This window comes from Schistocerca gregaria, chromosome 5, assembly GCF_023897955.1.
Source record: "Schistocerca gregaria isolate iqSchGreg1 chromosome 5, iqSchGreg1.2, whole genome shotgun sequence".
NCBI classification, from domain to species: Eukaryota; Metazoa; Arthropoda; class Insecta; order Orthoptera; family Acrididae; genus Schistocerca; species Schistocerca gregaria.
The window spans coordinates 187,754,789-187,826,877 of record NC_064924.1 but is presented as its reverse complement, the minus strand read 5'-3'; positions in this window follow the sequence as shown (position 1 = coordinate 187,826,877).

Genomic DNA, 72,089 nt, shown 5'->3' with positions numbered 1-72,089 from the left:
TTGACAAACCAGTTGCAGCCCACAACATCCTCTGCGCATTAAAGGTGTAGCTGTCAACGCCAAATGTAGATGTTGGCGTGCGGTGGAGGAATGTAGGACGTGGATGAAAACTATCAGGATGCGCCGTATTAAAACTCAGCCACGATCTTCAAGTGTTTTATTATTCCCAGCTACAGTGCCGGTCGGAGTGGCCGAGCGGTTCTAGGCGCTACAGTCTGGAACCGCGCGTCCGCTACGGTCGCAGGTTCGAATCCTGCCTCGGGCATGGATGTGTGTGATGTCCTTAGATTAGTTAGGTTTAAGTAGTTCTAAGTTCTAGGGGACTGGTGACCTTAGAAGTTAAGTCCCATTGTGCTCAGAATCCATTTGAACCCAGCTACAGTGCCATGTTCCTCTCTGTATACGTCACAGGGTCCCACGACGTCGAATACGCCACTTCCCTGTGTGGAAAACAACCTGGCATGGAACAGCCAACTCAGTGGCCCATGCACCATACCGTGGCGTGCCGGCCATATACAGCCGCGGAGTTTATACGGCGTCAGGATGCACTGGCAGCCGACTAAACGACCTTCGTCCCCGTTGCCTCAGCGCCGCTCGCTGGGAGGCACAGGGCAGCCTGTTGCTTGCTTCTTCGCCATCATGGTTAGATCGCGGGAAACACAAGCGCCTGTCATCCAACAGCCAAATCTGTGTGGCGCTAGCCTCAGGATGTCTCTGGCTTTCGTTTAGAGCCAACCAGACTGCCCACGGTAGCAAGTTGTCGAGTGGCCCGCCGCTGGCTGGCTACAGACAGTGCGTTGGCCTCAGAGGGTCGAACCAGCGACCTGCTGTGGAATGGAATGCTGGCGCCCCTCGACAGAAAACCGGCACCTATTTATATGCAGCTGTGCACCTCTGTTTCGCTAATGCGCTGCTCCGAGTGACGTACTCAAAACACCTACGTTGGGCCATGGGGCCCTTTCTGCCTGCAACTTGCGCCATGTAAACTGCAGCAGTTCGATGGCCTCCATTCTACTTCGCAACCGCTGGTCAGCGTAATTTACTGTCAACAGGGCAGCGCCTGGCTGTAACTTGTGCACTCAGAAATACTGCACCGAATCTAACTTTCCCATCTTAAACGATGGTGCCGCTACACTATTCCCCTCGTCCCGAAAGACCCGGTCCCCAGATTAACCTCTAACTACTCTTAAACTTGTTTTGATTGGCACGTACTTACGACTTGTTTACTACTACTACTAGAAAACTTAGATGTGGTCTGGCCGGCCGAAGTGGCCGTGCGGTTCTAGGCGCTACGGTCGCAGGTTCGAATCCTGCCTCGGGCATGGATGTGTTTGATGTCTTTAGGTTAGTTAGGTTTAATTAGTTCTAAGTTCTAGGTGACTGATGACCTCAGAAGTTAAGTCGCATAGTGCTCAGAGCCATTTGAACAATTTTTTCAGATGTGGTCTAGTCTTCTTAAACACAAGGCATGAGACAAAAAATAAAAATTCCTTACTGGATGAAAACTCCACTTACGGCTCGATCAACCTCTTACCTACCCATCCATCTTACTCCCTCAGCATCCAATGCACTAGGGCTTGGACTACCGTCGGTTCCCTCTTGGAATAGGCTCTCTGCCTGATCAGAATGAAAACAACAGACAACCAAATTAAAGCTGAGATGGCACTGGGCACAGACATGCTCAAACCGATCGTTACTTGTCGTTGACTCTCCCTATATTGAGCGACATGCTGCACAAGCTGTTCTGTTAATATGCGCCCCTCTTCCTCTGAAATGAACTCGTTTACGGATCTCAACAGGCCTTACTCCAGAGTTGCTTCTCTCTCTCTCTCTCTCTCTCTCTCTCTCTCTCTCTCTCTCTCTCCCTCTCTCCCTCTCTCTCTCTCTCACACACACACACACACACAGAGAGAGAGAGAGAGAGAGAGAGAGAGAGAGAGAGAGAATTTGCGATATCGGCATACTGACTGCAAATCGTAGTAATGAGGAACACGCATATGCTACGTTATCATCTCAGAAATTTTGAAATTTTGTCCTTCACGTTATTGTCTTCACAATTTAATCAGCATGTGTAAAATGTTGATATACAGGAAGTCATTTAACTCCTTCATGATTGTCAACTTGTTCACTCTTTTTATGGAGTCCACATCAATCGTCCAATTAACAGGTGACACTGGAGGACTAACGGAAATTTTCCTACGTAATTCACATCACAAGAAGTTAGTAAAATTTTTATGTATGTGTCAGAGTGAATAAAAAAGGAGAATGTGTTCTTCAATTTTAAATTCGGTTGCCATTTTTGAATATTTTAATACATTATTTAATCTGGAATGTGCTAGTGACTTGAGCACGAAATGTTCGAAATACGTTAACATATTGCAGACGCTAATCTCCAGGGAAGAGGAAAATAAATAAAGAAAAACTGAGAAATAAAAAATAGACAAGCACTCGTTAAACCGCCTGTGATTCAATATGCAAAATTTACTTTCTAACTAGGTTCCTCTACCGACGTAATTACATTCTACGTCGAATTTTACAGGAAAACCTGCGCCAGCCAGAATTCACTTGACTTGGTCTAAAATGTATTTCGTGAGCAGAGGTTATGTTCTACGCATCGCAATACTAACCGTACAGATGTTTATAAAGAATGAACTGCTTCGTTGTCGGGCATGCCACCTAAATCGTTAATAAACAGATACCTCCGTTTTTTTCCTACAGGGTTACGTGAAGCTTTTGGTGTAGAAAATTCCCGTAGAAACTGTAGAACAACTGGCTGAAACAGTGCTAACTGCCTGTCACATTACACTACAGAAAACTGTAGTGTCTTGAACAGGGCAAAGTTTATGCGCCTTTGTAAAGCATGAATTGAGATTGGTTCACGTCACTTTGTCCTTTTGATATGGAAGAAATTTGCTGCAACCAGTTGAAACTCGTATAGCTAAAGAAATTGTTGGGGAGGGAAATCGAATTTGGAGGACAGGTGGTGTTGTAGTCCTCAGTCCTTTGACTTGTTTGATGCAGCTCTCCACGCTGCTGTATCCTATGTGAGCCTAGCATCTCAGAATAACTACTGCAACCTACATTCTTCTCAATCTGCTTGCTGTATTCATCTCCCCCCCCCCCCCCTCTACGAATTTACCTCCCAGACTTCCCTCCAATACTAACTTGATGATCCGCTGACGTCTCAGATGTGTCCTACCAACCGATCCCTTCTTCTAGTCAAGTTGTGCCACAAATTTCTATTCTGCTCTATTCTATTCAGTACCTCCTCATTACTAAAGTGATCTACCCATTTAGCCTTCAGCATTCCTCTGTAGCGCCATATTTCAAAATCTTCAATTCTCTTCATGTTTAAACGGCTTACCTTCGTGTTTCACTTACATACACGGCTACACTCCATACAAATACTTCTAGGATCAACTTCCTGACACATCTGTACACGATGTTAACAAATGTATCTTCTTAGTAACGCTTTTATTGCCACTGACAGTTTACATTTTATATCCTCTCTACTTCGGCCATCATCAGTTAATTTTCCTCCCAAATAGCGAAACTCATTTACAACTTTATGTGTCTTGTTTTCTAATCTAACTCCCGTAGTATTACCTTATTTATTTCGACTATATACCATTATAATTGTTTTGTTTTTGTTGATGTCTCTCTTATTTCCTCATTTCAAGACAATGGCCATCCCGTTCAACTGTGCTTCCAAATCCTTTGCTGTTTCTGACAGAATTCCAACGTCATCGGCAAACGTCAAGATTTTTATTTCTTTCCCCTGAACTTAAATTTCTATTATGAATCCTTCTTCGGTTTCCTTAACTGCTTGTTCAATGTACACATTGAATAACATCGGCGGTAGGCTAAACCCATGTCTTATTCCCTCCTCAACAATTGCTGCTCTTTCATGCCCATCGACTCTTGTACCTATCGTCTGGTTTCAGTACAAGCTGTAAATAGCCTTTCGCCCCCTGTATTTTACCCCTTCTACTTTCCAAATTTCAAGGAGAGTATTCTAATCAAAACCGTCGAAAGCTTGCTCTAAGTCTACGAATGATATAAAGGTAAGTTTGCCTTTCCTTAACCTATGTTCTACGAGAAGTCGTAGTGTCAGTATTGCCTCGCGTATTCCTACACTTCTCCGAAATCCAAACTGATCTTCTCCAAGATCGGCTTCTACTAGTTTTTCTGTTCTTCTGTAAAGAATTACTATTACTAATTTGCTACCATTACTTATTAAACTGATAGTTCGGTAACTTTCACATTTGTCAGCATCTGCTTTCTTTGAAATTGTTATTATTACATGCTTCTTAAAGTCCCAGGGTAATTCGCTGCCTCATATATCTTGCACACCAGATAGCAAAGTTTTGTCGTGGCTGCCTCTCCCAAGGCTATAAATATTTCTGACGGACTATGTAGTCCAGTAGGGTTAAACCTAAAAATTAGACAAATCGCAAATAATTGCTACAAAAGCTTTTATTCTTTTAATGGCTTCATTTGTGGGCCAATATGACTATCCTAGGTTTTCCCACTCGGCGGAGTTATGGAAAAGTGGTAAGGCCAAAAATGTACCCGAAAAGGCGTATTTTTTCGGTTTCGTGATTATATCTCGTAAGTGCCTCACAATATCGAAAACATAGTAGAATTCAAAATTGTAGGGCATGAAATTCTGCATTGAATGAGACCATCCGCATATTTTTTGGACCATCCGTTTCCATACTACTGCTCTTCAAATATGGGCCAATTTTACATGTTCATAAAAAAATTTCGTTTTAAGCTCTGTTTTTTGTTAATATCGTTGAAACTAACCCACCTATCAATAATGTCGTTTATGAAAAAGATATGGAAAGATAATGCTAATTTTACTGGAGTAATAGCGACTCCCGGGGCCTTGTTTCAATTTAGATACTTCCGAGCTCTGTAAAATTCTTGTCGCAGTAGGAAATCTACCATATCCTCTTCATCTATTATCACGTCCCTTTCTAAAATGTTGCCTTCTACTTTGTATTCCTTGTATAGACCCACAATGTACTCCTTCCACCTTCCATCTTCTCTTTTACTGTTCGTACTGGTTTCCCATTTGAGCTCTTGATATTCATACTGCAGCTTCCGTTTCCTCCAAGGCCTCTTTGGTTTTCCTGTAGACAGTATTTACCTTTCTCCTAGTGAAATATCGTTTAAATCCTTGTGTTTGTGATCTAGCAATTCCTGCTTAGGCATTTTGAACTTCCTGTCAATCTCATTCGAAGACAGGACGCATTTCAAGTCGATGTAGATTGTGGTACTTTTGTAGGGATGAAGAGGCTTGCAAGGAAAGTTTGGAGATACGTATCATAACAGTCTGTGGAACGAAGACCACAAAAACAAACAGTTCCGTATCCCACAACAGTGGTTAGTATATCCTACAATCGGTACAATTTTCACAATGAAAGTTATGACAAACTGAAGAATCTCAACCCACAGGACAAAGGTTGCTCCGGAACGGTCTTCGAACTATGATGTATTGTGTTCGGTAGCTACGCCTTATGATGGATGTCACCTCTCTCTTATGCGACATTAAGAATTCTGTCGAAATAGGTAAGGAATACGCGAAAGTGGCGCAGTTGCGTTGTATAAAAAAGTTATATTAGTGTAGAAAACTGTTGAAATTTAATACACGTCATAAATGCCCACCTACCATTACACTTCCATGCGACACACAATTTTCGTTGTTCATTTAATGCTATATATGTTTCACCGAGTATTTTTAATTACTTTCGAAGTTGGTGTTAAATCATGTTATCGTGTTTTACCGCACTCATTACGAAATTAACAATGCGACACTAAAAGGCATAGCACTGCCGTACGTGGTCGAGTTGACTTAATAACATTAGCACAGGTAAAACATTGAGAGAGCCCTTACACACTACTTGATATGGCATGACGGACGAGTGGTCAAATGATAAAATCAGTCGCTGTTCTGGGAAAATGGAAGAGGATTATATTGAGTCCTGCAGCAGCAATTCATTTTCGTGGGGGAAAATGCAGCTTTATGCTAATGAACCTGACTTATGTAGACGGAGTGTCCTAGGAGAAACGATCAGTACTCAGGTGTACGACAGGAACGGTCATTTATAGCAAAAAACTTCATACGAACGTATGCCGTACTCCGTATAGTCACCGAGATAGAGCACATTTATTGTACATTTGTCTTTGGGCTTGTACGGAAGACGCCTATACATTACCGAGCCTATCTCTTGGACGTTATATTCTAGCCCACCCTACCTCGTTGCTTTTAGCCTCTTTGAGCGGGATGTCATTCTGCCGTTAAATTAGTCTGCTGAACGCACTGTTCTCCACGGTGTGTTGTGAATGAAGCAGTGTGAGGGATTGAGAGTGTTTCAGAGAGAAGCATCGGTTTACTTTGTACACGCGCTGGCTAAAATGCCACATTCACGTACACTAATGAAGAATACGTGTATTTACGGCTTCTGAGATGGTGGAGCTCATGCTGCAGTCGACGAATACCGTCAGCGCTTTCTGACTCGTTAGGTTCCTAATCGTAAAGTGGGTACCAGAGTTTTCAGCAGGTATTCTTCAAGGTTCCCATTTCTCTTCTGAACGTGTAGTTCAACAACCTGTGCAGGAACTGGAACACTGGTGAAATGTTGCAGCATAGTCCTGCTACCAGCACGAGGCTACTTTCTGTAAGTATCGATGTCTCACGTGCATGGTAAAAATTACATGTTCAAACTTGTACCTATTTCACATACAACATGTCCAGTCTTCATATTGTCTACAATAAGATACGACTTGAATTTTTCTGTGGTGACATGACAAACTTCATTCGCATTCCATTTATAATATTCACTGGTGAAGCCATATTTACATGGAATGGAATCAACAACACACGAAGTAATCACTGGTGGTCGACAGAAAATCCGAACGCCACGTTGGAAACCGGTTTCCAAGTTCTGTTTTCGATCGATCTTTGGACTAGCATGATCGGTAACATTTTGACATGAACTGTCGTTTTAGACGAGCGAAAGACAAGGACATAACTACTTTTCACCTTGAAGACGTTCATTCTGGTCAAGGGGTCTGCGATGTACTTCCAGCGTTTCGGTGCCTCTTCACATTTTACCAGACCTTTGAGAGAACTTCACAACTGCACTTACCATAATCTCTGGTAGTGGCAGTACAATTAACTATTCACAGAGACCACTAGACGCCCCGCCTTAAGATCAGTATTTATGGCTGAACAGTACAAGTGAACGGGAAACCAGCGAGATGTGCTACTTGGTAGCATCATGGACGCTGCTGTCCGCATTGGGAAACGTACAGAGGCACTCAGACTAACAATACAAGAAGTCCTGCCGAGACTGCACAAATGCATTGTAGTTGGCGGTGGGATATTCAGACATTTATTATGAACAATATGACAGCTGTAATGTGACGTGTATGATAACGCTGAGAACTGAAGGTTTTAAAAGTGCGTCCTGTTCAAATGCTACTTTGTAAAAGCATGTTATAATGCTTACTAGCTGTTACACATGTATAAATCTGACAATATATCCAATAATACGGAAATAAGTAACAATATATGTTAAATGTGTTCTATATAGGATACCTTTCGGAAGAGTGCATACGTCCATATGGAGTTTCTCCATTCATTGATCGTTGCTGTCACATGCCTGAATACTGACCACTCCTCCTGGCACACTCCGAATTCGTAGGAAGCCGAACAGCGTCGTTTGAAAATGAAAATACGACAACCATTTTCCGATAGAGAGGAACAGATTTTCCTTTCCCATAATAATTTACGGTAACTGCAGCGTTTTTATGTATCCCAGTCTCTACAACGGTCCCTAGCTATCGGTTTGTTGCGAATGATAAGTGTGCTTTCTAGCTTATTTCACTGTTAATATTGGGGTAAAATAAAGTTCATCAAATTACTTAAAAATGGTTCAAATGGCTCTAAGGACTATGGAACTGAACATCTTATGTCATCAGTCCCCTAGACTTAGATCTACTTAAACCTAACTAACCTAAGGACAACACACACATCCGTGCCCAAAGCAGGATTCGAACCTGCGACCGTAGTAGCAGCGCGGTTCCGGACTGAAGCCCCTAGAACCGCTCGGCCACAGCGACCAGTTAAATTACTTAAAATAGTATCTTAAAATAGTGCGAAGATATTTAGGAAACAATTTCGTGGCGCCCCGTCTCCGAAATTCTTAACACGCATTTGTTCGAAATTGGAATCCTGTGGGAGCAAGACGTAGCCATCACCAGTACACGATCCGCGGCCTGTTGAAGTTTAGTAAGCAAACAAGGTGATGTACACACATTAACAGCAGAATAACCCCTTTGATTAACCTAAAAAGGCAAATTCGTTGATATCGAATAGAACCTAACCAATCGTTATGACAATTTTTTCTATTTCTGATTTGAAAATTTCATTTATATCTTAACATCATGAGAATACGAATAAAAGTGTTGTAAATATTTTGTAGGTTTAATCGTATGGGGATTTTTAAACTCGGGAATCACAAAGTTTTCAACTATGTTCACAGTAGTAGTACAAAAAATGTGTTTTACATATAGGATTGACATATGTTTACCATTCACGTGTCAAAGCAATGTACCTTCAAAACATTCAGTGGATGACGATCAGTCGTTTGAAATAAGTGTTTTACGTTTCTGGAATTTTATCAGGTTTAATTATCGCTACAGGATACCTTCTTCCACCTTCTTAATAAGTTACATTGAAACCTTCAGTTTCAGAATCTGCCTCCTCTAGCAAAAAACTTTTGCAGAAGCTAAGGCGTTCTACCGACTTACGTGTCTCACATCGATAAGGGAATATCGATACGTTCATTACATTGCAGAGATTCGGCATAGTCTCAGTCCAATGAATGTTTAATTCCCCTTGTTTGTGCTATGTGTATAATGAGATTCTCAGAGCTTTCTTCATTGAATATTTGACTGACGTCACATTCTAGGAAATTATGATCATTTGTTGATCTCTTGTATTGACTGCCTGTTAATAATCACTTTATACCTCATATCCAATTACATAATTGTGATTTATTCTACAGCGTGTCGCGAAGTTTCATAGTTCGGGCTGCCACCGTAGTCCCATTCCACAGTCCTAAACATTGGACATCCTCTTTCTGGACTTCCTCTTTGTCTGTAACACATACGACGATTAGTGAGTTAATTAAAGGCCAGACAATTCTGAAAGGATAGACTAGAATGGAGATTCATCGACGATATAAAGTTCTAGCGTATTAATCTGCGTGCTCACAGAAAATAGGGCACATTTAAATTATGTACGTGTGACTCGCTGAGAGTAATCTTGTGAATCATTCTTTTGGGGAACTTAATTCACAGATAGATGCATTTCAGAGTAATTAAAGTGGCATTAATAAAACTTAATCCGAATAAAGAAGTTCTTATTCTAACGTGGGGTAGCTTTGCGGATTCTAGATCTGAAATTATAATGTGGGTTTAGAAGTGAGTTTTCAGATTGTAAGCAAGAAATTCAATTACACACAGTTTCAGCATTAACAAAAGACTGACAGCTTTCACCATGCCCAGACACAATTAACACTATTAATTTGGGAAGTGCAATGAACAACTCTTAGTATTTTTATGTGCCGTATTTTAAATCTTAATTCATTCTAAATAAGTATTCCGAAAATTCTTGAATAACTAAAAATCACACCGAACTTTGTTGGTTTTACAGGCTGACTTTGCCAACTTTTTTGTAAATGAGTTCCAAGTTTAATGCCAATATTTTCACCAGGATATTTCTTTATCCTATACATTTCTGCGTTTATTACACTCTTCCTGGAGTTACCCCATATCATCATGGGCTCATTACGTTAATTTGTATGTGGCAGTGTTAGCCAAGAGCAGCTGGATATGCCTTCCCCCTCTCGTATCCCCCCCCCCCCCCCCCCCAACCTCCCACCACCACCATACGGCAGAGTTTTGTACGTACCCCACGTGGCTGCGTTTTGTATTATAGCACGTGAAGGTGAGAGAACTTCTTCGAAATGTTTGCGAATCATGTTTCCTAGGTGGGACGTAATCACCTGCCCGGTTTTCATCTCGTCGAGTTTAGGAAACTAATCAAAAGTCATACGCAATTCACCTTTCACTGTTAGTCCATAGTTCACTGGACTGTAGCGCATCCCCGAGTCCTGGAAACTGCCTTGTTTACGATTATATGTCATGCGATTTCAAAGAATACTACACAGAGACAAATTTAATTACTGGTATGACTAACTGGGTTGGAAAAGGTGTCGTTAGGTGTTATATCCTCTCCTTAGGCACGTTGGCTGACAAATGGTGTTAAGTGGTCCTTTATACCTGGTATACTAGCACTAGAACGAGACAGACGTTACAGCTTGTCCCATACGTTCTCAATCGAAGGCCAATCCAGGGAAATAGCCGGTGACAGGCGTACCATCAACATGCAGGCGGTTCTCGGAGACGCATACAATCAGTGAATAAGTACTGTCCTGTTGGAAAATGACACCACGATTCAGTACCAAGAGAAGTAACATATGAGAATGAAGACTTCGGCTGCGTGCCAGTGTGGCGTCAGAATTCTCTCAGTTATTATCAGCCGTGACCTAAAATTTATGGGTTCCTACTCTACGATTGGCAGGAGCAACACCACTGGGTCTGCCTAAAACATTGGAAGAACAATACCTCTCACCAGACTGCCGCCATACTCACGGACAGTGGTCATATGGGGTTGCGCACAACAGAGATTTATCGCGGAATACAATGCGACGCCATTCGTGATACGTCTACGCTTCCCAGTCAAGACACATCTACAAACATATCCATTTGTGTTGTGATGCTAACGCCATTCCACGCCCTAGTCTAGCAACTGCTAGTCTCAGACCAATGGCATGTAATGAAACAAAATGTAGCTGACAGTCTACGCATTATACAGGCATAATGCTCGTGGTACATAATACAGCGATCCTCTCTTGTGGTGATCTGACGTGATCAAGCGAAACTATCACGATGTGTACATTTGCACTCAGATTCCCATGCCATCCTACGTCTTGCCACTGTTACACTCGAATGTCTTACAAATGGATATTGCTATATTAGATCAGCAGGACATGTGGAGACCCGCAATGAGGTCCCTTTCACACATGACATGTGTTGATAACGCTGTCTCCGACGCGCCGTGCCCTCCATAGTAATTTTTACCAGAAGCAGTTCACACCCTCCATACATGGTATTACAAAAAGGTACGGCCAAACTTTCAGGAAACATTCCTCACACACAAATAAAGAAAATATGTTATGTGGACATGTGTCCGGAAACGCTTAATCTCCATGTTAGAGCTCATTTTAGTTTGTTCTTCCACCTACGCTACATGGAGCACGTTATCATGATTTCATACGGGATACTCTACCTGTGCTGCTGGAACATGTGTCTTTACAAGTACGACACAACATGTGGTTCATGCACGATGGAGCTCCTGCACATTTCAGTGGAAGTGTTCGTACGCTTCTCAACAACAGATTCGGTTGCCGGTGGATTGGTAGAGGCGGACCAATTCCATGGCCTCCACGCTCTCCTGACCTCAACCCTCTTGACTTTCATTTATGGGGGCATTTGAAAGCTCTTGTCTACGCAACCCCGGTACCAAATGTAGAGACTTTTCGTGCTCGTATTGTGGACGGCTGTGATACAATACGCCATTCTCCAGTGCTGCATCAGCGCATCAGGGATTCCATACGACGGAGGGTGGAGGCATGTATCCTCGCTAACGGAGGGCATTGTGAACATTTCCTGGAACAAAGTGAAGTCACGCTGGTACGTTCTGTTGCTGTGTGTTTCCATTCCATGATTAATGTGATTTGAAGAGAAGTAATAAAATGAGCTCTAACACGGAAAGTAAGCGTTTCCGGACCCATGTCCACATAACATATTTTCTTTCTTTGTGTGTGAGGAAAGTTTCCTGAAACTTTGGCCGTACCTTTTTGTAACACCATGTATACTAAGGCCTATGCACTACGGTGGCGTTCTATCTGTCGCAGAAAATAAAAACGCTAAGTATCTATGTACCTACCAGTGCTCAGTACATGTATAAAGCTACATGTTTTTATGAGATTCACTTTCTTATCAGGTCATCTAATTTTCCTATGAAATTTCTGTTGTTCCTAAAACATTATTAAAAAACAATGGATCCAGTGCGTATCTTTTGTGTATATGGAACAACTAACGAAACGTAATATGTTATAAAATTGAAATTAAAACAAAATAAACGTGTTACAGAATACATTTAAATACATTTCAGTTCAGTGAGCTGAAACTTGTGGTTAGTTATAAATTATGCTTGTTCTTTGTCAGATCTGGACGATGGAGAGAGTGAATAAGAGTCCCTAACCGTTCTTCGGTGGAAGCTGCTATGCCGTCATCTGGAACCTGCGATTGTGCTTTTTATGGGATGCCACTTGCCCTGGTTAGTCTCCGTATCTACAGAGGGCAAGATCTGTAGTACTGACAATGGTGGTAGGCAACACTTCTTATTACTGTTTACTGTTTCAATGTAACTTAAATATTCATACATTTTACACTGTCTTTTACAACACTCGACTTAGGTTTCTTAATTTTGCGGTAACTTTTCTATCCACTTTCTATATAGCGTACGACATATCCGTCCCGAAACAGAGATACAGTCTTACACGTCCGGTCCTCCGAAAGACCGAAACTGAGTTGCGTGACCGGATTTCAGAACGCCCGAAACAGTCTGACTAGTGCAGCCGAAGTACGTCACTTCCCAGGCGCTCCAAAGCGAGGAAGGTGTCCGAAGCACCTCGGTTGCAATATCGCTACTCTCATATTTCTAAAAACTAGTGACATTTAATAAACAGAAGCGGCAGAACCGAAGGGAAACCATGAGAGAATATCATACTGAAAACATGGCTAAATACAATGAAAAGCACAAAAATAATTAATAATAGAAGTTAGACTTTTTGGCACCTAACGGCCGAATGTGCCGACTAATCAGAAGAAAGTTCAGTACAATTGGCGGACTCTCTCACGCGACTCGTACAAATGGTTCAAATGCCTCTGAGCACTATTGGACTTAACATCTTAGGTCATCAGTCCCCTAGAACTTAGAACTACTTAAACCTAACTAACCTAAGGTCATCACACACATCCATGCCAGAGGCATGGCAGTCACACGGTTCCGCACTGCAGCGCCTAGAACCGCACGGCCACCGCGGCCGGCGGACTCGTACATACTGTACCATCTGTTGCTTGTACCTCACCCCAGTTTTGTACCATATCCTACTTCACGTGAATCAAGTTGCATCAAGGAGAGGTTCTAGCAAGATAAAATACTGGCGGCCTCAGCCAGGAATATCTCATAGTGAAATAATGTAAGCGCAAAGAAATACACACTGCATCGGGTTGTTTACCAGTCCGGACCAAAGTATTCGTTTACAATCCCGTACTGGCAGTTGTAGCAAAAAGTGTATTAGACCCGGTTTCCTTGTTGTCGTTCGGAACAGTATATCGGTGGTAACCCAATACCTACATTCATATCAGTTGCTTAACGTTTTCCCCAGTTTCCATTATACCTAATAAAATCGAGATAATGAATCATTTTAATTCGAGTACGATAGTTTCCCCCAGTTAGCGCACGGGTAATTATCGAGGGAATGGGGCAAGTAGTAGCACGAAGCAGAAGTGCTAGCAAATGGCTAAACAATAATTAACTGCGCTCTTGTGCCCTGAGGGTCTCCAGGCGCCGCCTCGCTGAAAGTGCGCCGCAAAATGCTGCTCTCCTCTCCCTCCTGCCTTCCACTCCGCTCCACTCGGCGGCGTCTACGGCTGCCTTGAGACCGCTGGAGCGGTCGAGAGCAGCCAGAAGTCTGCTGCTCTGCTAGGAGTCTGCAGCTCTTAGAGGACGCACCTCCCGCCGGGCCGTGCATCAAGACATTAAGCAGGCCTTAACGACGCCAACGGCACTGCCGCGACAGGGATTTTCGCTGCACGCAGTGTGGGGAGGGAGGGCTCTGCGCGTTACTGTGCACCTCTGGAAGAAAGTTTGTACGTTCGCTTATGTGGGTCCCTTCTGAACAGTTATAATTAAAATGACTTCTTATATATCTCCAGGTGGTCGCTATATGACTGGTTACCTTAGCTTATGAAGAAACATTTAAATAAATAGTATTCTGAAAGGGTTCCGCTGTACACTAACTGTTCATAACCAACTAGACAACATTTCGAAACAGAGTGATCAGCTGCATCATTGACACTCTATCTTGTAAGTACCGCATTTAGATCACTCATTTGGCACTGCTCTAGCAACACTTATAAAATGATAACTTCAGCAACAAATTTGTCGAAGACTACAGTTACTAAAATGTAGACTTTCACGGCTGAAAATATCATGTCCATTATAATTATCCGGGCTGTTATGCCGTGGTCGGTTGATGAATTCTGTGTCGAATCCCAACGTTTCGTCTCCGACTGCGGGAGACATCTTCAAGGGGGTCCGTAGCTCGATGGAAGGTCCAACACACCCACTGGCTCGCTACTGACTGACAGCCCGGATAATTATAATGGGCGTGAAAACTACAGTACACTTCTTCAAAATAAAATGTATTTAGTTCTGCACAGAGCGTCAATTGTGCAAAATACTGGGTGTTTCAAAATTAATATAGGGGTATAAGGCGTTGTATCATTTATTAATATCCACTTGCAGTTATAAATAATAAATCAAATGAAAGAACAACTCAAACAGATTTTCTTACAGCTGTTCAATGTGTCGATCAGTAGGTTCTTTCCAGAGCTTGATCAGTGCATCTGGAGTAAGTGTCGCAACAATCTGTTCAATCTTGTTTCTAGAACAGGAAGATCAGCTGGCAGTGGAGGCACACACACATGATCCTTGACGAACGTGCAGGGGCAAAACTCGCATGGCCTCAGATTGGGTAAACATGGAATACATGTGAGACAATCTCTGTTTGTGGTATCGTGTATCAATACCTCCATATGGACGTCAAAGTTGGCAACGAAATTATAAGTTTCCGTGAGACCTCGGTAGTGGTTGTCTAAACATTCATGGTTGTGTCTGTTTGTTCTATATCGTGTCTCCCTACCACTTTCGCGCAACGACGCTCTGAGCGTGTTTTTTAGGGAATTGACTAGTTTGAACCTGGAACTGTTGCTGGTAAGGAGACGCCAGACCACACATGACATGTAGAATTCAGAAGAGTTCAGTGAGGCTAGCGATGATATAATCAAATACTTAATGATCTCAGTGTCAGCTCCACTGCACTCCCTGTAAAAGAATCTTAATACTAACTAAATTTAGTGAAAGGGGTTCAAGGCTTTCCTATTTTTAGTTAGCTGGTAAAATAACGTCGAAAAATCAGTTAAGTTTACCATTGGAAATTTTATTCTGCTCACAAAACATTGTTTATAAATTGCACTATTGATAAAAGGAGATGTTTTAATACAGGATGGTAAACACCAACTGCGTTCAACAAAAATGTGAACGAATATTCCCTGAATGGGTTTCCAAATTCTACAATGGATCGAAGGATGACCTATGCCATATCACATCTGTAATATAGGTTTCAATTTGGTTTCACAAAAGAGAAAACTATCAAAATAGTCTACAGTGACCCTCAATTATCTTTAATTACTAACTTCTTCTTACTACAATTTACCGAAGGTGGTTTTAAAAAAAACTATCTGACTGTGTTTTCATCTGACCAATCAGGGTCTCATTGTTACCCTTAAGCTCCGCCTATAAAATTCTGTCTATCCAATGAGAAACGTTATACTTTTCGTGGTGGGGCAATGTTTTTAAAGTTTGCAACGTAACAGAGACGCGAAAAAGTCTCACGCTAAAACCTGCAGCTGGTGTGGTCCTTTTAGCATTATCGTAAGATCTATACTGTTCTTCTGGAGAGCTCTATCTTTTAACAGGGACTGCAGGGTGGTCCTAATGTAACAGAGACGCGAAAAAGTCTCACGCTAAAATGTGCGGGTGGTAGTGGCCCTTTTTGTGTTATCATAAGATCTTTACTGTTTTTCTGGAAGGCTCTGGCTTTTAACATGGGCTGGCGGGTGGTCCTTGACGTAACAAAGACGCGAAAAAGTCTCACGCTAAAACTTGCGGTTGGTGTCGTCCTAATGGTTAGCTGGCGACGTGGGTGTCCAGTCCATCCCTTATGGTAGGGCCTTCTAGCTTAACACGGTTCTGCTCTCGGCTTCTGTTCTCGTTTCTCCTCTAGGAACTGCGTCGGTCTCACGGTGGGAAGGTACGACATGCATTTAGGCATTCTTGTGTTAGTCTGTGGTATTCCATTTGCTCACTCGTTACTCGTATAACTTTGGTTGATTTAATGTCACGATTTATTCGAAGCTATGTGACATACTACTGGAATTGCGTATAATGTCAGGTTTTCATGGAAGGTGTTGGATTTGCCTGAACCTTACAGTTGTATGGGATCCGGCGGACACAATGATGCACGCCCGCTGAGCTATGCCTGCAGCGACTGTGTCCCACAAGCGCGCTCTGCTTGTGCGGTGATGAAGGTCGGCTACAGCTAGAAAGACCACTCGCACTTGGAGCTATTTTGCTACGTCACGCTGCACAGACGCCACCCACACACAGTTCTGACATAATCCTTTTTGGCTTAGTTCAGAGAGCTTTGTCAGAATGCTATCTAATCTCTCAGCTCCTCCTTGGTGCCAAAATTACAAATAAAGTTTCAGCTTTATTCGGATGATTCACCGAAGATTCTGACAATACGCAAAATGTTAACCACATTTTTTGGGCTGTGACAGCAGATATCAAGAAACCTCAATACTATTTCGGCGTGCCACGTCCTCTGGGAGCATGTTACAATAGGACATTCATTCTCCTTTAGCGACAGAAAACATATTTCTTCATACAATAACACTCAGTTTTGTAGCAAAAGGGCATTAATACTATAGGAGAAGCATTTTTCTACGTTTTGTTACAGTAAATGAATAAATATGTCTTGTGTTGTTGAACCACCTCTTATATTAACGAATTTCTAGTAAAATTCTTATATCATGTACTTAACTTCAGGCAAAGTTAAATTAATTGTTAACTGTGGTTATAGCGGCACATGTGTGAAATCTTACATATCAACGATTTCACATTGTTTCACATCTAATGTCAAAAATCAGTCTAAGGCCGGCTGTACGGGTGATGCTCCAAAACCAGTAAAAAGAAATCTAGAGAAATATGTACTCACCTATGTAAGTCGCCACCAACTGTAGGATTTCATGCGTGAAAGACTCTCAAATATTACGTGTCTGCCCGTCATTCCATTGTTCTACGATGGTGTAGGCAAGGGATACTACAGCCCGCTATGTGGCCCCGTCACCGGAGCACTGCTGAAACATTCATACCACGCAGGCAAACAAGTGATCTGCAGTGCCAACTTCAGCTCCCAAGTGACGTAGAAGCGTGTTCCTGTTAGCTCAAACAATAACCAAGCCCGATATTGTTATATTCAGAATTTCCGATAGTAGTGCATATCTTTCACGTTTTTTCATAATTTTTATTCATTTTAATTTTTTTCCCAACAATGAATGTTTATGGAGAAGTGTTTATGGTGCAGCAGGAGGAACAAATTCAAATTTAGACGATAGTATAAAATATACCAACAGAAGAATCACAACATGTAAATACGTGCTTGACAAGATAACAATAAAACAAGACATAAATTATCTGTTACAATTTATGCACAAGGAAATTATGGTGAAGTGGTGGAAGGAAATACTCAGTGTAAACAGACACCAAAAACTGATATTAATAATATCTATGAACGAAGAAAGGAACAGAATGTAGTTTCCTTGCATTGCGAAGTTGATATTCAGATTTGAAAAAAAAATACAAATTTGCACTAATATAGAAGCCAATCATACAAGAATTTTACTATTAATTCACATCTACATCTACATGGATACTTTAAAAATCACATTTAAGTTCCTGGCAGGGGGTTCATCGAACCACCTTCACAAGTCTCAATTATTCCAATATTGTACAGCGCGCGGAAAGAAAGAACACCTATATGTTTCAGTACGATCTCTGCTTTCCCTTATTTTATCGTTTCTCGCTATGTAGGTCCAGGTCAAAAAAATATTTTCGCATTCGAAGGAGAAAGTTGGTGATTGGAATTTTATGAGAAGATTCCGTCGCCATGAAAAACACCTTTCTTTTAATAATGTCCACCCCAAACAGGTATCATTTCTATGACACACTCTCCCATATTTCGAGATAATACAAATGTGGTGCCATTCTTTGAACTTTTTCGATATATTCCGTCAGTCCTATCTGGTAAGAATACCACACCACGCAGCAGGATTCTAAAAGAGGAGGGACAATTTCCATTTACACGCAGCCTGACTTCTTATTGGTGTTGCAGGGATACATAACATACATACACACGACTACGTTAAAAATGAAATGGAGCAAGTCCCACTTTTAATTTAAAGAGCATCTGAACGTTTGAAATCGAAACTTCAGGCATGATATATGCCATTCTAGCTTTTTTGGGGGGTGAGAGTTGGTCATCAGTCCAATGACTAGTTTGGTTCGTTTTGGTGTATCACCTAACTTAGACCTTGACATTTTTGAGTTCCTGACTAATTCTTTCAGACGTATTAGACGTGAAAATGACTTTGTCATATTTGGGAAGCATCATATGATTTAAAGAACTGTGTATTTGTGGAAATATTCAGTCTGAAAATATGGGTCTGAGGTGGAAGTAGAAACATTCACATGTGCTATCATCTGTTGCTAACGAAAGGCATCAGGAGCTTGAAGCCGTAGTTGGTTTTATTTCGCATTTTGAAGTTGTGCAAAATAGTAGCTTAAATGAAATTAATCTTTGATAGCAGTGAGTATATAATTCATTAATTACGTTGCACAAGCGAATGCCGTTTTCAACTGTTCATGATGGTTCAAATGGCTCTGAGCACTATGGGACTTAACATCTATGGTCATCATTCCCCTAGAACTTAGAACTACTTAAACCTAACTAACCTAAGGACATCACACAACAACCAGTCATCACGAGGCAGAGAAAATCCCTGACCCCGCCGGGAATCGAACCCGGGAACCCGGGTTTTATGATGAGTATTTCTTATACTAATTTTCACATTCTGTAGTGAATGCTACATAATTTCCATTAAAACTCACAGATGTGAGACTAAATTTACTGATATGACATTGCAATATTTTGCAAAAAAATATTTTTAGTGGAGCATGAAGACCGGTAGAGACGAATTAAGTTTTTTAAGTTTTTGGCATGGTAATTCTGTAACGTACGCCGTAATTTCCCACATCACGACGTTTTTCGACAGGTGTAAAAATTCACATGGTTTGAGTACTCGTGAACGTTATACAAATTTAGGTGCAAATGATATATTTTCATAAATAACATATGTTTCTTGGAGACTTCGGAAACGGCGCAAAACTCAGGAGCTTGTGTGCGTCTGTATGTATGTGTGTGTGTGTGTGTGTGTGCATGTATTGCTCATGTTGGAGCTTAGATAAAAAAAAAAAGAAACAGTTCCTTTCGATACTGTTGTCAAGTAAAAACTGCGTACAGAGTTGTGAGAAAAACGAGATCTTTCGCCAAGGGACATTGTTTGAGAAAGTCTTTTCTGGTCTTATCTGATGTATCCGTCCCCGAGATATTTTTTTTATGTAGTTCTATCTCGAGAAGTGCAGTCACTCTCCATTTAACAATAATTTTACAAACAGGCAGCTTGTGTTGTCGTCACAAGACGCGCAACAAAATATCTCACGATGATATCCGAGCATATTTATTTTTCTTATCTGCCAAACCAAGGATCTATATCCAAGCGTTATACGGCGAGGGAAGCAAAATTTCTGAGATGCCTTTAAGGAATGCTCCCGGGTAGGTGGTCTGATGTGCGTATTTCACATTGCAGTCTCGTCTCGGTAATAGCCGCATTTATGAATATTAAGTGAGATTCTGAATAGGAAGTAAGAAACTTTTTTTCCCTTCTCTTCCAGCGGAACTTTATTGTACCATTGAGTATATTTAGAGTTTCGTTTTACTTCTTTGCACGATTCTTTCCTTGCGGAGCTCCATTCTCTTTATTCCCCAAGTTCTTGTAAGAGTGAGTGGGAGGGGTGGTACCTAAGGAGTTGAGTTACTGCTCTGTGGAGTCGTGTGGTGGGATGAGAAGCTTGCAATTTTACCCCATACACATGTCGTACGTGTCCTTCACAGATCGTACATATGCTGGAAAAGTAGCACAAAGAAAATTTCGTTGTAATTTTTTTCTCTGAAAATTCTCACAGATTAGGTATGAAGATGATTTATGAGGCTCACACAGAATTTTGTAAAGATCTGAATCTTACAATGTAGAATGATTTTGATTTAAAGATGAGGACTAAGTGAGCTTTAACCAGCTCATAAACCGCTACAGCTCCTCTTATTTCTTTGTTGGTTAACTTAGTTTAAACATTTTTGTACGAACTCTAAATATTTGTCACGTTTCGGTGCCTGTTCCACTTTAATGTAATGTATATTCGTTACAGTCAACAGCAGAAATCTGACTTCCACTGTTTGACATAGACCTCCTCTTCACTTTTCCAAGCAGTACTACCTTACGTGCTATAAAGCCATAGTGCTCCTGCGTTTATTACCTTTTCATGTCCAATGCATCCTTGCCCTAAGCTGCTCCTGGACATATTACTGCCTTATGCTCTATGTACCCATACTGTTCTTACACATATTACTATGTTCTGCTCTTTGCATCCATAATTTTCCTATAGATATTATTGTCAGATGTATCCATACTGCTCCTGCATGTTTGCTCTCACTGGGTCGTTATCTTAGCAATTTTATTTTTATTTATTACTTTAATTACCGGAATCCAGCAATGAAGTTCTTTGGTCCATCTATTCACATGGGTACATGTAAAATTCACCTAGTCCGTTTGTCTTTTGCGTCTTTTCTTGTACCTCTTATTGAGTGTCGACACGTGTTTCTCCACTAGTCGCAGAATGATACCCAGTAATCGAATTAAAAGACAAATATCACAGTCATTACTCAAATAAGATCTGTTGCTGTCTCTATCTTGAAAACTGTATTTAGTTTCCCAAGAGTTCCACAAGCCGTTTTTAATAACCTGTTTTCCTCTTTGACTGTCTGTGAGGCCGTTACAAAATGGTTCAACTGGTTCTATGGGATTTAATATCTGAGGTCATCAGTCCCCTAGAACTTATAACTACTTAAACCTAACTAACCTAAGGACATCACACACATCCATGCTCGAGGCAGAATTCTAACCTGCGACCATAGCGGTCGCGCGTTCCAGACTGAAGCGCTTAGAACCGCTCTTCCACAGCGGCCGGCGAGGCCGTTACACTTACCAACCGTAAATACCTGGTTTTATGACTTAATTCATACTGCTTTCTTATCGATGTGTTGATTAGAGGTTGTTATTTGTAACTGATATTCATGCATACATTTACACTTTACTAATATACTGTGTTCTGCCTTCGCTGCAGAAATTTATTTTCGATACAACTGACCAGTAGAACGACATCAGCAAGATATATGTGATATATGTACATCCATTCACCATTTTCCGTGGGAAGGACCTGAAACCTCTCTGTGTGACTTCGAGGAATTTCGTGGTAAGGAGTCTTCTTGCCTGATACATCTTTCAGTTCTGATATTTTCATCATATTCTTAAAGTCTAGTGGAATCTGTATCATTCAAGTAGAAATATAACTGGAGTTTCGTAATTTCCCATACAGTATTAGACTGAAGCGATTTTTTCTATTTGCGCTGGTAAAGAAGCCTGAGAAGTATTTTAATACGTTAGCCTTATCGGATATTCCTCTGTTTTAGATGTCAAAATGGTTAAATGTATTTTGGTAGATCCTTACGAAATAATGTATACTGCTACAATCACAGCTACAAATATTTTATTAGCTGACGCGTTTCGGCAGTATGCAGCCATCACCAACAGCATTTAAAGTTACTTTTACATAGTAATTAATATGAAGTGAGCTTAGTTTCCCTTTCTGTGTGCCAGTGACTTTAAGTGTCTAAAAAGATGCCTGTTGAGATATACAAATTTATTATACTGTTCACATTATATGGTAAGCATTATTAATCAGTTTGTTAGAGCTTTTACTAAAATTTTTGTTGGTAATTTCATTGTCTTTCACAGAGCACACCAACAAGTACATGACAGCTTAACAGTTTTACAATCTTTTACTTACATTGGTCCAAAGAGGTTTAAAACCTAAGATAAACTAGTTTCTATTTCTGAAACAGAAATATACCGTTAAGATGAAACATTTATGTCTTGGGGTATTACCTCCAAAGAGATTTTACACCTAAGATAAATTAGTTTCTATTACTAAAACAGAAGTATGCAGTGAAGATGGAATATCTATGTCTTGATGTGTTTACATCATGGCAAATATTACTTGAGTAGTTGGTGTAAAGACCATTCTTTTCAATGAAGTGGAATTCAACAATGGAGACGTTGTTAAAAAAATCATTTTATTTCTTTCAAGTTTCTGTTTATTATGTGTTGTGAAGGCAATGGTAATGCTGTGTGATCTGAACATGTTTGCTATTTCGTAGGAAAGTTTGCCTCTGAAAGGAATGCAAGCAGTGAGTTTCTTTTTCATCTTCTGTGTGGTAGTTTAATACCGCTTTTTCTTTTTTTGTGTGAGTCTATCAGTTAGTGGATCTTTGTAGTCATTTACTGTAGCTGTTTGATTGTGCTGAGTTATTCAAGCTGTACATATATGTCCATCAGTGAACTGCTGGCTATGTTAACTAATGATCTGCATCCAACATTCTTGTGTGTTGTAGGGTGCTATGACGAGCTGAGCTGTGTATGGTGGTATCTGTTGCTCTTGTCTTTCTACAAACCTTGAAGGTGTGTGAACTGTTGTAAACAAATAATTGTGAATGTGTCAAGTTGTTATGTACTTGTTTGTGCTTTAGGTGACAGACAACGAAATTACCAACAAAAATATAAATAAATGACCGATCATTCATATCACTTAATGTCCACAATATAACATTTATCTTCCGGGACAGGCGTAGTTTTCGACACATGAAATCGTTGGCACACAGAGCAAAGGAAACTAACCTAATTTCATATTAATTACAATGTAAAAGTAAAGGAGTATGCACTTGATGATGGCAGACTGCTGCCAAAACGTGTCATGCCAGTAGGATGATACTAACAAGTGACTGTTGCAGTATATATTATCTCTTAAAATCTTAAAAGACAGTCGCAGCCCTCAAATAACATCAATACACCATAAAATTTGCTATGAGATCCAAATGAAGTCCATCAAAGTTTTAAAAATGTTAGATATGGATTTCGATGAATCAGGTATAAACAAAATAAGGGCTTAACCGTAGCGAAACAGACCATGAAAACGTTGACGAGCTCCTGGACACCATAGCACACCAGAAAAGTCACTGATTGTGTTGATATATCAATTGGCTAATGTCAAGATATTTTTTAGATTTTATTTTGTTTTTGTTTGGATTATGAAATGTGAGAGAAAAAATTTTATTAGTTTTGATGAAATGCAGCAACGAATGTAAGTTGCTCAGGTGTCACTACATGAAGTCATAACTATGCAGGACTAATGAAACGTGCGGTAAAAGATGATGAGAGGTTTACTAATAAACCGTAGAAAGTAAGACACCAACTTCCCAAGGGGAACCATTCTTGGTCGCCAAGACCAAAAAAAAAATCAACAGGTGCAGTGAAAGGAGAAGGTTATACTCACTGGTATCTCTGATTTTAACGCTGTAGTTCATTCTTGCCACAAGAACGAACGATGAATAAGGAATACTGCTTACAAGTTAACGACGTTCGCGTGAAGCGATGGAAAAACATTGAGTTGCAAATGTGTTTTAGAGACCGGGAAAAGCGCTAGCCTAAGTATATAACATCTGAGGGGGAATATTTTAAAGTGAATGCGTTCATGTATTTTATCCTACAAAAAAGTCTATTATTTTTGTGCACATGTCATATATTCGACTGTGTACTAATACAGCACATGGCGTCAATGGAGAAGCCAAACTTGTAGGTAGATATGCTTCATATTTTGTGTATAGGAACAATAGACGTTGTTAGGGGGACGGCAAGGAGAACAAGAAAGGTATTTTGCGCAGCCTCACTGACTGACAATAAGCCTGATAATAAGATACTGAGCCAAATTTTAAGATGCCAAAAGTACTTTGGGTATCAGCGAAATGGACGCAGAAATAGTTAGCACATCTCTTCAGATCTGCCAACAGCCAGTGGGTCTGATCCATAAGAAGATTAATTATATGTGTGTCGTTTTAAACGTTCTTCACACTGTAAGATGGAAGTGAATAAAGTAATTTATTTTACAAAAATCCTTTACTGCCCTTCAGTTTAATCTCCATTTTGGCTTGTGACAGCTTCCCAACGTTTTGGTACCTTCTGTATTCCCGATCGGGTACATTCTTGTTGAGCTCTCTGATTGCTCGGTTCAGCTCGCTGCAAGCGTCATCAGTCGTATACAAATATTTTATACGGAGTCTCCCTTCAATTTGGAAACTGATCAAGGTATTTTGGACTCATATCAGGGCTGTATTGTGAAATCATTTTTGGTGGTACCGTTTGTGGAACGTTTCTCTCACTGGTATGGCACAGTGAGGACACCAGCTACAAGCATGTCAGCACTTTTTTGACGAATTTTCGGGCGGAAACGAGTCACATACGTCCCCTGGGGTACTGAATAGGTAGCTGTGACTCCACTCACGTCACACACATAGACCATCATCACTTTTACCTTTGATTGTTGGTGGCGGAATATTTTGGGGCGCGGAGAATCGGAATTTTTCCATTGTGACAACTGAGACTTCAGTTCAGGCTGAAAATCTCATATCCAGGCTTCATCAGGTGCAACAGTTCTTTTCAAAAACTATTCTGAAGCAATTCTACGATTATCTTGGTACCTGCTTTCCGCTTTCCACTCAGATCATGCGTAACTCGTCCGGAAGCAACTTTACTGATCTCTATTTCTTCAGTTATGTTTCTGTAAACTGAAGTACCAGCCATTACGGTCTTAAAGGCAGTTCCTTCACATGATTTTCGACATCCTCTTTCAAAATATGACTTGAAATAAGCTAAGTGGTATAGCCTGTTGCAATTGATGGCATTTCACTTCTTGGGTTGTCATCGGTGCTTTCCCGATCTATTCGGAAACGGAGGATCACTGCGCTGCAATGTACAACACTATTCTCACACTCCTCTCTCAAAGGCTTGTAAATTTCCTTTCGATTATTTCCAGGTAGCGATTCGATTTTGATGTAGGAAAGCTGGTCGCTACATTAATCTAACCTGACCAGATTCAGTTTCCATTTTAAAACTTAATTGCTTACGAAATAGCAACCACCCAGCAAACACATATACACACCTATGCACATTTGAAGTCGGCAATCTTTTCCCTCTGTGTTAACAGAGATTGATGTGTTTCGCTTCGACCCTTCAAGAAAAGAAAAAAAACTAATATATGCAGCAAGAGGGGAAATGGACACCTCAACAAAGATATCGAAGGATTCATACCGCAGTTGGATACCTGTGTTCCGGTTTTCGGAATGATCGATTAAAGTAGGAAGTTTTTCTTTCTTTTGGTCTTCAGAAACAAGAGGCACTTACACATTTTTCGTAGGCCGGAACATTCTATGGGTCTGTAACTGACGCTTCAGAGACGTCTACAGTCGCCGTGTTCAAAAGCCTCTTGAAGGTGACAAGCGATTTTTGGTCACTCAGATATCAGATAATGTAGCAGTAACTTAAGGCAGCAGTATTATTATTATCAAAGGCAAACTAGGATTTAGGAAGTTAGCACTAGGAGAGTTTTTCGCCTTTTGACAGCTGATCGAAAATTGTACCGGTTGAAGGTACGTGACAGCCTCTCGTCCAAAATTCAACAGCAGAGAGTCTCGTTCCAGACACACATTTCCGGCTCCGATGAAACGGTGGTGCGTCATTTACAAATCTTAATCTATCAGGTAGTGGGTAAATAAGGAGGAGCCCTGGAAGGTGAAAGTCGGCTGCCAAGTGACAAAATCATCTAATCGTCTTGAGCCGTGGCAGGGTTGCTGGCGTCGCCTTTCAAATCCTTGCTCCACTAGCTTGATCTGTCGTGCGATGTGTTTGACGTCACTGAGATCTTGTTCGAGATTTTGTATGGAGGACGGGCCGTGTAGTGACGTGGAGAGTTGACAAGTGGTAACGGAGCAAGGAGGACGGTTGGAGCGGTCCGACCTGCGAGTTGGGTGAACGCTTGCGCGAGTGTCTTGGGCAGGGAGTCCGGCGAGTGGTTGCTGGGCATTTTTGTCTGGTGTACCATTCCCGGCACCACAGTCACACGAGGGAGTCGGTCTTCTGCTGAAACGGCAAAGATATGCCGGATACGGGCCATGCCCCATAAGGAAGTGCAGCAGTCCCTTACTAGGCTGGAAATGCTTCATTCTTAATCGTTCCTGGATGTTTGGTAATTATTGGTTTGTTCTTCTCCCTGTCTCATCCCCATCCCAGATCTCTTGCGATAGTTCCATTCCCCTTCTTTTGATTGATAGTTTATCTCCCACTCGAACCCCCATAACGTCCCCAGCCTTTTTCAATCTGCCCAGTTTTTACCCAGTACCATGCAGCCTGCTCCATGATTTTTACATCTAGGGGGCACAACTCCATGAGAATCAACAATGCTCCCCCAGGGTATGTACGCTAGGCCCCGAGTGAGCGCTGTAGCATGCTCCGCTGTACTCTCCTCATGGCCATAGCAAGAGAAACGCTCGTGACCCTATGAGCCCACACTTTGGACCCGTATCTCACAATGGAGGCGAGGATTGACATACCTGCTTATTTAATGGAGACCGTTCATTTATATTGAGATGATTTGTTTGGTGTCGCACCACATGTCTGGTATTAAGTACTTACGTGCAGTGTTGTCGCCGTACTTCGTGGTAGTTTTCTGTATACAAGCTCTGGTCGGCGAAATTATAAGGGGCGTGCTGTCTGCATTTTGTTGCATCATTGCTGTTAATGCAAGTTCGTTGGAATTGCTGTTTTGGAAGGAGTTCACTGCTGGTTGGAGAAATTGTCTTATAGTGCAAAGAGATTCTGTTGCATTTTCTGCGATCAAGACGAGTTTTGTGGGAACACCTGGGCAGAAATCACTATAATTTAACTACGGACATTGTGTGATGGGTCTTGTGCGCCACCACTTTCCACAAGGTCAGTGTTGTCTGTGTCTGACGCCACGTCATAATACGGAATACAGCCCACGTCAGTTGTTCCAGCGTTGGCACATGGTATAGCTATTATTGTGTCTGACCTGAGATGAATAGCAAGCAATGTGTCGTTCATTCTCTCTCTGTGTGTTCATTGCTGTCCCCCACATTGACGTTTTACACTACTATGGTGGAACGAGATTTAAGATTTCACGCAAGTTTGCTGGTCCTGGGAGACTGTATTTGATATGAAACTTCCTGACAGATTAAAACTGTGTGCCGGATCGAGACTCGAAGTAGGAACCTTTATCTTTCGCGGGAAAGTGCTCTACCAACTAAGCTACCCAAGCACGACTCAATCCCCGTCCTCACAGCTTTACTTCTGCCAGTACCTCGTCTCCTACATTCCAAACTTTACAGAAGCTCTCCTGCTTCATATCAGCGCACACTCCGCTGCAGAGTGAAAATCTCATTCTGTATTTGATATCCTTGTTCAGATTTGTTTTCTTGACATCCCAGTGATAATAGCAGAGGGTTGCATCATTAGCAGCAGTGCCTGTTAAAGAATTACACGCCGTATGTATTCTAGTGAAATATACCAGGAAGCTTAGCAAAGAATTGATGATTTGTAATTTGACAAAACGCTATTTGCGTGAGATTTTGATACTGTTTGCCAGTATTGTGTTTAATTAGATTAAAAGTACGAGTGTAAGAAATTTACAGCCGCCCAATAGGGCTGCCCCCTAATTCTAAGTTGACGTCAGAGCACCACGCTCCCATAGGATAGTGTACTGATTAATCGTCTAGCATAAGTGGTGTCTGTGCAGATTAAGCGCTGTTAAGCAGGCTAACTTTCGAATGTATCAATAGTACGTCTACATCTACATTTATAGTATGCAAGCCACCCAACGGTGTGTGGCGGAGGGCACTTTACGTGTCGCTGTCATTACCTCCCTTTCCTGTTCCAGTCGCGTATGGTTTGCGGGAAGAACGACTGTCTGAAAGCCTCTGTGAGCGCTCTAATCTCTCTAATTTTACATTCGTGATCTCTTCGGGTGGTATAAGTAGGGGGAAGCCATATATTCGATAACTCATCCAGAAACGCACCCTCTCGAAACCTGGCGAGCAAGCTACACCGCGATGTAGAGCGCCTCTCTTGCAGAGTCTGCCACTTCAGTTTGTTAAACATCCCCGTAACACTATCACGCTTACCAAATATCCCTGTGACGAAACGCGCCGCTCTTCTTTGGATCTTCTCTATCTCCTCTGTCAACCCGACCGGGTACGGATCCCACACTGATGAGCAATACTCAAGTATAGGTCGAAAGAGTGTTTTGTAAGCCACCTCCTTTGTTGATGGAATACATTTTCTAAGGACTCTCCCAATGAATCTCAACCTGGTACCCACCTTCCCAACAATTAATTTTATATGATCATTCCACTTCAAATCGTTCCGCACGCATTCTCCCAGATATTTTACAGAAGTAACTGCTACCAGTGTTTGTTCCGCTATCATATAATCATACAATAAAGGATCCTTCTTTCTATGTATTCACAGTACACTACATTTGTCTATGTTAAGGGTCAGTTGCCACTGCCTGCACCAAGTGCCTATCCGCTGCAGATCTTCCTGCATTTCGCTACAATTTTCTAATGCTGCAACTTCTCTGTATACTACAGCATCTCTGCGAAACCCTGCATGGAACTTCCGACACTATCTACTAGGTCATTTATATATACACTCCTGGAAATTGAAATAAGAACACCGTGAATTCATTGTCCCAGGAAGGGGAAACCTTATTGACACATTCCTGGGGTCAGATACATCACATGATCACACTGACAGAACCACAGGCACATACACACAGGCAACAGAGCATGCACAATGTCGGCACTAGTACAGTGTATATCCACCTTTCGCAGCAATGCAGTCTGCTATTCTCCCATGGAGACGATCGTAGAGATGCTGGATGTAGTCCTGTGGAACGGCTTGCCATGCCATTTCCACCTGGCGCCTCAGTTGGACCAGCGTTCGTGCTGGACGACGCTTCATCCAGTCCCAAACATGCTCAATGGGGGACAGATCCGGAGATCTTGCTGGCCAGGGTAGTTGACTTACATCTTCTAGAGCACGTTGGGTGGCACGGGATACATGCGGACGTGCATTGTCCTGTTGGAACAGCAAGTTCCCTTGCCAGTCTAGGAATGGTAGAACTATGGGTTCGATGACGGTTTGGATGTACCGTGCACTATTCAGTGTCCCCTCGACGATCACCAGAGGTGTACGGACAGTGTAGGAGATCGCTCCCCACACCATGATGCCGGGTGTTGGCCCTGTGTGCCTCGGTCGTATGCAGTCCTGATTGTGGCGCTCACCTGCACGGCGCCAAACACGCATACGACCATCATTGGCACCAAGGCAGAAGCGACTCTCATCGCTGAAGACGACACATCTCCATTCTTCCCTCCATTCACGCCTGTCGCGACACCACTAGAGGCGGGCTGCACGATGTTGGAGCGTGAGCGGAAGACGGCCTAACGGTATGCGGGACCGTAGCCCAGCTTCATGGAGACTGTCGCGAATGGTCCTCGCCGATACCCCAGGAGCAACAGTGTCCCTAATTTTCTGGGAAGTGGCGGTGCGGTCCCCTACGGCACTGCGTAGGATCCTACGGTCTTGGCGTGCATCCATGCGTCGCTGCGGTCCGGTCCCAGGTCGACGAGCACGTGCACCTTGCGCCGACCACTGGCGACAACATTGATGTACTATGGAGACCTCACGCCCCACGTGTTGAGCAATTCGGCGGTACGTCCACCCGGCCTCCCGCATGCCCACTATACGCCCTCGCTCAAAGTCCGTCAACTGCACATACGGTTCACGTCCACGCTGTCGCGGCGTGCTACCAGTGTTAAAGACTGCGATGGAGCTCCGTATGCCACGGCAAACTTGCTGACACTGACGGCGGCGGTGCACAAATGCTGCGCAGCTAGTGCCATTCGACGGCCAACACCGCGGTTCCTGGTGTGTCCGCTGTGTCGTGCGTGTGATCATTGCTTGTACAGCCCTCTCGCAGTGTCCGGAGCAAGTATGGTGGGTCTGACACACCGGTATCAATGTGTTCTTTTTTCCATTTCCAGGAGTGTATATTGTGAAAAGCAATGGTCCCATAACACTCCCCTGTGGCACGCCAGAGGTTACTTTAACGTCTGTAGACGTCTCTCCATTGATAACAACATGTTGTGTTATGTTTGCTAAAAATTCTTCAATCCAGCCACACAGCTGGTCCGATATTCCGTAGGCTCTTACTTTGTTTATCAGGCGACAGTGCGGAACTGTATCGAACGCCTTCCGGAAGTGAAGAAAAATAGCATCTACCTGGGAGCCTGTATCTAATATTTTCTGGGTCTCATGAACAAATAAAGTAAGTTGGGTCTCACACGATCTCTGTTTCCGGAATCCATGTTGATTCCTACAGAATAGATTTTGGTTTTCCAAAAACGACATGCCTGTCATGGCGGCTGCTGTGTAACACGTGTTAAGTTCGGCTCGCGAAATTTAGTCGAATTTGAAGGTGTTCTCGCAGGTGGTGTTGCCTAGTACAAGTGTAAATCGTGTCAACAACAGTGTTCTGTGCAGTAGTGCTATTTTTCTTTCTGTGCTCTTCGAGAAAATGGTAAACAGAAGAGTCGACAGCTGCGCGTCCAGCAGCGGGGAAGCAGCAGGTGCGGCGGGCCTGCTCCTGGCGGAAGGTGTGGCCGCGGCTCCCGGTATGGCGGTGCTGGTCCGCTCTGAGGTAAACGCTGCGCTCCGCGATAAAAACAATCTCGATCTGATAGCAGGCACTATATCAGATACTGCAACGGCAGCAGTATTGGCCAAAATGAGTGAAACTGTTGAGGCCAATACTGCCGAAATTACAGCACTAAAAAAGTCTGTGTCTGAATACGAGAAAAAGGAACGAGAGTTGGAAGTGAAACTATCTGCCGCAACAGACGAGCTAGAACAGTACCAAAGGCGAAATAGTCTACGACTGTTTGGAGTAGCAGAAAATAAAGAAGAAGACACGGACAACCTGCTTATACAGGTTGCGCGTGAAAAATTAGGCGTTGAAGTGATCAAGGCAGACATTGACAGGAGCCACCGGGTGGAACGAAAACTACCAGGTGCTACCATACCTCGTCCAATAATTATTAAATTTGTGTCGTACCGAAAAAGGGCTGAGATCTTTACCCAGAAGAAGAAGTTAGCAAGGACAGGGCTTATAATAAGGGAAGATCTGACACACGAGCGGCTAAAGATTTTAAACAGTGCCATATCCCATTTCGGTCTTCAGAATGTGTGGACTCAGGATGGCAGAGTAATCATTAAGACTGCAGCTGGAAAGAAGACAGTCACAAACATGACAGAACTAAATAGTATTAAGTGAACTTACTCGAGGCAAAAGTCAAACTTAACACCATTTGCAAATTGTAACAGTCCTATGCTCAGATATAGTCTTGTAATTGTATTAACTTTTTAATTATTTGTTCCTTCAACTAATTGTTTTTGTAACTGTATTAACTTTTTACTATTTTTTTGTGTTTGTAGCTGTAGCCATTGCTTAATTTTAGTTACTGCTAATACTTTTTTCATTTTCTCAGTTTATTCTCTTCCATTCTGTAATAGTTCTATTGCAATTATTAGTCTCTCCTTTAGTTCATTAGTCAACCATCTCTTCAGTTTAAATTGTTCATAACAAAAATCACTATCAGTATCACTTTAGCAAATTTAAATCTAATTGTAGCTTCCTACGATAATCACTACCAGTATCACTCTAGTAAATTTCAATTTAATTCTAGCTTCCTACGATAATCTATTAAATATTACGCTTACTTCTCTCTGCTGGCAGCATCGGCCTCTTAAATCACTCCCCTTTCCCTTATTTCCACCCTAAGCTGTTTCAAATACTCTAATTACATTTCTCCTCTTACGACATAGGATACTCAGTGACACACAGCCGTCACCATTTTGGTCATATTCTCCCTGCACCCAATACCACTAATCCATTTTCTATACTCCCGCAACCTCAGGAAATCTCTTGCAGTCGCCTTTCTTTCGGCACTCGCGGAGTCACAAACAGGGCGCGCAAAATCTCGGACACCCCTGTATTATGTCACTTGGCGGAAACACCGGCCAGTGCCCCTCGCGGCAGGTAGTGCCTAACAAAGGGACAAACCAGTCTGCCACCCTACTCCAGGCTGCTCAGCGGAACGCGTCAGAGCTTTTAGCAACTCACTGCAACATTCAGTCTTTACCTGCGCATTACGAAGAACTTAGCCTACTCTTCAACCAACTAACTACCACGTAATCCTCTTATCCGAAACGTGGTTGAAACCTCACATATTCTCTGCATCTATTCATCTCCCAGGGTACACATTTCTTAGGGCACACAGATCAAAAAAGCGAGGTGGCGGGGTCGGCGCATATATACGAACAGATCTCAAAGCGAAAGTCTTATGTACGTCAAATCCTGCTGAAGAAAAAGAGGCTGAATTCATGTTCATTGAAATAAATATACAAAGTCGGAAATTCTTGACTGGCGTCGTGTACAAGCCGCCAAAAATAAGCTCAATGAGTTCCTTCCAGTCGGAATTACATTCACTTCAGTGTCAATACGAACATGTCATCGTAATGGGTGACTTGAACATAGATCTGCTAAGAGACACTCCCTCCGCAATAAACCTAAGAAGATTGTTTAGTTGCAATAGCATGGACATTCTTCCATTACAACCTACACACCATACGGCGCACAGTCATACTCTTATAGACGTGATCGCAACGAAACAGACTGACAAAGTAAGAGATGTTGGTCAATCATCGGCCCCTGGCCTCTCAGCACATGATGTAATATTCCTGGTCTACTCTGTGCAGCCCTCAAGGATCAAATCGCGTTACATAACTTGTAGGAACATGAAACGTATTGACCTTGACGCTCTAAGAGCCGATTGCTCAGAAATCTCATGGCATCAGATAATCAGAGAACCTACAATCGACGGCAAAATTAATGAACTTGGTGATAAACTCACTGCCCTCTATGACAAACATGCACCTTTGCACACAGTCCGTGTAAGAAAATCTCCTGCTCCATGGCTGACAGCTGAATTACGTCAAATGATGACTAATAGAGACGCTGCCCACAGGCGTTTCAAGGCAGATCCGAAACCCGAGCGTTTCGAAGAATATAGAAAGCTACGGAACAGAGTGAAACAATGCATTCGCAATGCCAAAATCAGGCACGCTCGCTCCCTTGTATGCAGCGATCTAACACCCACGACTCTATGGAAGAATCTCCGTAGCTTGGGGGTCGGAAAGGCAAAATCGGAAACTACTTTTCATGTGTCAGCTAACGAATTAAATGAATTCTTCTCTGCACCTCTGAATACCGTCACGGCTGATAATTACCGTCCACAAGAATCCCCAAACAGGATAACTTACAACGATACCTTCCATCTGAAACATGTAACAACAAATACGGCAAGAAAAGCAATAATGAGAATCTCTTCTGATGCAATAGGCAACGACAGTATCGGTATAACCATGATTAAGAATGTTGCCGATATCTTAGTACCTGTCTTAATTGACATATTTAATTTTTCCCTCGTGAACGGGATATACCCCACTGCATGGAAAAGAAGCATAATTCGACCCATCCCTAAGATCGAAAACCCCCAACTGCCTAGTGATTACCGACCATTAGCATACTGCTTGCTGTTTCCAAAGCACTTCAATATATTGTTCATGACCAAATCACTGAACACTTGCATGAATTCAGTCTATATGACAAATTTCAATCCGGTTTCCGTAAACATCACAGCACAAACACTGCTCTAATTAAAGTAACTGATGACCTGAAATATGCCATCGACAATCGAAAGGCAACAATATTGACGCTACTGGACTTCAGCAAAGCTTTTGACACTGTTAACTTTGACATATTACTCAGAAAAATGCAACAGCTTAATTTCTCTGATAGTGCAATGAGATGGTTTGAAAGCTACTTAAAAGACAGACAGCAATGTGTTGTCTGCGCAAATGTAAAATCTTCCTGGAAACATGTTTCTTCGCGAGTGCCACAAGGATCAGTCTTAGGACCACTTTTGTTTTCTTTATATGTCAACGACGTTTCGTCGGTTTTGTCCTTCTGTAAACATCATTTCTATGCCGATGACCTCCAACTCTACCTAAGCGTCAGACCTGAAGATGTAAACACTGCAATCGCTCTGATGAATGATGATCTGTCTTCAGTAGTGACATGGGCGAAAAACCTGGGGCTTAAATTAAATGCAAAAAAGACGCAAGTAATCTTAATAGCCCATCAGAAATTAATAAGTTCAGATTTCCGCGAACGGCTACCTCCTATTCTGCTCGACGGTACTCCAATACCATATCAGAAAACAGTGAAGAACTTGGGTGTAACTTTGGACGAGCGTCTCAACTGGGCGGAGAATACAGACGCAGTGTGCCGAAAGACGTCTGCTTGTCTCTATGCTCTCAAAAAGTTTCGGTACATATTCCCACAGGACTTGAAACGCCAGCTCGTGCAAGCACTCGTTCTGCCGAACCTCCACTATTGTGATGTGATTCAACAAGGCATGAGTAGTGAAAACAAAAGACGGCTAGAGCTAACCATGAATGCCTGTGTGCGTTACACCTGCAACATTCGCCGGTATGATCATGTTAGTGCTTCATACTCCGAGCTAGGGTGGCTGCGGCCGGACAAACTGCGTGACTACCACACTCTATGTCTACTTCACCGACTCCTCGTCGCGCAAGCACCCCAGTACCTAGCTTCAGAGATTAAAAACCTGTCATGCCATCATAATCGAAACATGAGGTCACTCTTATCTGGTATCCTAACTGTGCCCACTCACAAAACAAAAACTTTTGCAAACTCCTTCTCAGTTGCCGCTGTCCGCCTCTGGAACAAAGTGCCCCTTACCTTGAGGAAAATTCAATCTCCTGTTGCTTTTAAGAAGAAGTTGAAACATTTCCTACTATCATCCGCGTAAAATTCTCCACAAAATTAATGTGCAAGGCCAATCCTCTCATCTGTCAAATAGCAAAGCCAGCGTCTCCTATCTTGCTCCTGAGATGCCTTCCTCTTCATCTATCTCTATTAGCCACGCAGTCTTCTTTTCCTTTATATTTTCCTTAATTATGTTTCATCATGTCTCTCTATTCTTCTCCTCCCTTCACCATGAGTCTCCCTCATACTCCCTGCTGCCAGCACTCCTATCTAAAATCTTTCTCTTCAATAATATATTTTTCCAGGTGTACCTTATTAAATGTTTATCTCACTTTTTGTATTAGATGTAGTTTAACATACCTACTAAAACATATGAATGTAAAATAAGTAGAATGCCTGGTTAGTTGTAAGAGAGGGCCTGATGGCCCTAATCTTGCCAGGTTAAATAAATAAATAAATAAAAATAAAATAAATAAATTATACTCGAGCAAAAAACATATTCTAAAATTCTACAACAGATCGACGTCAGAGATATAGATCTATAGTTTTTTACATCTGCTCGACGACCCTTCTTGAAGACTGGGACTACCTGTGCTCTTTTCCAGTCATTTGGAACCTTGCGTTCCTCTAGAGACTTGCGTTACATGGCTGTTAGAGGGGGGAGGGGGGGCAAGTTCTTTGCGTACTCTGCGCAGAATCGAATTGGTATCCCATCAGGTCCAGTGGACTTTCCTCTGTTGAGTGATTCCGGTTGCTTTTCTATTCCTTCGACATTTATTTCGATGTCAGCCATTTTTTAGTTTGTGTGAGGATTTAGAGAAGGAACTGCAGTGCGGTGTTTCTCTGTAAAAAAGCTTTGGAAAAAGGTGTTTAGTATTTCAGCTTTACGCGTCATCCTCTGTTTCAATGGCATCATCATCCCGGAGTGTCTTGATAGGCTGTTTCGAGCCACTTACTGATTTAACGTAAGACCAGAACGTCCTAGGATTTTCTGTCAAGTCGGTACATAGAATTTTACTTTCGAATTCACTGAACGCTTCACGCATAGCCCTCCTTACGCTAACTTTGACATCGTTCAGCTTCTGTTTGTCTGAGAGGTTTTGGCTGCGTTTAAACTTGGTGTGAAGCTCTCTTTGCTTTCGCAGTAGTTTTCTAACTTTGTTGTTGTACCACGGTGGGTTTTTCCCGTCCCTCACAGTTTTACTCGGCACGTACCTGTCTGAAACGCACTTTACGATTGCCTAGAACTTTTTCCATAAACACTCAACATTGTCATTATCGGAACAGAAATTTTCGTTTTGATCTGTTAGGTAGTCTGAAATCTGCTTTCTATTACTCTTGCTAAACAGATAAACCTTTCTCCCTTTTTTTATATTCCTATTAACTTCCATATTTAGGGATGCTGCAACGGCCTTATGATCACTGATTCCCTGTTCTGCTCATACAGAGTAAAAAAGTTCGTATCTGTTATTAGTAGGTCCAAGATGTTATCTCCACGAGTTGGTTCTCTGTTTAATTGCTGGAGGTAATTTTCGGATAGTGCACTCAGTATAATGTCACTCGATGCTCTGTCCCTACCACCCGTCCTAAACCTCTGAGTGTCCCAGTCTATGTCAGGTAAATTGAAATCCCCACCTAAGACTATAACATGCTGAGAAAATTTATGTGAAATATATTCCAAATTTTCTCTCAGTTGTTCTGCCACTAATGCTGCTGAATCAGGAGGTCGGTAAAAGGAGCCAATTATTAACCTAGCTCGGTTGTTGAGTGTAACCTCCACCCATAATAACCATAATAATTCACAGGAACTATCCACTTCTACTTCACTACAGGATAAACTACTTACTAACAGCGACGAACACTCCACCACCGGTTGCATACAATCTATCCTTTCTAAACACTGTCTGTACCTTTTTAAGAATTTCGGCAGAATTTATCTCTGGCTTCAGCCAGCTTTCTGTACCTATAACAATTTCAGCTTCGGTGCTTTCTATCAGCGTTTGAAGTTTCGGTACTTTACCAATGCACCTTCGACAGTTTACAATTACAATACCGATTGCTGCTTGGTTCCCGTATGTCCTGACTTTGCCCCGCACCCGTTGAGGCTGTTGCCCTTTCTGTACTTGCCCAAGGCCATCTAACCTAAAAAACCGCCCAGCCCACGCCACACAACCCCTGCTACCTGTGTAGCCACTTATTGCATGTAGTGGACTCCTGACCTATCCAGCGGAACCCAAAACCCCACCACCCTATGGCGCAAGTTGAGGAATCTGAAGCCCACACGGTCGCAGAACCGTCTCAGCCTCTCATTCAGACCCTCCACTCGGCTCTGTACCAAAGGTCTGCAGTCAGTTCTGTCGACGATGCTGCAGATGGTGAGCTCTGCTTTCATCCCAATAGCGAGACTGGCAGTCTTCACCAAATCAGTTAGCCGCCGGAAGCCAGAGAGGATTTCCTCCGATCCATAGCGACACACATCATTGGTGCCAACATGAGCGACCACCTGCAGATGGGTGCACCCTGTACCCTTCATGGCATCCGGAAGGACCCTTTCCACATCTTGAATGACTCCCACCGGTATGGACACGGAGTGAGCATTGGTTTTTTCCCCTCTCTTGCTGCCATACCCCCACTAAGCGCCTGACGTTGGAGCTCCCAACTACCAGTAAGCCCACCCTCTGCGACCGCCCGGATCTTGCAGACTGAGGGCAACCTCTGGAACAGGACAAGCAGCCATGTGAGGCCGAAGATCAGTATCAGCCTGAGACAGAGCGTGAAACCGGTTCGTCAAACAAACTGGAGAGGCCTTCCGTTCAGCCCTCCGGAATGTCTTTCGCCCCCTGCCACACCTTGAGACGACCTCCCACTCTACCACAGGTTTGGGATCAGCCTCAATGCGAGCAGTGTCCCGGGCAACCACAGTCGTAGTCCGATGGTGGGATGCGTGGGACGATCTGGCGCCAAGAATCTCCATTGGTGGAATGGTAGTTTTTCGGCAATAGAGTAGAATTTTTGCCGGTTTTCGAGTTGCTCATTGGAACGTTTAACCACGGCCACTGTTGTGGGGGAGGGAATGTTCTGTGTTCGGTTCCTAGCGGTGCTCTGGTGGTAGTCGGCTCTCGCCTTTCGGTTGGAGTAGGTTACAAGACTAAGCTCTCGCTTCTCTGGACAGCCTGCCTTCCGTTGCCTGTCTAATATACTTTTATTTGATTGTAACTGTTTAACGAAGTTGCTGAAGTTTCTACTTCAATGTAACTTTCCGAGTACAGTTGTCAATTGAGAGCTCTGCGTACAAACGGCCTATGTTGTCCGTCTTGAGCAGTTTTGGCTTAAGTTGACTGTACCGGAGTTAGTGTGTGACTTCGCTTGTTAAAATCAATCACTGTACCGTCAGTGATTGTGTGGCGAGCCTTCTTCGTCTCCCTCAGAGCCGCAATTTGCATTTATTTAGTCAGGAACAACCAGACCACGACAATTTGTTTCGGGCTATACTCGCGACATTATCATCACCACTATGGGACGTCGAAGCAACCAGCCATCGCTTCCGGTACGCCAGATCGTGTCCTTGCAGTTAAGAAGACAGTTTGGTAATGTATGTCCGCAGCACCGGCAGACTAGGGAATTTGCACTATGATAATCAAAGCTCGGCAGAGCGCGACTGTTCGTCTTTTCTAACTTTGTTCTGTCTTGGGTGTTCATTGTCCGAGTTCTCACTAATGTAGCAGCAATTAATGTTGAGTTGGCTGGGTGTTTCTCTTAAGAATTGAGTTGCAAGGAATTGGCTCCACATACCACTTCGTCATAAATGTCACAGTCTAGTTTATGGACAACTTCACCTTCACAGCATTTATTTGAGTATCCAGTTTGATGTATTGTAAATGTTTCATGTGTCTTGTTTATGATTTTGAGATTTGTCATAATAAATCAAATTGTTATTTTCGACAAAACTTTCATTCTGTTAATCGGTAGAGCAACCCTTTCATTTCTCACTACATTACTGAAACTTTCTTTTATTTAATTAATGTCTATCAAATTAAATTATTGCTGGTGATAAACTCTTTTCTACTCCACTAGCAGGGTCGATTAGAGTCAGTTCGCGTTTCTTCTTAATCCATGTGCAACAGCAAAAGTAGGACTTAGAAAAGGGGGGCTTAGAGCGTCATTTCCATGTGAAGATTCGAGAAGAATTTAGTGTTAAATACCTGCTAGCCCTGGCACCCCGCAAGCTCTCGTCCACTCTTGCTCGAGACGTCAACTAGGAATGTAGCATAGGAAGCAACTTCTAACAAGGCGATTAGTCAAGTATGGCATAAGTAATGCCTCTATAGATATCTGTTTGCAGTTATATGTATGCAGCATATGAAGAAGCCTGTAACACAAAAAAATGTTCAAATGTGTTTGAAATCTTATGGGACTTAACTACTAAGGTCATCAGTCTCTAAGCTTACACACTACTTAATCTAAATTATCCTAAGGACAATCACGCACACTCATGCCTGAGGGGGGACTCGAACCTCCGCCGGGACCAGCCGTACAGTCCATGACTGCAGTGCCCTACACCGCTCGGCTAATCCCGCGCGACTCTGTAACACAAATTAAGTGCAATAGGTGCTACTTTTCACCAACGACTACTAATAATTTCATGCGTTGCAGATACAGACTATGCAGCCAAACCTGCAATACATGTTTCTACACTCCTGGAAATTGAAATAAGAACACCGTTAATTCATTGTCCCAGGAAAGGGAAACTTTATTGACACATTCCTGGGGTCAGATACATCACATGATCACACTGACAGAACCACAGGCACATACACACAGGCAACAGAGCATGCACAATGTCGGCACTAGTACAGTGTATGTCCACCTTTCGCAGCAATGCAGGCTGCTATTCTCCCATGGAGACGATCGTAGAGATGCTGGATGTAGTCCTGTGGAGCGGCTTGCCATGCCATTTCCACCTGGGGCCTCAATTGGACCAGCGTTCGTGCTGGACGTGCAGACCGCGTGAGACGACGCTTCATCCAGTCCCAAACATGCTCAATGGGGGACAAATCCGGAGATCTTGCTGGCCAGGGTAGTTGACTTACACCTTCTAGAGCACGTTGGGTGGCACGGGATACATGCGGACGTGCATTGCCCTGTTGGAACAGCAAGTTCCCTTGCCGGTCTAGGAATGGGAGAACGATGGGTTCGATGACGGTTTGGATGTACCGTGCACTATTCAGTGTCCCCTCGACGATCACCAGAGGTGTACGGCCAGTGTAGGAGATCGCTCCCCACACCATGATGCCGGGTGTTGGCCCTGTGTGCATCAGTCGTATGCAGTCCTGATTGTGGCGCTCACCTGCACGGCGCCAAACACGCATACGACCATCATTGGCACCAAGGCAGAAGCGACTCTCATCGCTGAAGACGACACGTCTCCATTCGTCCCTCCATTCACGCCTGTCGCGACACCACTGTAGGCTGGCTGCACGATGTTTGGGTGTGAGCGGAAGACGGCGTAACGGTGTGCGGGACCGTAGCCCAGCTTCATGGAGACGGTTGCGAATGGTCCTCGCCAATACCCCAGGAGCAACAGTGTCCCTAATTTGCAGGGAAGTGGCGGTGCGGTCCCCTACGGCACTGCGTAGGATCCTACGGTCTTTTTTCCATTTCCAGGAGTGTATTTAGCATTGGCCACCTATTATCATAATAACTGACGACGAGACTGATAACGGATTATCTTTACTTGTATTATTTATCGTTAAATACGAGGAGCGTTCCATATTGCTCCCGCGGGAGCACGCGAAAACAAAAATTTGCTGCAGTCAGTAGTGAGACAGTGTGTGTTTCGGAAGTTAACAGAAGCCACGAACCCCCTTGAAGATGTCCTCCGCAGATGGGGACGAAACGTCGGGTTACAATGCGAAATCCATCAGACCACGACATAATTGCCCGGAAAAGAATTTTATTAATCATGATTGTTGGAACCTACAGGTAAAAATATACAGCCAGTCTGTTAATTTCTTCGATGTAGTCCCTTTAATCCGATCCTGTGGCATTCTAGCAGTACTACTGAATAGGTCACATAAGCGTCCTATGTGCGGTCTCCTTTACAGATGAACGACAGTTTCCTAAAATTGTCAAGGACAGCACTGGACCAGATGCTTCCTGTGGAAGGAGGGATATTCACAGGGGATTTGTAGCGGTGTGTTGGGTGTGAACTATCACGAGAAGTGCCCTTGCAGTGCGACAACACTCATTCTCAAAGGAGTCGGAAAACCATGGCTGTCTTTGCTGAAATGGGGTTTCAGGTACTACCGCAACCACCATATTCTCTTGATGTGAATCCGTGAACTTCTGTAAGCCCTCCTCCAGCTTTCTATTGGGAACACGTCTCATCCACTCTGGGACGCTGCATGCAGTTCCGTTTGGTCTACAAAATGATGTGGGCTATGAAAATACTTCTGTGTGGACTACACATAGCTATCGAAAGGGGCCAAGTCAGAAAATATTTTGGTATGGCAATACCTGGAACTCCATTTCATCGACGACAGCCGTGGTCTTCCGACGCGTAAGGGAACGAGCGTTGCCGTGTTGCAAGAGCAATTTTGATGACGGTGCATGCTGTCACACTGCCACCAATCGCCTGTGAATTTCCACAGTGTTTACACCCTCTTTCCGCAGCACTTCTTCCAGAGCTTTCCTTGATGATCACACTCCACGTCGTTCGCTCACGTAGTAACAGTAGTTGGGAAAACAGGCTGTTTACTAATTATCTGCCACATAAGGTTGGGCCAGAGTACTAGGGCTGATCAACAAAGCCTCAGATTCCGCGATAGTTTCGTATCTGTTACTAAATATTTGACAAGAGGTTTTATGTTCGTATAATGTCCATAGGCAGCAGCAGTCACGTTACCGATAGGTTGGTAGTAATGCTCTGTTTTCTAGACGCCTTTCGTATTTCTCATACCAAACATTGGTGGCTACACAGGAGGAGCAGTACGGTACACAAAAATTCTGTGTTCGTTTAAACCACACAGCCACTGAAGCTCACGAAAAGCTGCAACAAGGGAACAGTGAAGATGCACTACCTCGTACAACTATGTTCAGGTGGCTGAAGAACCTCAAAGAAGGCTGATTTGCTCATGTTGAGCAAAGCTGGCTTGGTGTTGCGGCTTATACTGCGACAGAAGTAGCATCAACAGAACTGCTGTGATTGTCGTGAGGTTCGGTGGATAGTATTACGTAACCTCAGCAAAGTGTTGAAAATTTCATATAGCAGCATCTTTGCAGTTATACACGATCATCTCCATATTACCCGTGGTTGGCCCTTTTTGTTAGCACGTCATGTCCAGTGAATCTCGAACGAAATGTTATGTGAATGGAGACAGACGTTAGGTGCTACAGCTCCTTGATGATAGAGTGGATGCATTTCTGTAATCGATCATCATTTCTGATGAGTCAAGACTGTATGTCCATGATCCTTTTGGAAAACGAGCCATGACAGTGTGGAAATCATTAGGTTCTCCAATTCCAAAAACAGACGAAATATGCTCCATTTGCTGGGAGGTGATGGTGATCACATTTGTTAACTGCCATGGAATTATTTTCCAGTGTTCACTTTCCCCTCACACTACCGTTACGGCAGCATACTAGGCTATACTTCACTATTAAGTAAACTGGGGAAGTACGTTGCAGGGAAACGACTAGATTTTTCTCGGAATGGTTGGTGACTTCATCTTGACGATACACGATCTCAAGTAGCAAATCAAGTCATGCAGTTTCTGGCTCAATCCAACATTATCCGTGAGCAGCATCCATTGTACAGCCTCCAACTTGCACCCTGTTATTTTCTTTTAATTTCCATCACTGGAGGCAAAGTTTCGGGGCATCCTATTTGAGAATTTTGAAGCAGTGCTCGATAAAAGTGAGGCGATTCACAAGGAACTGACGAAGAATGGCCGACACCATGTTTTCGAGGACTGTTTGAGATACTATAAAAACGTCATTCAGGCAAGAAGGGAGCACATTGAAAAAGATAATGTATGCAATGAAATGGAGTTGAACCGTGCGGCGTGGTATATACCTGGCGCCCGAAGACTGCTCATGACAGAAACATTTGCTTGGTGAATTATGGGTAGGTGAGACCGGTTCCGGTGGTCGGGAAGTCGAAGGTGAGCGGTCGGTGCGAGCACACGTGTAACGGCCAATGTACTTGTTTATTCGAACGGCTTGGCCAGTAGTTCCGGCACAAGCATTTTTGTAAAGGAGTGCCTCCTGGGTCGGGGCGTGTGTGCCGGTGGTACCGGTATCCAGGGCTGCACCAGCCCGGCTTCGTCATTGGGTTCCGTGGTCGGGAGCAGCAGAACCCTGAGACCACCGCCACTTACTGCGCGGTAATCATCGTTTGTGCGAACTCTCGAAAAACCCGTCTCAGGCTTCTGCAGATGTTGTGGCGCTGCTTGGTGCCTGCCTCCCTGCGTGGAGCAGTCATTCGGCCACACTGTGATCGATTGGTCCTTTGCTAAATGAAACGCCAACAAAAGCTCAAATCCCTCCAGCAGAGCAATTGGTCTACTTACTAGAATCTGTTCGTCTTAAGAAAACTGTAGACGCCCTGTTTTATTTTAAGATCTAATGACTGTGACTTTTGTTATGATTTTAAGGCCTTATGGGCTGGACTCTGCTGTAAGTGGTGTTCTATCTTCCAGCTGTGTTGTATTAAGAAGACAGGTCAGCTCTGCCTTGTGGCAGCCACCCTATTTGTACTCAGAAACATAACCTGTATTTTAAGGTGCCACAGTCATCTTCCAAAACGGCCAGTAGTAGATACCGTTTCATTGTGCGATGGTTTTCACATCTACTACGTTTCTGGCGGAGCTGTTCCCACAGCTGTTGGCTAATGATAACTGAAGAGCCTAAAATTTGTCTACACTCTTTCGTTAGCCTAGGGCTACTCGTATATCGACGACTAACGTACGTGGTGGCTCGTGGAAGTGCTTTCCGCAGGCTACTTTTACATATGTTAAGGTGGTTTTAATATTTTGTAATTTAATGCTTTAATGATATTTGAAATTTTCTGCGATGGCTTTTGTGTTTTTCATAAAATGTGGTATTACTGGAGCGGACCAAAGGCTTATGAATGTACCCTTAGAGCTTGTGGGGATTATTTTCCGATGCCTAATTTTACATTTGTTAAGGTGGTTTTAATACTTCCTATGCTTAAAGCTTTAATAATTTTTGGATTCAGCCACTCCCTCATTTGTATTTGCCCTGAGTATGGTATGCTTGAGGTCGGCCAAAAGTTTATTGTTGTGTCATTGCGTAGACTAAGAGACTTTGATATGTATGTTGTAGTTAGGTCTCTACTTTGCTTGTCTATTAGGGTCCGGGGGCTGCAGTCCGAGGTCTAGCTCTGAGTTTATTAAACCGCTTGCTGGCTTGTACACTATCCAACGTCATCCTAACAAATTGTAATTTATTCATGTTTGATATACTCTCTTTTGCGACAGGAAAATCTTGAAACATGGTTAATGATTAAAGTGATGCTCGAATAAAATTTTATTCCTTAAAATGTGATGGGTCCCCAGCTCGTGGTCGTGCGGTAGCGTTCTCGCTTCCCGCGCCCGGGTTCCCGGGTCCGATTACCGGGGGGGTCAGGGATTTTCTCTGCCTCGTAATGACTGGGTGTTGTGTGATGTCCTTAGGTTAGTTAGGTTTATGTAGTTCTAAGTTCTAGGGGACTGACGGCCATAGATGTTAAGTCCCATAGTGCTCAGAGCCATTTGCACCATTTTTAAAGTGTAATGGTTCTAAAGAAGAGACGTTTAAGTTCGTGTACTTTAAGGTTTAAATTGTCTAAGGAAGACACATTTATACTTTACGTCCTTTGAAAACTTGTACTGCTCTAAAGAAAAAGACATTTAGGTTTGGACCTTGTAATATGTTCGTAAAGACTTCTAACGTTTAATAAATGGGTTATAAACATTGCTAAGTAGCAAGCGATGTTGAGTAAGTTTCTCATCTCTTCCTCAAGGAACTTGCTGTTGGTGTCTGAGCCGGCCGGAGTGGCCGTGCGGTTCTAGGCGCTACCGTCTGGAGCCGAGTAACCGCTACGGTCGCAGGTTCGAATCCTGCCTCGGGCATGGATGTGTGTGATGTCCTTAGGTTAGTTAGTGAAACGTCCCCTTAGAAAAATTTATACATGACTGTGCTTAAACTGACACACAATATTTTTAGCGCAACGCAATCTGACTTTCAATAATCCCTACAAAAGAATGGCCCTGACTATCATTAACCTATACGTTTCACAAATCACTTACCTCACAAAAATCTTCGTTACTCGAACTACTGCAATACAGCGAGCACCACTACTGCCAGCTAAATAAAAGATTCTAACTACGGAAGGCACTAACTACTGATAGGTATAGTTAGCAAATGAAAGATTTTAATAGAGAACTAACAGTGTATTTACCTTAATAGTCAAAATATATATGATAGTTCATGACATCCAGTCTTACAAATTACAAAACTCCGCCATCTCCCTTCCCACGTCCACCACTGCTGGCGGCTCACCTCCAACTGCGCAATGCTACGCGCTGTTAGCATCCAGCTGCCGCTGCCCAACACTACAATGGCAGACAACAATGCAAACTAAACACAGACTGCGCACGGCACAGCCAGTGATTTTTATACAGAGCGCTATGTGGCGGCGGCGTTACCAATAAAAAAAATCTAATCAGCTTACTTACATTAGGTTTCACTAGTTCTAAGTTCTAGGCGACTGATGACCTCAGAAGTTAAGTCGCATAGTGCTCAGAGCCATTTTGTTGGTGTGTTTTATCTTGGTGTGCGACTTTGTTGACTGTATCAGGAGTAACAAACATCTGTGAAAAGAAATCAGTCTGTCTTTGCTGATCGACCGTGGTGGTATACAAAGTGGTCCAATGACCGTGAAAGGGCCAAGTATCTCACTAAATAAGCATCAAACGAAAGAAACTACAAAGAACGAAACTCGCCTAGCTTGAAGGGGAAAACCAGATGGCACCGTGGTTGGCCCGCTAGATGTAGCTGCCATAGGTCAAACGGATATCAGCTGCGTTTTTTTTAAACAGGCACCCCCATTTCTTATCACATATTCGTCTAGTACGTAAAGAAATATTAATGTTTTAGTTGGACCACTTTTTTCGCTTTGTGATAGATGGTGCTGTAATAGTCACGAACTTATAAATACGTGGTATCACGTCACATTACACCAGGGCGGACGGTATTTGCTTCGCGATACATTACCGTGTTAATATGGATCGTTTACTAATTGCAGATGAGCTCGATATCGTGTTGATGTATGGCTTTTGTGATGAAAATGTCCAACGGGCGTGTGCTATGTAACGCCCATCCTGGACGACATCATCCAAGTGTCCGCACCGTTCGCCGGATAGTTCCGTTATTTAAGGAAACAGGAAGTGTTCAGCCACATGTGAAACATCAACCACGACCTGCAACAAATGATGATGTCCTAGTAGGTGGCTTAGTTGCTGTCGCGGCTAATCCGCACATCAGTAACAGACAAATTGCGAGAGAATCGGGAATCTCAAAAACATCGGTATTGAGAATGCTACATCAACACCGATTGTGCAATCTACACACCAGGAATTGCATGGCGATGACTTTGAACATCGTATTCAGTGATGCCACTGGACAGAAGAGAAATTACGGGACGATGAAAGATTTTTTGCACACGATCTATTTAGCGACGAAGCGTCATTCACCAACCGCGGTAACGTAAACCGGCATAATATGCACTATTGGGCAACGGAAAATCCACGATGGCTGCGACTAGTGGAACATCAGCCATATTGGCGGGTTAAAGTATGGTGCGGCATTATGGGAGGAAGGATAATTGGCTCCCATTTTATCGATGGCATTCTAAATGGAGCAACTTATATTGATTTCCTACGTAATGCTCTCCCGATGTTACTACAAGATGTTTCACTGCATGACAGAATGGCGATGTACTTGCAACATGATGGATGTCCGGCACATAGCTTGCATGTGGTTGAATCGGTATTGAATGACATATTTCATGACAGGTGGATTGGTCTTTGAAGCGCTACACCATGGCCCGTCCCCCGATATCATTCTGTGAGGAAAGTTGAAGGATATTTGCTGTAGTGGACCACCGACAACGCCTGACAATTTGCGTCAGCGCTTTGTCAATTCACGTCCGAACATTACGAAGGGCGAACTACTCGCTGTTGAGAGGAATGTCGTTACACGTATTGCCAACGCACTGAAGTGGAAAGACGCGATTTTTAGCATTTACTGCATTAATGTGGTAGTTACAGGTAATCACACTGTAACAGCATGCGTTCTCAGAAATGGTAAGTTCACAAAGGTACGTGTATCACATTGGAACAACCGAAATAGAATGTTCATAAGTACCTACGTTCTGTATTTTAATTTTAAAAACCTACTTGTTACCAACTGTTCGTCTAAAAGTGTGAGTCATATGTTTCTGACTATTACAGCGCCATCTGTCACAAAGCGAAAAAGGTGGTCCAACTAAAACATTCATATGTCTTTTCGTACTACACGAATATGTAATAAAAAATGGGGGTTCCTATTTTTAAAAACGCAGTTGATATGCGTTTGACGTGTGGCAGCGCCATCTAACGGGCCAACCATAGCGACATCTTCTTTCCACCGGTCAAGCTAGACAATCTTTGTTCCTTCTAGTTTTGACGCTTATTTCGTAAGATATTTGGCCAGTGCACGATCAATGGACCACCCGGTATATTTGCAAACTATTATCATGAGTCAAATGGCGCTCAGTGAATGACGGGAAAGAATAGAATGTAGATTAATGTGATCGATGTGAAACGTACCTCATACCAAAAAATTTAAGTGGTAAGTCTCGTTTGTATTTGATTAACTCTCGTATACATTGGAGACAAACTTTGGTGAAGAAGACAAACATTGACGTAGCCCAAATAGATTACGGTACAGTTTCTCTCGCTGGATATCTCTCACTTTGCCCCGATCTCTTCTGCGCCAGTGAATGACGGGAAAGAATAAAATGTAGATTAATGTGATCGATGTGATGTGTACGTCGTACCAAAAAATTTAAGGGGTAAGTCTCGTTTGTATTTGATTAACCCTCGTATACATTGGAGACAAACTTCGGTGAAGATGACAAACGTTGACGTAGCCCAAATAGATTACGGTATACTTTCTCTCGTCGGATATCTTTCACTTTGCCCGACGGTGTCGGGTTTGGAGGAGTGTGTCAGCGAGACTCCCCCTGGTCTACCCAGGTGCCTCCCGCCTCTGGTGGCGGAGATAAACACTTGGCGCCCCCTGCAGCGCCCCCGCCGCGCCGCAGTACGTCACGCCGACACGCGGCCGTTATTGGCAGTTACCACGCGGAGGGCACCCGCTGTCCCCCCTCGGTGGCCTCATTTCCACGCCGGGCAGACGGACCCCTGCCAGCCTAGCGCCACATTAATTAACGTGGAAGCGTCAGCCGCGCCGATACCGTGGAAATCTATTAGCGGCAGCCGCCGGTCGACGCACACGCCACGCACGCGAGTAGCCGCATATCGCGGCAGGGCACGCCAACACCACGGCACGCTGCGCTGCAGCCCGTGCAAACAGCCGCACGCCACTGTGCGATTACGTGCCAGAGACGCGCGGGTGCGTACGGGAAGCGGTTTGGGGGGGCTGGGGGTGGGCACTGAGCGGGCGAAGGGTTTCACTGCGAGCGCTCGTAGCGGTTGTCATTCTGTTGTTTGTGGCTATCTCCGCGGATAGCATGAATATTCTGGCGTGTATCAATCGTAGGTGGCCCTGTGTTTGCAAGAGCCAGTGTCTGTGTGTGCACGTGTATGCGGTAGTGCGATCTCTGGACGAGGAATCGTAATTCACTGCAGCTCTCCGGGCCCGGTTGGCACAGGAGATTCTGCGTCCAGTGTACAAAGTTTTATCTATTAGTCACAAACCTGTGTCAGCGAATGATACCACGAATCGCGCCAACGAGTGGTTACGGAAAACTGCAATCTACATCCACAACTACAGCTACATGTACATCGCTACTCTGCAACTCACACTTAAGAATATATATATAAAGATGGTATATGTTCTTTGGTACATGTCCGACAGAACTGATACCATCTTAATATATATATAGTTAAGGCTCACCGGGCACTTGACCATCTTCTTCTTCTGTGCGAATGCACAAACAGCGCCCAAACACTTAGGGGACTCGGCAACGCGCCGCGAGTAATGAGTATAATGGGCGGCGACGCTATGAATATAGTGCAGGACAATACGTTGAGAATGTGGGTTTTGCGGGAGGCGTGTCAGACATAAATCCCCGCAGTCGCGCTATCCTTTGTCTCCTCGGTGGCTCAAATGGATAGCCGGCACGGTAGCTCAGCGTGTTCGGTCAGAGGGTTACGTGCCCTCTGTAATAAAAGAACTGAGTCAATCGATCAACAACGAACATAAACGGATGTCTTACGACGTCCGCACCGAGCAGATGCAACGAACACAAGCGAACAAAATGAGATAAAAAAAAAAAAAAATTGGTAGAGCGTTTGCCATGTAAACAGGAGATGTCGGGTTCGAGTCCCGGTCGGGGCTTACATTTTCATCTGTCCCCATTGGCGTGTGTCAACGCCTGTAAGCAACGAAGGGTTTTCATTTCATTGTAATTTCACACTTAAGTGCCAGCCAGATGGTTCATCGGACCCCCTCACAACAATTCTCTGTAAGTCCATTGTTGAACAGCGCGCGGAAAAAACGAACTCCTACATCTTTCCGTGCAAACTCTCATTTCCCATTTCCCATTTAATATTTACTCATTCGGGGGGGGGGGGGGGGGGGAGTTAGTGATTGAAATTTCGTGAGAAGATTCAGTTCCAACGAGAAACGCTTTTGTTTTAATGATTTCCGCGGCAACTCTTGCATCATGTCTGTGACACTCTCTCCCCTACTTACCGATAAAATGAAATGTGTTTCCCCTCTTCTAACTTACTCGATGTACTCCGTTAATCCTACCTGACAAGAATCCCATACCTCGCAACAGTAATCTAAAAGTGGGAGGACAAGGATAGTGTAGGCAATCTTTTTAGGAGATCGTTTCTCCCTTTGTGGGTCGCTATCAACAATATATGTACTCATTCGGGAGGGAAAGTTAGTGATTGAAGTTTCGTAACAAGATTCAGTTCCAACGACAAACACCTTTGTTTTAATGGTTTCCACTCCAACTCTTGCATCATGTCCGTGACACTCTCTCCTCTACTTACCGATAGAAAATAATGTGTTTTCCCTCTTCGATCTTTCTCGATGTACTGCGTTAATCGTATCTGACAATGGTCCCACACCGCGCAGTCGACGGACGACGACAGTGTTGGAAATCGTTTTAGTAGATCTGTTGCATCTTCTAACTGCTCTGCCAACAAAACGTAGTCTTTGGTTCGCCTACCAAACAACATTTTCTATGTATTTTTTCCAATGTATGTTGTTCGTAATTGTAATTCCTAGGTATATTGTTGAATTTATGGGCTTTACGTTTCACTGCTTTGCCGTCCAACCAAAGTTTAATGCACTCCTTTTAGCATTCATGTATAGGACTTCGCACTTTTCATTCTTTAGGATAAATTGCCAATTACCGCACCACATAGGTATCTCATCTAAATCGTTTTGGAATGACTTTATAAGACGATAGACAACAGCATTATTTGCAAACAACCTAATACGGCTGCTCAGATTGTCTCCTAAATCGTTTATGTAGATAAGGAACAGTAGAGGATTGGTAACAATACCTTGAGGAACTCCGGAGATCACATCTGTTATACTTGATGACTTTCCGTCAGTTACCACGAAGTGTTACCTCTATGACAGCAGCTCATGGATCCAGTTGCATAATTTAGACTGTGTTCCAGAAGCATGCAATTTGATTACAAGCCAGCTGTGATGCATGGTGCCAAAGGTCTTCTGGAAATCTATAAATACTGAATCACTTCGAAATACCTTGCCGATAACATTCAAGACTTCATGTGAGTAAAGGCTAGTTGCGCTTCACAAGAACAATGTTTCCTAAACCCATGTTGACTATTGGTCAATAGACCACTGTCTTCATTCATAATGTTGGGACTCATATATATTCCAAAATCATGCTACGTATCGATGTTAATATATGGGTCTGTAATCTAATTTATTACTCCAATGCTTTCATCGAATAGATACGTGTGATCTGTGCAACTTTCCAGTCTTTGGTTATGGATCTTTCGTAGAGCCAGCGGTTGTGTATGATTGTTAAGTATGGAGCTATAGTATCAGCATACTCCGAAAGGAACCTAATTGGTATACAGTTTGAACCGGAAGTCTGGCCTTCATTAAGTGGTATAAGTTGCTTCACTATTTAGTAAATGCACAATTACCACCAAGTGTCAATACCTGAGCTACAAAGTGCGTACGCTGCGTCTTGTCGACAAACTTACAAACAAGATAGCCACTTTCCGAACAGTGTTATCTACGTAAATTATTCATCGCGGGTATATGTTCGATGTGAGTGATAATTCCCAGGACCTCTCTGTCGAAACAGTAGGCCTATTTCGTATATTACAGTATTTACACACAAGAGTAGTTAACTAGCAGATCTGCATGTTGTGAGTTGAGCGCTACCTGGGAGGACGGAAGAAAGACAAAGGAAGTAAAGAATGAAGATCGTAATTACTTTCCTCCTCAGGGGTCAGCCACTTAATGTCCGGGAAAAGCTTCACTTCACAAAGAACATTACTCACGAAAATGCTGGTACTTATCATTGCAGTTTACCTTAGACTTACAGTGGAAGGTTTCACTTCGTCAAAGACGAGGCTTGTCGTAATTCACATATGCTGAACGCGATCGGTCATTCACTTTATGCTCTATGATTAACTAAAAGTCAGACTTCGTTCCTAAGAGACTGCAGTTCAATGGTGTACAAATAAAAGAAAATGATATGAGAAATTAGCATGTCATAATGCCCCAATGGCATACTAGTACCACGTCTAGAGTTTGGCGTCCCCTTTCACATAATAGTTGTAAATGAAAAGCTGGTAACTACACAGCAGGATATCGTCTGGCTTTGACGTAAATACACTAGATGAACCTTAGATGAATGCAGTGTATTGTGCGTTAATGAGAAACTAATGTATTGATAATAACACATTGGGCGCTGGAACGAGAAAGATAGCTCAATACACCAACACTTCCTCGCTGTTCGCAGAAGATAAATGGTGGCTTGGCCGTCCTATTTTTGTAGGCGATTTTACTGCAGTAAGTTGAACATCATTAGAGGACTCTCTGATCCTCTACATCGTGACATACATTTTAACCTTCATGGATTGAATATAGGAACAGAAAACTAGATACGGGAGCCTCGCAACGTCGAGAATCGTGCGTTATGCATAAATCTATGCAGTTCCATGTCATCGTGGCATATTGTGGGACTTCTCAGAACTTGCACTTTGAAAGCTATCTTCTGCACATTTACTTAATTCCTCATTAGTCGTGTACCGACGCTGAGCTACTGGAGCTTGATGGGTCCTCATAATAATTTTCATGGCGTCATTAAGGTCCGAAATTAACGGTGTCCACTTCATTGGGGTAGGAAAGCCAATACACCGTCATAGAAATTCCAGAATGAAATGCTCAATCTGCAGCGGAGGGGGCACTGATACGAAACTTCTTGACGAACTGAGTCCCCGACCGAGACTAGAACACGGGACTTTTGCCTTTCGTGGGCTAGTGTTCTATCATCTGAACTACCCAAGCACGACTCACAGAAATCGTCTATCAAGGAACTCAGGAACATCAGTGGCAATGTGTGCTGGAGCACTCTCATTTTTTAATCACACATTATCCGCGATTGCCTGGTCTTTGATATGAGGTGTTAACCGAGTCTGCAACATGTCCAAATACCAATTTCCATGGACGTTGGGTGAATCCTTCAGCTCTACTGCAGCCTTATATATCGTATATTTCTTTCATATTTTGTTAGGAGTGGTTTCTTGCGCTTGCTAAACTGCGTGACTTTGCTACAACTCTTAGACGTTGTTATGTTTCCATGTACATTCTATGCTCTTCTGGCTCACCATTGGGAGTTACACTCTCTGAGCCTCTACACTGATTAGATTTGTCCTTGATTCTTGAGAGTGATAGTGCATGCTGTCTAAACGGATGTTCTCAGTCACAAGGCATCAAACCCATCTAATCCTAGTGGAACTGACGCCGCATCCTAAAGCATCATAAAGCATTTGGACTTCAGCGCTGATGAACAAGAAATGCTGCAGCCAGAGTCAGTTATGAGTGTAAGAGTTCAGTTTCGATGTAATCTAGGAGTACCATAATTGTACGGCCGAGCTACAAGGTGTTGATTAAATCATGAATTGAACTGCGATGTCGGCAGAGAATACGAAGTTAATCTTTTGGACGTAAAACACTGGGTACAAATATGTCCTTTTACATAGTTCTCGCAAGCTAAAGAAGAAGGAGAATAACATATGCCGAGACGATTTATTACTTCTTAACTGCGCTAAAATGAGTGTGTAATCGCTAAAAATATTGCTTTAGACAACATGGTGCCTGAAGACATGTTCGCAGGAGAGCTTCTGTAAAGTTTGGAAGGTAGGAGACGGATACTGGCAGAAGTAAAGCTGTGAGTACCGGGCATGAGTCGTGCTTCGGTAGCTCAGATGGTAGAGCACTGGCCCGCGAAAGGCAAAGGTCCCGAGTTCGAGTCTCGGTCGGGCACACAGTTTTAATCTTCCAGGAAGTTTCATATCAGCGCACACTCCGCTGCAGAGGGAAAAATCTCATTCTGGGAACATGTTTCAAGTTCATAGCCTGCAGACCATTTGGTAGCTGTATCCTATGAACATACTCAGACTAAAAAGTATCTGAAAATGACTCATGTTGGTCCTGCATTCTGAGAAAACGTGAAAGTAAGTTGCAAAGTGCCATCCAATGACTTCAAAGAGGCCAGTATGTGAGATTCAGGTTGTAACCTACTGTGTTGTACTACCGCGCAAAGTGTCCCTGCTGCTTATGTATGAGAGGACGGACATCAGTCTCACCAAGGATATATTTTAAAGATTGTCATACGAATTTGTAATAAATGAAACCTGTCAAACATGTTTCAGTTAGTTATATTAGATAGCTTTTCCGTTCCGTAGTTCCTTATCGAGTTCATTTTCAAGTGAGATAATAAGAAATAAACGAAAATCATGTGTAAACTGAAGGTGGAGGGGGGATAAAGGAAAGGAAAGGGAAGGAGCTAATGGTATCACCTGCGTTGAGACTTTACATGGAACTGAGCGGTGACGACTGAAAATGTGTGCAGAACCGGTCTCGAGCCCGGGATCTCCCGCTTACTAGGCAGGTGCGTTAATCACTGGTCCGTCGGTACAATGTTTATCGCAAATGCATGGACATCATCGGCACGATTCCCAGCTGACCCACACTCTCACTTAACACTTACCCGCAGTCGCTATGTCCTCCACGCTCTCTAATATTAAATTACCACTGAAGGGTCGAATGTAAACGAGCATCCGCAGTGTAAGATATCGCAGTGGTTAACACAACTGCTTAGTAAGCATGAGACTCTGAGTTCGAGTCCCAGTCCGGCACATATTTTCACTTGTTGCCCCTGATTCTGCGTGAACTCCCTATGCAGTTGATTCATTAGTTCCTTCCCTTCAATTTCTTTTCGCCCTCCTCCACCAACAGTTTCCATAATATGTATCACAGCTGCGGACTGCTCGCTGTGACTGTACATTCAGAGATGTCCGAAAGAACGGACCCTATGCATTAATATGAATGAAAATCATACAAAATTGCTGTTGTATGTAGGGGACTCTATGACCTCGCCAACCAACACAGCAAATACCAGAAAGTAGTACTCAGGTCTAGGAATTCATAGCTAATGAAATGTGACATAGATATTACCGTTTACTTTCTGTAAGATCGACAGGAAGTGCAAAGTGGCTAAGCAGGGATGGCTAGAAGACAAATGGAAGGATGTAGAGGCTTATCTCACTAGGGGTAAGATAGATACTGCCTACAGGAAAATCAAGAAGACCTTTGGAGAAAAGGGAACCACTTCTATGAATATCAAGAGCTCAGATGGAAACCCAGTGCTAAGCAAAGAGGGGAAAGCAGAATGGTGGAAGGAGTAAATAGAGGGTCTATACTAGGGCGATGTACTTGAGGACGATATTATGGAAATGGAAGAGGATGTAGATGAAGATGAAATGGGAGATATGATACTGCGTGAAGAGTTAGACAGAGCACTGAAAGACCTGAGTCGAAACAAAGCCCCCGGAGTAGACTACATTCCATTAGAAATACTGACGGCCTTGGGAGAGCCAGTCCTGACGAAACTCTACCATCTGGTGAGCAAGATGTATGAGACAGGCGAAATACCCTCAGACTTCAAGAAGAATATAATAACCCCAATCCCAAAGAAAGCAAGTGTTGACAGATGTGAAAATTACCGAACTATCAGTTTATTAAGTTACGGCTGCAAAATATTAACACGAATTCTTTACAGACGAATGGAAAACCTGATAGAAGATGGTTCAAATGGCTCTGAGCACTATGGGACTCAACTGCTGTGGTCATCAGTCCCCTAGAACTTAGAACTACTTAAACCTAACTAACCTAAGGACATCACACACATCCATGCCCGAGGCAGGATTCGAACCTGCGACCGTAGCAGTCGCACGGTTCCGGACTGCGCGCCTAGAACCGCGAGACCACCGCGGCCGGCCCTGATAGAAGAAGACCATGGGGAAGATTAGTTTGGATTCCATTGAAATATTGGAATACGTGAGGCAATACTCACCCTACGGCTTATCTTAGACGCTAGATTCAGGAAAGGCAAACCTACGTTTCTAGCATTTGTAGACTTAGAGAAAGCTTTTGACCATCTTGACTGGAATACTCTCGTTCAAATTTTGAAGGTGGCAGGGGTAAAATATAGAGAGCGAAACGCTATTTGCAATGTGAATAGAAACCAAATGGTAGTTATAAGAGTTGAGGGGCGTGAAAGGGAAGCAGTGGTTGGGAAGGGAGTGAGGCAGGATTGTAGCCTCTTCCCGATGTTATTCAATCCGTATATTGAGCAAGCAGTGAAGGAAACAAAAGAAAAATTGGGAGTAGGTATTAAAATCCATGGAGAATTTTGGAACACGTATTATGTTCGAGTATAATGTCTTTTCTGGAGACTAGAAATCTACTCTGTAGGAATCAGCATGGGTTTCGAAAAAGACGGTCGTGTCAAACCCAGCTCGCGCTATTCGTCCACGAGACTCGGAGGGCTTTAGACACGGGTTCACAGGTAGATGCCGTGTTTCTTGACTTCCGCAAGGCGTTTGACACAGTTCCTCACAGTCGTTTAATGAACAAAGTAAGAGCATACGGACTATCAGATCAATTGTGTGACTGGATTGAGGAGTTCCTAGATAACAGAACGCAGCATGTTATTCTCAATGGAGAGAAGTCTTCCGAAGTAAGAGTGATTTCAGGTGTGCCGCAGGGGAGTGTCATAGGACCGTTGCTATTCAAAATATACATAAATGACCTGGTGGATGACATCGGATGTTCACTGAGGCTTTTTGCAGATGATGCTGTGGTGTATCGAGACGTTGCAACAATGGAAAATTGTACTGAAATGCAGGAGGATCTGCAGCGAATTGACGCATGGTGCACGAAATGGCAATTGAATCTCAATGTAGACAAGTGTAATGTGATGCGAATACATAGAAAGATAGGTCCCTTATCATTTAGCTACAAAAAAGAAGGTCAGCAACTGGAAGCAGTTAATTCCATAAATTATCTGGGAGTACGCATTAGGAGTGATTTAAAATGGAATGATCATATAAAGTTGATCGTCAGTAAAGCAGATGCCAGACTGAGATTCATTGGAAGAATCCTGAGGAAGTGCAATCCGACAACAAAGGAAGTGGGTTACAGTACGCTTGTTCGCCCACTGCTTGAATACTGCTCAGCAGTGTGGGATCCGCACCAGATAGGGTTCATAGAAGAGATAGAGAAGATCCAACGGAGAGCAGCGCGCTTCGTTACAGGAGCATTTAGTAATCGCGAAAGCGTTACGGAGATGATAGATAAACTCCAGTGGAAGACTCTGAAGGAGAGACGCTCAGTAGCTCAGTGCGGGCTTTGGTTAAAGCTCCGAGAACATACCTTCACCGAAGAGTCAAGCAGTATATTGCTCCCTCCTAAGTATATCTCGGGAAGAGACCATGAGGATAAAATCAGTGATTAGAGCCCACACAGAAGCATACCGACAAACCTTCTTTCCACGTACAATACGAGACTGGAATAGATGGGAGAACCGATAGAGGTACTCAGGGTACCCTCCGCCACACACCGTCAGGTGGCTTGCGGAGTATGGATGTAGATGTAGATGTAGATGTAGATGTAGAGAAGAAATAAAAACTTTGAGGTTCGCCGATAACACCGTAATTCTGTCAGAGACAGCAAAGGACTCGGAAGAGCAGTTTAACGGAATGGATAGTGTCTTGAAAGCAGGATATAAGATGAACATCAACAAAGGCAAAACGAGGATCAAGGAATGTAGTCGAATTAAGTCGGGTGATGTTGAGAGTATTAGATTAGGAAATGAGACACTTAAAGCAGTAAAGGAGTTTTGCTATTTGGGGACCAATATAACTGATGTTGGTCGAAGTAGAGAGGATATAAAATGAAGACTGGCAATGGGAAGGAAAGCATTTCTGAGAGAAATTTCTTAACATCGAGTATTGATTTAAGTGTCAGGAAGTCGTTTCTGAAAATATTTGTGTGGAGTGTAGCCATGTATGGAAGTGAAGCATGGACAGTAAATAGTTTAGACAAGAAGAGAATAGAAGCTTTCGAAATGTGGTGCTACAGAAGAATACTGAAGATTAGATGGGTAGATCACGTAACTAATGAGGAGGTGTTGAATAGGATTGGGGAGAAGAGAAGTTCGTGGCACAACTTTACTAAAAGAAGAGAACGGTTGGTAGGAGAAGTTCTTAGGCATCAAGGGATCGCCAATTTAGTATTGGAGGGCTGCGTGGAGGGTAAAAATCGTAGAGGCAGACCAAGAGATGAATACATTAAGCAGATTCAGAAGGATGTAACTTGCAGTGGGTACTGGGAGATGAAGAAGCTTGCACAGGATAGAGTATCATGGAGAGCTGCATCAAACCAGTCTCAGGACTGAAGACCACAACAACAACAAGAAAGTCTGTTCTTCATTGCCAACAATCTTCCATATATAAAATAACTATGCCCATTAAAAGACGATATATAAGAGTTTGTTACATAATTTGAACACACTATGTGTCTACTATCTGTAATACGACAAGTACAAATATCATTTTAATTTGAAAATAACCATCATCATCACCTAACAATACGTATAATCCCAACTCAGTGATTATCGAAGAAAGTAGTCCATTTTGAGACTACTAAATTGTTTAAATATTAACTTACACAGGGACACGGCGCACTTCAAATACTTAACAGTCATTGATTTAGAGTGACTGATCCTCCAAATAGAGAAAATGAAAGATAATACTCACTTCAGCGTTTTCGAAGTAACGAGTAAGCAATAGCGCTTAACTTACACTGGATCATCGCACACTTAAATTTTTATCATTTACTAATTGAGACGATTGATCTTGCAAGTAAAGAAAATAAAATATAATGTTCGTTTGTGACTTTTAAAGGTAGCGCGTATGCAGTAGTGGTTCCAGAGCGCTGACATTCCTTCAGCTAGTGGTCTAATCAAAACCAGACTTTCACAATTCTAAGCTGAGTACCGCCCTCTGACTCTGCTGCTCCAGAAAATTAAAACAAGTTTATACATCTTCGCAAAATTAAGCAGTGCAGCTCATCACACACGTAAATAATATATGCCTACACAAGTGCAGTGCATTTCCTGCTGGTTCCTCCTATAGCTCATCCACTGAAAGTATGTGGCCTAGATTTGTGACTTAGTCCTGTACTAGACGCTTGAGTGATGTTCTTTGGAGCGTACCTAGAAATGAACCGAAAACAGTATTTTAGTTACATCGTCACCACAAGAAGAAACAAGTATATATCTAGGATTGACCCATTTTCATGTTGCTAGTTATTTTAATTTTGGAAAGCGTTTGTCACTCAGCATTACTTCCACAATCGTTAAAACTACGGTCACACGCACGTTACTCGATCTTAGTGGTACAGGTAAACGCCAATATACAGACGTTAAAATGACAAGAGGTAGTGGGAGACATGGAAATGCGTGGGCGGATGGTGAGTCATATCTGCGTATTTCAGGTAGATAAATCATTGTTACGTGACTCACTGCGTCAAATGTGAAAAAATTGCCCCCGGACTCTCGGAAACGACGTGATGGAACAGTTTTTTTTGTATAATAGTAATAATTGTAACAGTAACCATAATAATAATAATAGATTTGCCAGTTCAGCCTTCAGATATTCATCAAGACATATTCCCGAGCGTTGGCATTGTTGGCACTGACTTTGCTAGAGTCGGATAGTTTGTTAGTTACAGAAAATGATACATGTTCTCTTGATCGTTGTCCACAAAGTAACTGTCTGTCCACGGTATCTTACTGCACACTAACTTCTGTTTAAGATTCTGGCAGAATCTGCCATGACGTCCCTCAGTACGAATTAAATTTAAAATGATTACGTTTTCTTCTGTCTCTAAGTAACACCTTCCGCTTTGCAGGCAGGCGTTCTCATTACCCCGTCGCAGAAATTCCATGCCTAATAAGCACGGCATAGACAACGCATTTACTACTAAAAAAGAGAATTCTGTTGTTCCGTTTTCGGATTCTGTCAAGACCTTAGTTATTTCAATGAGTCATAATTCCTCCGGCAACTCAATTGACTGTGACCTTAACATGGTCGTCACTATGCTCTTTGTATGAAATAAGACCATCACAAAGTTCTTCTCGTATGCCTCTTTAGTAGTTGTATCTTATGTACTGCTTCTCTACAAAAACGTCCTCTCCTCTTATCCCCAGGACACTATCAGAGAACATGATCTGTCTCATTTGAAGTTGAGGGTCGGGCACTGCCTGATTCAGCTATTCATATTGGTTCCTTTTGGGACTGGGACTAACCGCCGTGAATGTGTCACCGAACAATTTCGGCTATCATTGATGTTTTGCATTGGAGGTGCCCCTGTAAATTACACCTCCCAGTGACCGCTATTTTGAATAGGCGCTCATGTCCTGTATGCTACTAATTTCTGTTCATTTGCTAACCAGCGTTGTATCACCTATGATCATTGTTGTTTCTTCTTGCGAAACCTTCAGCGCTTTGCATCTGCTTGTTTGCGTTTACGTTTTCAGGCCATCGGGAGGCTGGGCGCCATTGCCGTTACCTAAACTTCGCGGCCTCCTGAGCTAGACCTAGCGGATCCAACACGGAAAAAAAAACCGCCTCTTGTGCACGTACAAATTTTTTCTCGAATACTGGTTAGCAGTTTCCCTCTCAATATTCCTTATGCGCTATCGGGTTGTCCCACTACCGACCCTTTTTTTTATTTCTACTGAAATATTTCCTGATACTTCCTTTCCTTCGGATTATAAGTATCAGAATGGACTACCTCACGCTTGCACGAGCAATATTTTGAACGGAAAGAGCACTTAAGTTTTCCACGTTTTCACGGCCTAAACCACGGATTTCGCTTGTGCATAAGCTACTTCGAAATGTATCTTTTGGCGTTCACTCCAACTTTTAAGCAAAATTTCTCTACAGCCCGGAACGAATACGGCCGGACAGAGTTTTCTTTCCAGACGCAAAGAACTGAAACTGCCTGTGCTTAGTTAAATTGTTTTTCCAGAGACATAGATGTTAATGTTGGTGTTGCTCCTACCGCGTCGTATGGGCATTTTGCACGTGGACTAACAGGTCGAGTGCGGTGTTGAAAAGTCTGATTACACGGGCTAAATGCTGTTTGATTTTCATTCGTACGCACCGAAGGCGACTTCACCTAACATGGCGACCTCTTAATAATTTCTGCATCCAGTTTCAGGTGCGAGACCTGTGCGGTGACGTTCTGACGTCAGTCAGGCGAGAACTGCGCCTGTGTTTCTCTAATTTGGCCGAGCTCATTGTAAATGCTGTCGCCTGAAGTTCCCAGTTCAGACGTAACTTCCGCGCTAACGGAATGCATCGCCGCACGAATCTCCTCTTCTGCTTTCTCTATGATGTAGTTATCCTTTCCCGAAATCCTGTCGGATTGTGCCCCTTGAACTGTGAAGTTTTGTTGCATTTTCTGCTCCTGATCAAGTGTCAGGTGGCTAACTTGTTCCAGTTTCGACGCGGCCTTTACGTTTCTTAGTGCCTGCATCCTCACATAATTTGTGCACTGTATCCGGTATTTTGCTGTAATCCTCCGTGAGATTTGATACTTATATTATGGCTGATACACGGTTTATAATATTTGATCGTTAATGTCCTCCACCACGTCGTTAAATATTTCATACATCCTAATGGCTTGTTCTCCGGCGATCGTAGAATAATTTTCCTTCATCACCACAGTCTGCTTCTACGCAATACCCATAGTACAAACAAAAGGACTGTAGCTCAAAGACAAAATTTATTTACAGAGTCACACGAATTTATAGTTATGTGCTTCAGCAATTAGTTAGCAAAGGCAGAGCGACAAGACTGATGACTATTTAACATAAACGTGAAAATATTTCTTCTTGCCTAAACGAAGTACAAAAGCGGCCGTCTTCGACATTAATTAACGATGTACCTATTTATTGCACAATTCAATCATAAAAATTCAAAATGAGTCACAAGCTATTATTCAAGTGTTTGAAAGGTTGTCGAACATTCAACGAAGGCAAGAATTATGGCATCCCTTACCTTCTCTATCAAAGTTGCATTCCGTCATGGTAACAAATATTTGTCTTTTTCCAGTTTTCAGTAGTGCTTTTTATAAAAGTAGTATCAGAGTAACATCTTCACTCTTTTTCTTTTACAGTTTATTAATTTCTCGATTTGTTCTCCAGTATTCAACATGAATCCGGGAAAAGATAATTTGTAATGCAAAAATTAAATAAATCTTCACCTCCACGTTCAGCGTTAAAATGAACTGTACCCTCCCCCACTTGTTCTGAAGCAGTAAACCTTTTCAAAGTCGAGATTCAGTTGAATGAAATAAACGAAGTGAGATGATTGTAATACATGACGGCAACAACCAACGAGAGAGGAAAACACTTTATTTGATGGTGGTAAATGACTCTATCGGTTCGCGTTTGTGGTTTAGAAAGAAAGTGCCTCTGTTCAGAACATAATACTGGATTCGATTATTATATTTTTCTTGTACCACCGTTTTTATAATAGAGCAGCAGAGCCTGTGCCTAACATAGTCATTGGTGGGAGACCAATGGCCGTTTTTAGAATAGACTGCGCAGAAAATTACAGCAAGGTAATTTAAATGACCAGTGACGTTTGTCGGGGCTGTTTTTTATTTCGTTCAAAGGCGAATTAATGACTGAACATGGTTCGTATTCAGTCATTCCATCTCACAATAATTGGTTACCGACCTCGCAGTTGCAGCCGTAGAATATTCAGAAAAATAGTGAATAAATACATATACAAGTGAGGACAGAAGGAAAGGAAGTCTTTAAATAATAACAACAAACCAAATTTTAATCTTAATAAAGGGCAGTGCAAATGTACATGCACATATGCACATAAATTAGACATACAATAAACGTCTAATCTGCAGCTCATATGGAATAACAGACAAAAGTGAGTTACTAAAAAAAAGCATTACCTCCTTTTCTGCATTATCTCCTTCTATGCTTTTGCCAACGAATACTTATAATGCAAACCGCTGATATATTTGATATCATATTTGCTTTTTTACAATAGTTATTTGAATGAAGTTTCTGTTTTCATAATTAAAGAAAGGAGATCCACTTATGCACAAGAGCTATGCATTCCTCTTGACACCAATAAGAATAAAAATATTGTCCAAAGAAACATCTTACAGAGATAAATTTAATTGATAACAAATTGAACGACACTTCTCAAATTGTGAAGCTAGCACTCATACAGAGTGTAAAATATGGAAGATTAACATGTACATACATAGAAATGCATCATTAGGCACCTGCATATAACAGTCAGACTATACTGAAAACATCGTAAAAACTATTAATGGGAAACAATGCTCACCATGTCCTCCCAACCTGCGTAAACCAAATCACGATCCAATGTGACAAAAGAAGCGGAGCTCGTACAACATCAAACTATAATTGTTTCAGACATTAAACCAAGTTTATAAAATGTACAATAAGACAGAAACCACATTGAAAAGCTAAAAGACCAAGAGTGTAATATATCCCTTAGTACCTTCACATAAGAACACAATACATACCAAGATGGCTTTATAATCTTCTGTAGAAACATATGAGCAGGAAGTACACAAGTGCTATTGTAGGGGGTACATTATTAGTATGTGCGACCTTAGGATCCAAAGATTGACAAGTGCATACTTACAAAAAAAGCTTACTGAAGAGACATTAACATGTAAGTACGAAGGATATAATAGTGCACGATGGGGGAGTGGGAGGGGAAATACCATAATTGTAAAATAATAAAATTCCCAAGGTAACTTATGATAAACATGCAAAACAGAACCTCAGTAGTAATGAAGCAGTAACAAGAAATAAGCAGGAAAGTAATTTACTGAAGTGTCTCCAACGTGAGACCCTAAATATTTAACAGAAAATACATAGTCTTCATTATGACTGTGCAAATTGGATGTCTAATAAGGGCTTCTATGAAAGCTTTCATCAGTTGTTTGGGTATTCCAAGTGATTCACCCTGAGTGAATTCATTCAAATAAAATCCAGAATTCTAACCTTAAATAAATTCATTCACACAAAATATAATATTACTGAAGTAATGTAACATGTAAATAGAATGGTCTCAAAGGTGGGGAAGGTGGATATGTGCTACCATTGCAGAACATAAAGTATAAAAAGATAGACCTGGTTTGTATGTATTGAAATGTCTAGATCATACTAGACACCTTATGTTCTTTTAAAATGACCAACGCAAATTTTCACGTATCTGCATCACAAAATGAACTACCACAGACCTACATATACTCATCACAGTTCAAAAATGTTTCCTACAATGAGACATTAAGTAGGAAACATATTTACAGGTCAATGGATTGAAAATTATAAATTAATGTATGTAACGATAACCTATCAATAGAACAGATATGCAGATGGGAATGGAGAAGGAAAAGGTGGTTTAGATAATTCTAATATTTAAAATTGCAAGCTAACACACGAGAAATAAATACTTTTTAATTTATCACATCGAAACACCCTTACCGATCTCTAGCCTACTTTTGAACACATCTACAAAATTCCTAAGATAATTTTTATTGCTTGGGTCACACTGCTCAGAAAATACCGTATATGGATGTGTAGCCATATTGGCAGAAATCTGAATCTCTTCTAACAAATTTATACTGACACCTTTCTGGAGTAATTCCATGTGATCAGAGATAGTTTCTATGGTGTGAATCTCTTTTCATGCGTGTGGCTAAAGCAGATGTGTTTGCTAGGTTATATGTCATCTTTACATGTTACTTTTGTTTTTGCACCACTTTGCTCGATATAGATTTTGTCACTTTGGTGACAGTTTATTCCGTATGCCCCAGATAGATCGTAAACAGAGTCATGTTCAATACAATGCAGCATTTCCCTCCCAAACTATTGCCAATCTGAAGCAATACTACATTGTTACTTTTCTTAAATGGTTGTTTGATTCTATCAAAAATTACTCCATGACATCGCTGAACTACATACTTGTATTTTCATCTACCATTTTCAAAGCAATTTCCTATTTTTCAGCATTCTACTACGTTTTATTTTTTACTGTCTACTTTATTCATTATCTGGGTGAGGGGGGGGGGGGGAGGCATATCCACTTCTATCACCAATATATCTTAAGGTACTAAGTTCCTTTGATTGTGTTTATCATGGAATGAAACAGAGCATTTTGTACATTACTGGGTAACAGGAGTCATTATTGATAATTGTACCAGTTATTGTAGGTACCCTATGTATATTCAAGTGATACTCGCCATCATATTTTTTCTGCTCTTAGGTCTAGAAAATTAATCTCCTTACTGTTTTCAATTTCAACAGCAGATTTTAAAGAATGATCTATACCAGCTGGTAAAAGATTTAATTTATCTATATCATTAATGTCATCAACTACTAAGATGACAGTGTCATGTTCATATCTTTATACTAAATTATTTTTTTAAGAATCTCAGGATTACAAGACAAAACTAGGGTCAAGAGTTCAGTTATTTCCATATTATGAGGGAAGTTAGGTTTCTTACGTTGTAGAAGGGTTTTTACAACGCACTCAAGAGTCAACTTGTCAATTAGTATTTTTACATACAGATTTATCACATCAAAAGAGTACCAGTTTACATGATCTGGGAGGTGGATATCTTTCAAAAGTCTAAAGTCTAACCGAGCGAAGTGGCGCAGGGGCTAGCCGCACTGGACTCGCATTCGGGAGGACGACGGTTCAATCCCGCGTCTGGCCATCCTGATTTAGCTTTTCCGTGATTTCCCTAAATCGCTCCAGGCCAACGCCGGGATGGTTCCTTTGAAAGGGCACGACCGAATTCCTTCCCTGTCCTTCCCTAATCCGATGAGACCGATGACTTCGCTGTCTGGTCTCCTCCCGGAAACAACCGAATCCTCTGAAGTCTAACTAGCACACTGTTATTTCTGACTATACATTTTTCTTGGAAAAATAATGATTATCAATAATGTAGTTAAGCTTCTGGTAAAAAACGTATTCTGAACTGTTGATGCAGTTAACATTTATCTTCATTAAATACAGATGCCTGATTTTTCCTCTAAGGCTCTTTGGAAAGCACCTGTAGATGGCACTCTAATTTTATGATATTATTTGAGTGCAAAAATTTAAGAGATTTACTAGGGTAATCACGGTTATACCAAATGACGCACACACACACATACACACACACACACACACACACACACACACACACACACAAACACACACACAGACACACGCGCGCGCGCACGCGCGCTTATTCTTGGCAGCCACTCGGTTAAAGAATTTTGCCAAAAATCTAATTTATAAAACTGACTGTAATATATCCTGAGTATCTCTGCTGTTCCTCGATCGTATGTAGAAAGAAAAGAAGAAGAAATAGAGGCAGGGGTAGACTATCCTCACTTAAATCGCATGCCTCATATTCAATTTAATACTTTGTTTATACATTCCTTCTACGGCTTATATTTTACTACCTCGTCATTGATCTGCATCAACCACTCTAACACGAATTCTGCATAAAATACGTTTATGAAGTTGCAGACGACGGGCTGCGTGCTCATTTTGACAGAACTTCATTACTGTGGTCGTACAACTGCGAAGTAATGGGTCGTAATCAACTCCCACAGCTTTCAGATGATACACAGTATACGTCAGTGCTGACTGTTTTTCAATAGGTATTCAAGTAATGGTACCAATGGGCTCGCAGATTTTGTGCTACGTTCGCCTCTGCTACTGGTATAAAATTTTTGCTGTAAACTGGAAAATTGCAGTCACTTTTTACAACGATGAATGTGAGTTTTAATTACGATTCCCCATATTTACGAGCACGATTACCTGCAGCGGGCATCATAACGAACGGTACGTTACCTCCATCCACTCTCCAGAGATAGCTAATAAATGGCCTCATTTAATTCGGCTGTTTAACATTATGCAGCGAATGTTATTAATCCTGCTGTTTTCTCCGACTACATGAAAACAGGTGGATAAGGCTACTGTGGTACAAAGGAAAAAGGTGATGACTGACAGAGATGTTGTGGAATTTCAGTCGAGTGTCAACTGAGGTAACAATCGAATGTAATGAGTTTAGTCAGTATGTTATGCAGCACGCTATTCATTCTTCCTTTCTCGCCTCTGCGAATAACATGCAAGTGTTCCCCGTCAAGTGTAGGACATGCGAGGGGCCTAGGTGTGGTCTGCCACATCAATGTTCTCTGTATTTCTCCAGTAGCCTGAAATCTTCTAAAATGTCATTGTCCATGAGCAGTTGCAGTGCTAAGGGTGCTAGTCCGTTGTTCTTCAGATGAGACTGTAAAATAACTAGTGCTATGGCTGATGCTCGCAGTTCCACCAAAAGATTAATTAAGTTCAAATTTTGGAACACCAGATGCTTTTCTTTGTTCATCAGACGGATCAGTTTGCAGGTAAAGGGACAATGCGCAGCCAATTAAGTCACGTGATTCACAATTCATGCTAGAAGCAATCACTAGTCTATTACCTTAAGTACTACGAGGAAATGACGTTCGTGAAAGTAAAACATACTTCTACTCTGTTCTTGTATGCTTAGCACAAAGGGTCACGAATGCTTCGTACAGTTTTATACGGTGCGACAGAGATCTTAGTTGTGTGACTTGTAGTTCGTACCATACTGTAAAACCCCTCGTGACCGATTGAAACAGTCTACATTACTTAGCATTTGGTGGCACCAGACGACGCATGTAGTGATTCGTCTGAATATCGAAGTTCCAATCTTAATAAAAATCTTTATAAAAAGAGATCTGGAATAATTGGACGATAGCTTACTGTTGAGAGTGTTTCAACTTGATAGACAATTAATCGTGAAATATACTTTAATAAATATTAATAACTGAAACTTAAAGATTTTGTATGCTGGCTCCCACAGTAGCATCAAAACACATTATCCCCTCACTAAAGTAAAGCAGTCCCTTATGGTAACGGTACCTCCTACTCTCTGTCTCTCACATTCTTTCCCCAATTGCCTCCGGTACTGCTATCTCAGCGAAACTAAGAAGTGAATTTTGGAATAGAATCTTGTAGCCCCAGTGCCAGAAATGTCACACTCCCTCGCGAGATTTTCGGAACTAGAGAGTACTCACAAAGAACAGACAGCTTTGAAATATGTTATGGTTCTACCCCTATGAATAAAATTGAAAAACAAAACCAGTGGCTTCTCGACAGCAGCTGTATCGCACTGATATTCTGTCTGACCTGGTACCCAAGATCAGTTTTCTATCATTGAGTAATGAACAATATTAGAAAATACTAAAAACAGACTACAAGCTCCTTATATTAGTTCGGCCCAACCATCGTCATTCCTACGACTTTCTACCACGCTTGGCGCAACAGACGTCATGACTTGATAGCAGAGTGTCACACAACGGCTTTTTTCGAAGCGGGTACGGCATTGCACTGTCACGAACTATACAAGATCTTACCTCTCTCTCTCTCTGACCACCTTCGCACCTTGCCTTTGCGACCAGATTCCAGCCTGCTTCCAGTAAACAGTCCACGATTTAGCTATGTCCACATAAAGTAACCCACAGATCCTGCACAGTCCCAAAATTTTCATTAGTGCACATTGCGTAGTTCTGTAGGGTTCGCCATCTTCGAGGCTGGAAACATCTGGCCATCTGGCGGGAAGATGGCCAAGATACCCCTGTGGTTATGCCAGATATTAAATGTTCGGGAGAGGCTGGTGGCTTAGCAAGCGATCGAGAAAACTGCTGAACCCAACGGTTGGCTCAGGCTGCATTATCTCACTGCATCAGCGCTGTGCTCAGACCGGGGACTTTCAGTAATCGGGTTGTCGCCCATTGTGCGGAAGGAGCACTCCGACGGAAATACTGCTCGGAGATGGCGTTGACCACTGCGCACCATGGGTTGCCTTCTAATGTTGAGTTGGACCTTCTTTTGCCAGGCGAAGCGCAGCAACTCGGCATGGACTCAACAAATCGTCGGGACTCTCCTGCACAAATATTGAAGCATGCTGCCTTTGTAGCCATCCAGAATTGAGAAAGTGTTGCCGGTGCAGATATTTGTGCACGAACTGACAGCTCGATTATGTCCGTTTAATGTTCGATGGGATTCATATCGAGCAATCTGGGTGGCCTAACCATTGCCTCGAGCTCTCCAGAGTGTACTTCAAACGGATCGGGGATGCATATGGCCCATGACAGGGCACGGTGTCATCCATAAAATTTCTATCGTCGTTTTGGAACATGATACCCATCAATGGCTGCAAATAGTCTCCAAGTAGCCGAAATCCCGGAGGACGCAGTCCATTCCATATAAACATAGTCCATACCATTATAAAGACACCACCTGCTTACATAGTGCCTCGTTGGCGACTTGAGTCGATGGCTCCGTTGGTTTTGCGCCACACCCGTCCCCTAACATCAGCTCTTACCAACTGAAATCGGGACTCACATGATCATACCAGTTTCCCAAGAGTCTAGGATCGAATCGAGATGGTGCAAAAGAGGATGTTCCGGACGATTTCGTGCTGTTAGCAAAAGCACTTGTGTAGTCGTCTACTGCCAAATTTCTCCGCACTATCCTAAAAGATACGTTCGTCGTAAGTCCCACACTGATTTCTGCGGTTACCTCACGCAGTGTTGCTTGTCTTTTAGCTGTGATGCCGCGACACCAACGCCGCTGTTCTTGGTCGTTGGGTGACGTTGGGTGAAGGCCGTCAGCCACTGCGTTGACTGGGGTGACAGGTAACGACAGAAATGTGGTACTCTAGGCACACTCTGGACACTGCGGATCGTGAAATATTGAATTTCCTAACGATTTCAGAAATCGAATTTCCCATGTTTACAGCTGTAGCTACCATTTCGTGATCAACGTCTGTCAGTTCCTGTCATGCGGCCATAATCACGTTGGAAACTTTTCTACATAATCATCCGAGTACAAATGACAGCATCGCCAATGCACTGCCCTTTCTACTTCGTGTATGTGCTGCTACCGCGAGAATTATATGCGTATCTCGTTATCATATGACTTTTGTCGTCCCAGAGCCCTTTTCCTCAGTCGCCGTTCTGGGAATACTCTCTCCTTCCACTTCACTGCCTATGTTGTCGCATCAGCTGGACCTCCATGTCAGAGAACGTGAGCTCGAACTGACTGTTGATTCCAGCCTGAGAGTTGAGTAGGCCGTCCGACCCAAGCTTTATCAGTATTTAGAGCAGTTTATATACCACGCTGGATAGGTGTCGGTATGTCCCTGGGCCAATCATCAGTCGCAGCAGGTACTGGAGGCTGGGTTGTATCATGAGAGTATCTTTCGTAAGGTGGCAGGAATATAACTGTTACTGGAATAACACCATACACAAGATGATACAATACACTAATCAAAGACTGGAGTGACTATGGCCTAGCGAAGTGGAGTGTTTGTGACATAGAGGAAAGACTCTGCTGTTTGGAGTCACTGGACGTGAGCGAATCTATTCTGCGCTTTACATGGAGTAAGAGGACCACCTCTTTGCTACATTTGCTTAACCTACCTCTTTCAGTGTCTTTACTGCCTTGTAAGACACCTGATGGGTGTTGTTGCATCCTCATCATCACTTCTTCCATAATGTTATGAGGGTAATGGAGGCAGGCTGGTCTGCACTTGTGTAACACTTTCCCACAGAGCCTGCTCACGCTCACACATAGATCTGTTGATGTCGCCATGTCGAAATGTTTACGCCTAGTGGCTTTCTCTTATTCGTACTTAGGTATGCGTGAGCAATACCACTGAGTCCGGAATGGAAAATATCACTCTCCCCTTCCCTTACTTTCTTGTAGCGTAACAGTGCTATTCACCGACGTCTACTAGACAACTGCCTCTGCAGTATATCCGAAAAGCCAGCGTGTTGAGCCGCCACCGCGCCGACGCACTATAGCCCTGATCCAGCAACCTCCAGCCATCGTGACAGGCCACATCACGGTGTTGAACTGCATTGTGGTGAGAGTCTTCACATCTTGGGTTAAGCTGTCACTTGGGAGTGACTTCCTTGCCCCTGGTTAGCAAGTGGACCATAGCCGGCCATATTCTCCAGCCCAGTACTGGATGAAAACTAAATAGAGTTAGATTTACTTTATAGAGGCATCTCAGGGTGCTAATCAATAAACATTGATCGTAAAAAGAAACGACCTTCTCACACAAGCCAGACACGTTTCAATTGTAACAACAAATTGCTGCTCACTTGGTCAACACAGAATTCAGAAGTTACCGTTAGTTGTCTTTACGCAGTTGACCCATCAGTTACATCTACATCTACATCCGTACTCCGCAAGCCACCTGACGGTGTGTGGCGGAGGGTACCCTGAGTACCTCTGTCGGTTCTCCCTTCTATTCCAGTCTCGTATTGTACGTGGAAAGAAGGATTGTCGGTATGCTTCTGTGTGGGCTCTAATCTCTCTGATTTTATCCTCATGGTCTCTTCGCGAGATATACGTAGGAGGGAGCAATATACAGCTTGACTCTTCGGTGAAGGTATGTTCTCGAAACTTTAGCAAAAGCCCGTACCGAGCTACTGAGCGTCTCTCCTGCAGAGTCTTCCACTGGAGTTTATCTATCATCTCCGTAACGCTTTCGCAATTACTAAATGATCCTGTAACGAAGCGCGCTGCTCTCCGTTGGATCTTCTCTATCTCTTCTATCAACCCTACCTGGTGCGGATCCCACACTGCTGAGCAGTATTCAAGCATTGGGCGAACAAGTGTACTGTAACCTACTTCCTTTGTTGTCGGATTGCATTTCCTTAGGATTCTTCCAATGAATCTCAGTCTAACATCTGCTTTACCGACGATCAACTTTATATGATCATTCCATT